At 43.7% G+C, this 72,089-nt stretch overlaps 1 protein-coding gene, 1 non-coding gene and 3 pseudogenes across 2 annotated transcripts; 1 reads left to right on the top strand and 4 right to left on the bottom strand.

Annotated features, from left to right (window-relative positions):
* The first annotated feature begins 45,836 nt into the window (after positions 1–45,836).
* LOC123187882 (protein trichome birefringence-like 10) lies at positions 45,837–49,596 on the top strand. Its single transcript, XM_044599861.1, has 4 exons — positions 45,837–46,537; positions 47,513–47,908; positions 48,427–48,585; positions 49,036–49,596. Exons 1-4 carry the CDS (start codon positions 46,089–46,091, stop codon positions 49,412–49,414), a joined length of 1,383 nt encoding a protein of 460 aa, XP_044455796.1. The 5' UTR covers positions 45,837–46,088; the 3' UTR covers positions 49,415–49,596.
* A 690-nt stretch (positions 49,597–50,286) lies between these two features.
* LOC123071732 (uncharacterized) lies at positions 50,287–50,405 on the bottom strand (annotated as a pseudogene).
* A 308-nt stretch (positions 50,406–50,713) lies between these two features.
* LOC123071724 (uncharacterized) lies at positions 50,714–50,832 on the bottom strand (annotated as a pseudogene).
* A 314-nt stretch (positions 50,833–51,146) lies between these two features.
* LOC123071771 (uncharacterized) lies at positions 51,147–51,265 on the bottom strand (annotated as a pseudogene).
* Positions 51,266–51,594: 329 nt separating this feature from the next.
* LOC123071676 (5S ribosomal RNA) lies at positions 51,595–51,713 on the bottom strand. The gene has a single exon (XR_006434496.1). It is a non-coding gene; the product is annotated as a 5S ribosomal RNA (ribosomal RNA).
* Between the last annotated feature and the right edge of the window lie 20,376 nt (positions 51,714–72,089).

Below are 72,089 nucleotides of genomic sequence, written 5' to 3'. Positions count from 1 at the left end.
TTAATCTTGCATACCAAGCATATTAGGATTTTAAGCAAATTACCATGCTATTAAGACTCTCAAAATAATCTAAGTGAAGCATGAGAGATCAATAGTTTCTATAAAACAAATCCATCACCGTGCTCTAAAAGATATAAGTGAAGCACTAGAGCAAAATTATATAACTCAAAAGATATAAGCGAAGCACATAGAGTATTCTAACAAATTTCAAATCATGTATGGATCTCTCAAAATGTGTGTACAGCAAGGATGATTGTGGTAAACTAACAAGCAAAGACTCAAATAATACTAGATGCTCCAAGCAAAACACATATTATGTGGCGAATAAAAATATAGCTCCAAGTAAAGTTACCGATAGAAGTAGACGAAAGAGGGGATGCCTTCCGAGGCATCCCCAAGCTTTGGCTTTTAGGTGTCCTTATATTATCTTGGGGGTGCCATGGGCATCCCCAAGCTTAGGCTCTTGCCACTCCTTGTTCCATAATCCATCAAATCTTTACCCAAAACATGAAAACTTCACAACACAAAACTTAAAGTAGAAAATCTCGTGAGCTCCGTTAGCGAAAGAAAACAAAAGACCACTTCAAAGTACTGTAATTAACTCATTCTTTATTTATATGGGTGTTATATCTACTTTATTCCAACTTCTCTATGGTTTATAAACTATTTTACTAGCCATAGATTCATCAAAATAAGCAAAAAAACACACGAAAAACAGAATCTGTCAAAAACAGAACAGTCTGTAGTAATCTGTAGCTAGCGCAAGATCTGGAACCCAAAAATTCTAAAATAAATTGCTGGACGTGAGGAATTTATCTTTTAATCATCTGAAAAAATAATTAACTAAATAGCACTTTCCAAATAAAAATGACAGCAGTTCTCGTGAGCGCTAAAGTTTCTGTTTTTTACAGCAAGTTCAACAAGACTTTCCCCAAGTCTTCCCAACGGTTCTACTTGGCACAAACACTAATTAAACACAAAAAACACAACCAAAACAGAGGATAGATAATTTATTTATTACTAAACAGGAGTAAAAATAAAATTGGGTTGCCTCCCAACAAGCGCTATCATTTAACGCCCCTAGCTAGGCATAACAAGCAAGAATAGATCTAGGTATTGCCGTCTTTGGTAGGCAATTCTTCAATGAGGCATCTACCATCTTTAGGAATTTCTTTCTTTTTATTAATTATCAAGCTTTTAGGGACAAGATTGAAAAATTCATTTGTAACAAATGGTTCCTTAATGATAGCAAAAAGATTGGGATGAACACTTATAGATTTGAGATCCGCATTTTCCTTACTAGATGATTCACCCTTATTTTTAGGAACGTACATAAGTTTGGCAACTTTAGTGGAAGGACTCGGAGTATTTTTTATGGAAGAAAAAGTGGTTCCCAAGTTGGTAATAATATTCTCAAGTTTATTGATCCTAATAGAATTGTGATTTATTTTCTCATTAACTATGGGTTCCTTTTCTTTGATATCTTTCAAAGTAACTCTTACTTTAGATCCATATTGAGAGATTCGGCTGTGGATATTTTTATCAAAATTTTCAATCAATTCTACGGTAGAAACCTTATTTTCAATAATTTCAAGCCTTTGCATTACATGCTCCAAAGTTAATATAGTTCCATTAACCAAGAGAGGGGGTGAACCAAATAAATCTAACATAGCATTATAAGAATCAAAAGTATGGATACCCAAAAAGTTCCCTCTGGTAATAGTATCAAGAACATAACGGTGCCAAGGAATAATACCTACTACCTCCGTCTCGGTGAATAAGTCATTCGCGTAGTTCTAGATCGACGATTTAACTATCTAAATATGTATTATATGTGACAAAAAATATATATTTAGAAACTACATTCGTGTAGAAATCTAGTGATATACTTTTCATGACATATAACACATATTTAATTGCTCAAATCGATGACCTAGAACTATGCAAATGACTTATTCACCTAGACGGAGGTAGTACATAAAAATTGCGAAGGAGAATGGTAGTAGATTGCTTCCTAGTAGATTTATTTTGAGCATTGCAAATTCTATACCAAGCATCTTTTAGATTTTCACCCTCCCTTTGCTTAAAATTTAGAATTTCATTCTCGGGAGACAACGGAGAAGATAAGGGACTAGCCATAACGACAAGCAAATAGACTAACACACAAGCAAACAGAAAGCAAGTGGGCAAAAAGAGGCAAATAGAGGGAAGATAGACAGAGAGAGAGAGGGCAAATAAAACGGCAAGGATGAAGTGGGGGAGAGGAAAACGAGAGGCAAATGGCAAATAATGTAATGCGGGAGATAAGGGTATGTGATGGGTACTTGGTATGTTGACTTTTGCGTAGACCTCCCTGGCAACGGCGCCAGAAATCCTTCTTGCTACCTCTTTTAGCACTGCATTGGTTTTCCCTGAAGAGGAAGGGATGATGCAGCAAAGTAGCATAAGTATTTCCCTCGGTTTCTGAGAACCAAGGTATCAATCCAGTAGGAGGCTACGCGCGAGTCCCTCGCACCTGCACAAAACAAATAAATCCTCGCAACCAACGCAAATAGGGGTTGTCAATCCCTATAGGGCCACTTACGAGAGTGAGATCTGATAGATATGATAAGATAATATTTTTGGTATTTTTATGATAAAGATGCAAAGTAAAATAAAGGCAAAGTAAATGGCAAAGTAAATAACTAAGTAGTAGGAGATTGATATGATAAAGATAGACCCGGGGCCATAGGTTTCACTAGTGGCTTCTCTCGAGAGCATAAGTATTCTACGGTGGGTGAACAAATTACTGTTGAGCAATTGACAGAATTGAGCATAGTTATGAGAATATCTAGGTATGATCATGTATATAGGCATCAGGTCCTAGACAAGTAGACTGACTCCTGCCTGCATCTACTACTATTACTCCACTCATCGACCGTTATCCAGCATGCATCTAGAGTATTAAGTTAAAAACAGAGTAACGCCTTAAGCAAGATGACATGATGTAGACGGATAGACTCATGCAATATGAAGAAAACCCCATCTTGTTATCCTCGATGGCAACAATACAATACGTGCCTTGCTGCCCTTACTATCACCGGGAAAGGACACCGCAAGATTGAACCCAAAGCTAAGCACTTCTCCCATTGCAAGAAAGATCAATCTAGTAGGCCAAACCAAACTGATAATTCAAAGAGACTTGCAAAGATAACCAATCATACATAAAAGAATTCAGAGAAGATTCAAATATTATTCATAGATAGCCTTGAACATAAACCCACAATTCATCGGTCTCAACAAACACACCACAAAAAGAAGATTACATCGAATAGATCTCCACAAGAGAGGGGGAGAACATTGTATTGAGATCCAAAAAGAGAGAAGAAGCCATCTAGCTACTAACTATGGACCCGTAGGTCTGAAGTAAACTACTCACACTTCATCGGAGAGGCTATGGTGTTGATGTAGAAGCCCTACGTGATCGATGCCCCCTCCGGCAGAGCTCCGGAACAGGCCCCAAGATGAGATCTCATGGATACAGAAAGTTACGGCGGTGGAATTAGGGTTTTGGCTCCGTATCTGATCCTTTGGGGGTACGTGGATATATATATAGGAGGAAGAAGTATGTCGGTGGAGCAACAGGGGGCCCACGAGGGTGGGGGCGTGCCTGGTAGGGTAGGGCGCGCCCCCCTACCTCGTGGCCTCCTATTACGTGCCTTGACGTAGGGTCCAAGTCTCCTGAGTTGTATTCGATGAGAAAATCACGTTCCCAAAGGTTTCACTCCGTTTGGACTCCGTTTGATATTCCTTTTCTTCGAAACCCTAAAACAGGCAAAAAACAACAATTCTGGGTTGAGCCTCCAGTTAATAGGTTAGTCCCAAAAATAATATAAAAGTGGATAATAAAGCCCAATAATGTCCAAAACAGTAGATAATATAGCATGGAGCAATCAAAAATTATAGATACGTTGGAGACGTATCAGCATGTTCACAAACTGGTACTGTCAGTATACACCAGCCCTTCGGGGCTTGCCCCCTGCGCAGACAGGATTGCAACCATTGGTGCTTGCCTAGAGTTCCTACTACATGGAACGAGCTTGTGTGCGATGTCTTCATGAAAAGGTAAACAATGATGGACCAAAATGTTTCTCTCACTGCTTCAAGAACGTCGAACACAAGCTGACTAAAATTCTAGGGGTAGACTACCCGATGCTCGCTCGGTGAAGCACTCAAGCTCGTAATTTGAGGTTGGTTCGTTATCCTCATGCATGATGATGTTGAAATATAGGAGCTGGCTAGTAGGAAGGTATGTTGTATGCTGAGAGGAGAGTGGGAATAAGAGCAAAATTAAAGAAAGGCATACCAATAGGTCGATGTGATGTCTATGTTTCACAGAGGCAGCAAAAAGTGTTAGCCAATGTGATCATAGCTTAGGGGGCTACATTTGGTGATGTACATAGTATATTTGGCTGCTGTCATATTGGGGGTGTTGTCGTGGTGACTGTATGTAATTCGGGAATTTTAACCTCAACTGTATAGTGTCGGTGGCTCCGGTGGTTGATTTGCACATTTTGACATTTCTATCCCATCTGCATCAAGTGTAAATATTTAATGAGAAATGTAATTGTGCAGACATTCTTTGGGATGGCATGGTAAAATGTATGTCTTTCATGGCAATTTATGTTGTCGGAGAATAGCAAGTTCTTTTAGCAAACACCCATTCTCATACTACTCTCGTCCAATCATGCATAACTTTGGAATTCTGAGAGTATCTGGTACTTTAGTGCTGACGCATGATCGCATAATTCATTTATGCTTGCCTCTCCTAGATAACTACAGATACAATTTTATATTATTTGCACCACTCCTACTTAACTATGGAGACAAGTTTAGTACAATTTCGACCCTGATGTCTACTACACAACCTTCTTCTTGTAGACGTTGTTGGGCCTCCAAGTGCAGAAGTTTGTAGGACAGTAGCAAATTTCCCTCAAGTGGATGACCTAAGGTGTCGGTGTCAAAACTGGCGGATCTCGGGTAGGGGGTCCCGAACTGTGCGTCTAGGCCGGATGGTAACATGAGGCAGGGGACACGATGTTTTACCCAGGTTCGGGCCCTCTTGATGGAGGTAAATCCCTACGTCCTGCTTGATTAATATTGATGATATGGGTAGTACAAGAGTAGATCTACCACGAGATCAGAGAGGCTAAACCCTAGAAGCTAGCCTATGGTATGATTGTATGTTGTGATTGTTGTCCTACGGACTAAAACCCTTCGGTTTATATAGACACCGGAGAGGGTTAGGGTTACACAAGGTCGGTTACAAAGGAGGAGATATCCATATCTGTATTTCCTAGCTTGCCTTCCACGCCAAGTAGAGTCCCATCTGGACACGAGACGAAGTATTCAATCTTGTATCTTCATAGTCTAACAGTCCGGCCAATGGAGATAGTCCGGCTGTCCGGAGACCCCCTAATCCAGGACTCCCTCAGTAGCCCCTGAACCAGGCTTCAATGACGATGAGTCCGGCGCGCAGTATTGTCTTCGGCATTGCAAGGCGGGTTCCTTCTCCGAATACATCACAGAAGAATTTGAATATGAGGATAGTGTCCGACCCTGCAAAATAAGTTCCACATTCCACCGTAGAGAGAATAATATTTTCGCAGATCTAATTTGCTGGCTTGTTTTGGCAGCATGACGTTATGTCATGGCCCGGTGATTATTCGAACCGTTTCCTTTAACCAGCCCCGCACATAACGCGAGGCAGTTTTTCGACACGTCTTGTCAAAGCAGAGATCGTGTCCCCTTATTACGGGATTCTCATCAATACGGGCGTGGGTAACCCAACCGCGCCATCAATTGCGGCGCTTGGGGGATAAGCGAGTTTTACCAGGCAAGTGGGGACGCTTAGCTTCGTCCGCCCATATAAAGGGATAAGGATTCACCTTTCTATCCACGCCTTCTTCCTCCTTTGCTCATCCGTTTTCGCACACTCGAGCTCTAGCACCCAAGTCCACACTTCCCACCTCAACCTTATCCAACCATGTCCGGAGCGGGAGGCAGGTGGATGGTCTCCTCCGTCACGGAGGGAGACATCAAGAAACTGAGGAGAGCCAGATACCTGCCCGACGACATCGCGCACCGGCTCCCAGATGAGGGGCAGCTCATCCCCACCCCCAGGCCCCATGAGAGGGTAGTATTCCTCACCCATTTCCTCCGCGGACTGGGATTCCCTCTCCATCCATTCATCCGGGGGCTCATGTTCTATTACGGCCTGGATTTCCACGATCTGGCCCCGAACTTCATCCTCAACATCTCGGTGTTTATCGTCGTGTGCGAGGCCTTCGTCCGCATTAAGCCCCACTTCGGCTTATGGCTGAAGACCTTCAATGTCAAGCCGAAGGTGGTGGGCGGCCGTCAGGCGGAGTGCGGAGGCGCCATGGTGGGCAAGATGCCTAACGTAACATGGCTCGAGGGCTCCTTTGTGGAAACCATAAAGGGGTGGCAATCGGGGTGGTTCTACATCACCGAGCCACGCGACCCTGTATGGGCAGCGGCCCCCGAGTTCCGATCTGGCATCCCCACGCGGCTCACCTCCTGGAAAGAGAAGGGCCTACCCTGGGGTAGTTCGGAAGAGCTGACCGGACTCCAAACATGTATTCAAAACATGGTGAACAAGAAGCTCAAGCTTGTCAACATAGTCCAAGTTATGCTCATCCGCCGGATCCTCCTGTGCCAACAACGGGAGTTCAACTTGTGGGAGTTCGACCCGGCGCAGCACCGAACTCTGAACAGGCTCTTTGACACGACTCATGAAGATGCCTGGAGGGTTCTGTTCAAAAGTTCCGAGGTCCCCCTTCCTATTACTGAGGATCGCGGATTCAGCGCGAAGCGCCAAGCCAGTGCGGTAAGCTGCTTTACCTTTCACAGGATACTTGTTTTTTTGCATAGATTGACTCTATGCGGGATCTAAACTCCCGTACCTTTGACAGGACTGGCAGAAGATGGCCGGACAGATCGACTGTCCGGCTCCTTTGCTCGAAGGCCCCGCAGACGCTCTTCTGGCGAAGATGTTGACTCTGGCCCCTTATAAGGTACCGGAGAAGACCAAGAAGGCCAAGGGAACCCGAAAGAGTTCCCGACGCCAGGCGTCGTCGGACTCACCGTCCGATGACTCTGCGGTGCACCCTTCCCCCGAAGACGAGGAAGAAGAAGAAGATGCTCCCCCACCGACTGGGGGAGACAGGAAAAGGAAGGCCGCCCCAACCAGGGAGGCCGGAGGGTCCAAGAAGGGAAGGACTCTCCTTCCGTACAGTTCCACCGCCGTCGACGAAGGCGAAGACGAGTGGTTGCCCAAGGCCAAGCCCTCGTGGAGATCGTAAGTGTTCGGATACCAGAGTAACTCATGGAATTCCTTTGTCGCATTGTTTTTCCTAATTGCCGAGCATAATTATGCAGGCCACCACGAGCCAATATCGAGGTATCATCGGACGACTCCTTGGGCTTGTCGGACATGGATAGTGATCCGGTCCCGACCGCCACCTCCCCCATCCTGCCGACGACGCCGAGGTGTTATCTCAAGAGGCACCGGATCGAGGGGAGACAGTCCCGGAGGCGCCTCAAGGCGACCTTCCGGACTCAGGGAGCCGAGGGGACGGGGCCCCCGAGAGCTCCGAGTTCGGCCCTCAGCCGAACACCGTGCCGGACCCTCCAGCGGTTCCGGGCTCGGGCAGGCGGCCTCCTTCTAAGAGGGGCAAGACGCCTGTGCCGGTGACCTCTGTCCATCCAGAGGCACCGGACAATCTGCTGGAAGCGCTTCGCAGCGCTTCCATCGACGAGGAGCATCGCACTATCATGAGTGCGGTGATCCAGAAGGTTCAGTCCGCCAAGAGCGGATTGACTGAAGCCTGTGCCAGCCTTCTAACAGGCTTTGAGGTAAGTGTTTTAAAATGTAGTAGAAATATTACTGCATAGACAGTAGCCCCTGATGCTTTGTTCGGTGTTCACAAAGAAAAGCCGAATAGAGGATCAAATAATATCGCAGGAGTCTAATATAAGTATGTCAATATGCGTATGCAAGCTTCGCTGCTGGCGTCCACTGCACTGACTGCGGAGGTCGCCGTACTGAAGCAGGACCTCGAGGGGTCCAAGAAAGAGCTCGGCCTTGCCAAGAGGCAGCTCGAGGAGAACAAGGGTAAGTAATACCCCGTCTATAGATATGTATATATAAAAAGGACGCGATTACAAAATGACAGGATCATTGTATGTTTGCCAGGGGCCACGACCGAGGTGGCGACCCTGAAGGAAGCGCTAACCAAGGCCGAAGATAAAGCGGCCAAGGAGCGCACCGAGCGAGAGAAGCACGAGGCTTGGGTGGGCGAGGTGCAGCAAAAACTCCAGGCTCTTGTGACGAAGCACAAGGCGTTGGAGCTTGACTTAAAGACGCGGGAGTCTGAGCTTGCCGCGGCCCTCGAGAGCGCGAAGAGTGCCAAGGCCGAGGCCCAGAAGGCCCTCCAGGAGGTCGATGCAATGAAGAAGATAGCGGCGGGTAAGGCATTCTATATGCAGAGCAAGCATGTAAAAGTAACTTACTGATTACTTACCCGAATTCGGAGCTCTCCAGGAGCATTCGCAGATTTGCCCCGCAGCGTGTCCGATGCCGCGCAGTTTTACCAGGCCAAGGAGGGGAGCTCAATGGAGAAGCTGTTCTGGCCTCAGTATACTGGGACCGAACACCCAATGCCTCTGGGCGACCAGCTAAAGCAGCTGGTCGAGCTGCACAAGGCGGCCGAACAGGCCATGAAGGGCCTTATAGTCCAGTTGTGGCCTGGCGACGTCCTTCCGAACAGCTACTTCGGCCTGGTGAGGTGGCTTGTGGATGCCTGCCCACGACTGGAGGTCATCAAGTGGTCCGTCTGCATCGAAGGTGCACGTCGGGCTTTCGCCCGTGTGAAGGTGTAGTGGGCCAAGCTAGACGCTGTGAAGCTGATCAAGGAAGGGCCGCCGCAGGGCAAGGAGCATCGCACCCCCGAAATTTATTATGAGGGTGTCCTGAAGGGTGCCCGTCTTGTAGTGGACGAATGTTCAAAGGATGTAATATTTTAGTAAACTTGCTCGTGTGATCCTATATGATGAAAACTTGTTTCATATGCGCTATGCAACGCTTGTGTGAATTTAAAATATTACCTTCTGTTTGGCCGTTTATCCAATCTGAGAGATGGCTAGTCCTCGGCTTCTGCCCCCATGCCACGAGTGCTGGGGTTTTCGGGATAAACCTGAGCACTCTTGTTCCCATATTTGGGTCCTTTGAGGGAGGTGCTCAGCACAACGAACAAGGTAACCGGACTAATAATGCTTTATCACTCTCACTTAGCCATAGAATTCTATAATTTTAAATTTTGGTGAAGCCCCTGGTATTCGGAAGGCCGAATTCGGGGCGCGATACACGCCTGTAAGCCGGACAGAGCCGGCCCCTCGCCCTAAGCGGCATAAGTCTTTAGGGACTCGAAAAACCTCGCCGAACAGCGACCAGTCTCTCGCCTTATCATGACAGTCAGTTTTAGCTTTCTCTACTGAGGTGCTAAGCCCGGCAGAACCGGGGCACAATCGCAGTAGTTCTCCTAGCGCTACCTTAGCCGATAGAGCGGAACGTAAGGTATCAAAACATAGGAGCCGGGCAAACCCAACATTTGACCAAAGACATGATTCAGAGTTGATGCATATAATGCTATAAGTTCGGGGTGCCGCACTTGTGAAAGTGTTCGGACTTTTCACACCACATTGTGGGGTACGTAAGCCCCTGGTGTATTGGCCGTACCAGAGTGTACGGTTGCAAGGCGTCATTAATGAACACACACACACACACACACACACACACACACACACACACACATATATATATAAATAACAAGAATGCAATGATAGTCGCAATGTCATGCATTGTTTATTAAAAGATTGCGTTAAAGCAGAGTGATACAGATAGTGCGATAAGCAAAGAGTAGGACTATGTCCCTTCCAAGGGCAAGCTGAGGAATAATATTAAATCGAATATTTCTCTCGTTACTGTAATCAACCTGGGAATTCTGTGGTATGACGTAGCTGTCTGCCTCCTTGGTTGCTGCATCATGTGTTCAGCAATAGTGCTGTCGGACAGTGTTTCCAGAGATTAAGGTCCTGAAAAAAAAATAACCAAACGGGAAGCCCCTAGTGCGGTTTAAGCCGCGTCTTGGGGCGTGCCGCAGTTGTGCCCCCTCCCCACCTATGCCAATGGTATTTTTAATGCGTAATTATGTACGCGCGGCGCGAGTTTTGCCGTTTGGCTGGGACTGGAGTGGGGGCCACATTGCTACGCGAGCTCAGATCGCACCAGACGGTCTATTTGTTGGTTGCTCCGGGCGCGCTTGAAGGTGTCCGGGTTTTGAAACGCCGAACTGGTGGATTGCCTTGAGAGGTCGTTTTGCGCTTCTGCTGCGAGGGTCACAGTGTGCTCCTCTGTTCGGAGAGAGCGCTCTGTGTTTCCATTGACTGTAATAACCCCGCGAGGTCCTGGCATCTTGAGCTTGAGGTATGCATAATGCGGTACCGCATTGAATCTAGCAAATGCGGTTTGCCCGAGCAGCGCGTGATAACCACTGCGAAACGGGACTATATCGAAGATTAACTCTTCGCTTCGGAAGTTATCTGGGGATCCGAAGACCACTTCTAGTGTAATTGAGCCTGTGCAATGGGCCTCTACACCTGGAATGACGCCCTTAAAGGTCGTTTTTGTAGGTTTGATCCTTGAGGGATCTATACCCATTTTGCGCATTGTGTCCTGATAAAGCAGGTTCAGGCTGCTGCCGCCATCCATAAGGACTTGAGTGAGGTGAAATCCGTCAATGTTTGGGTCTAGGACCAATGCGGCGAATACGCCATGACGGATACTAGTGGGGTGGTCCCTGCGATCGAAGGTGATCGGAAAGGAGGACCAAGGGTTGAACTTTGGGGTGACTGGCTCCAACGCATATACGTCCCTCAGCGCACGCTTCTGCTCCCTCTTGGGGATGTGGGTCGCGTATATCATGTTCACCGTCCACACTTGCAGGGGAAACCTCTTCTGCCCTTCGGTGTGCGGCTACCGGGGTTCCTCCTCGTCATCGCTATGCGGCCCCCTGTCCTTGTTTTCGGAAATTAACTTGCCGGCCTGCTTGAACACCCAACAATCCCTGTTGGTGTGATTGGCTGGCTTTTCTGGGGTGCCGTGTATTTGACACGAGCGATCGAGTATACGGTCCAAGATGGACGGACCCGGCGTACTTTGTTTGAATGGCTTTTTCCGCTGACCGGGTTTAGAGCCTTTGAATCCGGCATTGACTATCGTATCCTCAGTATTTTCGCTGTTAATGAGGCGCTTATGTTTGTTGCGACGTGACCTGCTATTGCCGTCCTTGGTATCTGAGGTACCATGGTTCTTTGATATGTTATTACTGCGAGCCAGCCAGCTGTCTTCTCCCGCACAAAAGCGGGTCATGAGTGTCGTGAGAGCTGCCATAGATTTCGGCTTTTCCTGACCAAGGTGCTGGGCTAGCCACTCGTCTCGGATGTTGTGCTTGAAAGCCGCTAAGGCCTCCGCATCCGGACAATCGACGATTTGATTTTTCTTTGTAAGAAACCGAGTTCAGAATTGCCTGGCCAACTCTTCTGGCTGCTGAATTATGTGGCTCAAGTCATCGGCGTCTAGTGGTCGCACATAGGTGCCCTGAAAGTTGTCGAGGAATGCGGCTTCCAGATCTTCCCAACAGTTGATGGAGTCCGCTGGCAAGCTGTTAAGCCAATGCCGCACTGGTCCTTTGAGCTTTAGTGGGAGGTATTTGATGGCGTGTAAGTCATCACCGCGGGCCATGTGGATGTGGAGGAGGAAATCCTCAATCCATACCGCGGGATCTGTTGTGCCGTCGTATGATTCAATATTTACAGGTTTGAAACCTTTTGGGAATTGATGTTCCATTACTTCATCTGTGAAGCATAGGGGGTGTGCGGCACCTCTGTATTGGGCTATATCGCGACGTAGCTCGAATGGGTCTTGCCCGCTGCGTTCGGCCCGGCCGGATTTGCTTTTACTGTATCCGGCGTGACGTTTATCGTCTCGCAGAGTGGTGCGCCGTCGTGATCCATAGATCGATCTTGCATGCTTTGCTTTGTCCTCCAATATGTCTCGCAGGTCTGGCGTATCTCCCCATGCCTTTTTATTTGAATGGCATCAGGGTGGAGGCTGAGCTTTTGGCTGGAATGCCTCTCTATCGCGGCCACAAGGTGGCCGATCAGCTGTATCATACGCTTCTTCCTCCAGTCGGGGTAGTAACTTCCATTTTGGGTAATTCTTGGAGGGGCGCTCGAGTTTATATTCCTCGGCCGCGAGGACTTCAGTCCATCTGTTAGCTAGCAGATCTTGATCAGTTTTAAGCTGCTGCTGCTTTTTCTTCTGGCTATTTGCCGTGGCCATAAGCTGGCGCTTGAAGCGCTCTTGTTCGACGGGATCCTCTGGGACGGTGAATTCATCATCGCCGAGGCTTGCCTCGTCTTCGGAGGGGGGGTGTAATTGTCATCCTCCTCCTCTCCGTCTGCCGCTCTCTCAGGAGAGTTGGCTCCTTCATCCTCTTGCTCTAAATCTTGCTGGAGGGGATTGTTGTTGTCTTCGGCTCTATCCGGAGTGTTATTATCTCCTGTGCCGGTATCACCACTTTTGCTTTGGCGGGACTTAGAGCGGCGCCGCTGACGTTGGCGCTTGGCTTGCTTCTTGGAGGGGTCATCCTCCGCTATCTCGTCGCCATTGCCTTCGTTGGGTGTATACACCATGTATATGTCATATGACAAGGTGGCTTTCCAATGCCCTATAGGCGTTGGTTCATGTTCGTGTCCTACATCGTCGTCCATACCCGCCGATGTCTTCGGAGTCAAAGTCGAGCATGTCGGTTAAATCATCGACAATGGCTACAAAGTGGGTGGTGGGTGGCGTCGAATTTCTTCGTCGTCCGCATCCCAATCCTGTTGGCCATAGTCCGGCCAGGGCTCTCTTGACAACGAGAGAGACCTTAGTGAATTCAGAATGCCGCCGAAGGGCGAGTGCTGAAAGATATCCGCGGCAGTGAATTCCATGATCGGCGCCCAATCGGATTCGATTGGCAGGGGCGCAGATGGTTCGAAGTCCGGAAAAGAGTCCGGCACCTTGGAGTCACGGGCTGCGCAGAGGGTTAGGCAGGTGTTCGGCTCGATCGTCGTTAAGACTGCAGCCCCTAAGGCGGTGTCTAACCACCCGTCCTCGATTGGCACAGTTGGCTCCGGGCTAAGGGTCGAAGCTGATGCGGGCGCGGTCTCTGGAGTACTGTTCGGCGGCAGAGCTAGGTCATACCCATTATGACAGTGTGACGCGCCCGGCTGTGGCTCGAATCCGTCGAAGATCAAGTCTTCACGGATGTCGGCCATGTAGTTCAAACTTCCAAATCTGACTTGACGGCCAGGGGCGTAGCTTTCAATCTGCTCCAGATGGCCAAGCGAATTAGCCTGCAGTGCAAAGCCGCCGAATACAAAGATCTGTTCGGGGAGAAAAGTCTTACCCTGGACCGCATCGCTATCGATGACAGTAGGAGCCATCAAGCCTAATAGCGATGACACAGAGGAACTCTCAATGGAAGCACCAATGTCGGTATCAAAACCGACGGATCTCGGGTAGGGGGTCCCGAACTGTGCGTCTAGGCCGGACGGTAACAGGAGGCAGGGGACACGATGTTTTACCGAGGTTCGGGCCCTCTTGATGGAGGTAAAACCCTACGTCCTGCTTGATTAATATTGATGATATGGGTAGTACAAGAGTAGATCTACCACGAGATCAGAGAGGCTAAACCCTAGAAGCTAGCCTATGGTATGATTGTATGTTGTGATTGTTGTCCTACGGACTAAAACCCTTCGGTTTATATAGACACCGGAGAGGGTTAGGGTTACACAAGGTCGGTTACAAAGGAGGAGATATACATATCCGTATTGCCTAGCTTGCCTTCCACGCCAAGTAGAGTCCCATCCGGACACGAGACGAAGTCTTCAATCTTGTATCTTCATAGTCTAACAGTCTGGCCAATGGAGATAGTCCGGCTGTCCGGAGACCCCCTAATCCAGGACTCCCTCATAAGGTTTATCAATCCGTAGTAGGCGTAGGATGAAGGTGGTCTCTCTCAAGCAACCCTGCAACCAAATAACAAAGAGTCTCTTGTGTCCCCAACACACCCAATACAATGGTAAATTGTATAGGTGCACTAGTTCGGCGAAGAGATGGTGATACAAGTGGTATATGGATAGTAGATAATAGTTTTTGTAATCTGAAAATATAAAAACAGCAAGGTAACTAATGATAAAAGTGAGCGTAAACAGTATTGCAATGATAGGAAACAAGGCCTAGGGTTCATACTTTCACTAGTGCAAGTCCTCTCAACAATAATAACATAATTGGATCATATAACTATCCCTCAACATGCAACAAAGAGTCACTCCAAAGTCACTAATAGCGGAGAACAAACGAAGAGATTATGGTAGGGTACGAAACCACCTCAAAGTTATTCTTTCCAATCAATCTGTTGGGCTATTCCTATAAGTGTCACAAATAGCCCTAGAGTTCGTACTAGAATAACACCTTAAGACACAAATCAATCAAAACCCTAATGTCACCTAGATACTCCAATGTCACCTCAAGTATCCGTGGGTATGACAATACGATATGCGTCACACAATCTCAGATTCATCTATTCAACCAACACAAAGAACCTCAAAGAGTGCCCCAAAGTTTCTACTGGAGAATCACGACGAAAACGTGTGCCAACCCCTATGCATAGGTTCATGGGCGGAACCCGCAAGTTGATCACCAAAACATACATCAAGTGAATCACGTGGTATCCCATTGTCACCACAAATACGCACGGCAAGGCATACATCAAGTGTTCTCAAATCTTTAAAGACTCAATCCGATAAGATAACTTCAAAGGGGAAACTCAATCCATTACAAGAGAATAGAGGGGGAAGAAAACATCATAAGATCCAACTATAATAGCAAAGCTCGGGATACATCAAGATCGTACCACCTCAAGAACACGAGAGAGAGAGAGAGAGATCAAACACATAGCTACTGGTACATACCCTCAGCCCCGAGGGAGAACTACTCCCTCCTCGTCATGGAGAGCACCGGGATGATGAGATGGCCACCGGAGAGGGATTGCGCCCTCCGGCAGGGTGCCGGAACGGGTCTAGATTGGCTTTCGGTGGCTACGGAGGCTTCTGGCGGCGGAACTCCCAATCTATTGTGCTCTCGGATGTTTTTAGGGTATATGGAGATATATAGGTGGAAGAAGTACGTCAGGGGGGCCACGAGGGGCCCACGAGGGTGGAGGGCGCACCCAGGGGGGTGGGCGCGCCCCCCTGCCTCGTGGCCTCCTCGTAGATCCTCTGACGTGCACACCGAGTCTTCTGTGCTTCTTCTGATCCAAAAATATGTTCTGTGAAGTTTCAGGTCGATTGGACTCTGTTTGGTTTTCCTTTTCTGCGATATTCTAAAACAAGGTAAAAACAGAAACTGGCACTGGGCTCTAGGTTAATAGGTTAGTCCCAAAAATCATATAAAATAGCATATAAATGCATATAAAACATCCAAGGTTGATAATATAATAGCATGGAACAATAAAAAAATATAGATACGTTGGAAACGTATCAGCATCCCCAAGCTTAATTCCTGCTCGTCCTCGAGTAGGTAAATGATAAAACCAGAATTTTTGATGTGGAATGCTACCTAACATATTTATCCATGTAATTCTCTTTATTGTGGCAAGAATATTCAGATCCATAAGATTCAAGACAAAAGTTTAAGGTTGACATAAAAATAATAATACTTCAAGCATACTAACTAAGCAATCATGTCTTCTCAAAATAACATGGCCAAAGAAAGCTATCCCTACAAAATCATATAGTCTGGCTATGCTCCACCTTCACCACACAAAGTATTTAAATCATGCACAACCCCGATGACAAGCCAAGCAATTGTTTCATACTTTTGATGTTCTCAAACTTTTTCAATCTTCATGCAATACATGAGCGTGAGCCATGGATATAGCACTATAGGTGGAATAGAATGGTGGTTGTGGAGAAGATAAAAAGGAGAAGATAGTCTCACATCAACTAGGCATATCAACGGGCTATGGAGATGCCCATCAATAGATATCAATGTGAGTGAGTAGGGATTGCCATGCAATGGATGCACTAGAGCTATAAATGTATGAAAGCTCAACAAAAGAAACTAAGTGGGTGTGCATCCAACTCGCTTGCTCACGAAGACCTAGGGCATTTTGAGGAAGCCCATCATTGGAATATACAAGCCAAGTTCTATAATGAAAGATTCCCACTAGTATATGAAAGTGACAACATAGGAGACTCTCTATTATGAAGATCATGGTGCTACTTTGAAGCACAAGTGTGGTAAAAGGATAGTAGCATTGCCCCTTCTCTCTTTTTCTCTCATTTTTTATATATTTTTTTATTTGGGCCTTCTCTTTTTTTATGGCCTCTTTTTTTTAGTCCGGAGTCTCATCCCGACTTGTGGGGGAACCATAGTCTCCATCATCCTTTCCTCACTGGGACAATGCTCTAATAATGATGATCATCACACTTTTATTTACTTACAACTCAAGAATTACAACTCGATACTTAGAACAAGATATGACTCTATATGAATGCCTTCGGCGGTGTACCGGGATGTGCAATGATTCATGAGTGACATGTATGAAAGAATTATGAATGGTGGCTTTGCCACAAATACAATGTCAACTACATGATCATGCATAGCAATATGACAATGATGGAGCGTGTCATAATAAACAGAACGGTGGAAAGTTGCATGGCAATATATCTCGGAATGGCTATGGAAACGCCATGATAGGTAGGTATGGTGGCTGTTTTGAGGAAGGTATATGGTGGGTTTATGATACCGGCGAAAGGTGTGCGGTACTAGAGAGGCTAGCAATGGTGGAAGGGTGAGAGTGCGTATAATCCATGGACTCAACATTAGTCATAAAGAACTCATATACTTATTGCAAAAATCTATTAGTTATCAAAACAAAGTACTACGCGCATGCTCCTAGGGGGATAGATTGGTAGGAAAAGACCATCGCTCGTCCCCGACCGCCACTCATAAGGAAGGCAATCAATAAATAAATCATGCTCCGACTTCATCACATAACGGTTCACCATACGTGCATGCTACGGGAATCACAAACTTCAACACAAGTATCTCTCAAATTCACAACTACTAACTAGCATGACTCTAATATTACCATCCTCATATCTCAAAACAATCATCAAGTATCAAACTTCTCATAGTATTCAATGCACTTTATATGAAAGTTTTTATTATATCCCTCTTGGATGCCCATCATATTAGGACTAGTTTCATAACCAAAGCAAACTACCATGCTGTTCTAAAGACTCTCAAAATAATATAAGTGAAGCACGAGAGTTCAACTATTTCTATAAAATAAAACCATCACCGTGCTCTAACAAGATATAAGTGAAGCACTAGAGCAAATGACAAACTACTCCGAAAGATATAAGTGAAGCTCAATGAGTAGTCGAATAATTATGCAACTATGTGAAGACTCTCTATTTAATAATTTCAGATCTTGGTATTTTATTCAAACAGCAAGCAAAACAAAATGAAATGACGCTCCAAGCAAAACACATATCATATGGTGAATAAAAATATAGCTCCAAGTAAAGTTACCGATGAACGAAGACGAAAGAGGGGATGCCTTCCGGGGCATCCCCAAGCTTAGGCTCTTGGTTGTCCTTTAATATTACCTTGGGGTGCCTTGGGCATCCCCAATCTTAGTCTCTTGCCACTCCTTATTCCATAGTCCATCGAATTTTTACCCAAAACTTGAAAACTTCACAACACAAAACTTAACAGAAAACTCGTAAGCTTGGTTAGTATAAGAAAATAAATCACCACTTCAAGGTACTGTAATTAACTCATTATTTATTTATATTGGTGTTAAACCTACTGTATTCCAACTTCTCTATGGTTTATAAACTATTTTACTAGCCATAGATTCATCAAAATAAGTAAACAACACATGAAAAACAGAATCTGTCAAAAACAGAATAGTCTGTAGTAATCTGGATCAAACGTATACTTATGGAACTTATAAAATTCTCAAATAAATTGCCGGACGTGAGTAATTTACCTGTTAATCATCTGCAAAAAGAATTAACTAAATATCACTCTCCAATGAAAAATGGCAGCAATTCTCGTGAGCGCTAAAGTTTCTGTTTTTACAGCATGATCAACAAGACTTTCCCCAAGTCTTCCCAACGGTTCTACTTGGCACAAACACTAATTAAAACATAAAAACTCAATCATAACAGAGCCTATATAAATTACTTATTACTAAACAGGAGCAAAAAGCAAGGAACAAAAATAAAGTTGGGTTGCCTCCCAACAAGCGCTATCGTTTAACGCCCCTAGCTAGGCACGATGATTTCAATGATGCTCACATAAAGGATAAGAATTGGAACATAAAGAGAGCATCATGAAGAATATTACTAACACATTTAAATCTAACCCACTTCCTATTCATAGGGATTTTGTGAGAAAACAACTTATGGGAACAAGAATCAGCTTGCATAGGAAGGTAAAGCAAGCAAAATTTCAAAATTTCAAGCACATAGAGAGGAAACTTGATATTATTGCAATTCCTACAAGCATATATTCCCCCCTAATAATAATTTTCAGTAGCATCATGAATGAATTCAACAATATAACTATCACATAAAGCATTCTTTTCATGATCTACAAGCATATAAATTTTATTACTCTCCACATAAGCAAATTTCTTCTCATTCGGAATAGTGGGAGTATCATAAGAGACTCGAATACTATAAATTGTTTCCACATTAAAAGAGTAATGTTCAGAAAATGGGTAACCATAATCATGACTAGTTTTATAAATATAATCACTACTTTTTATATCATAAGTGTCATCACAATAATCATCATAAGTAGGAGGCATGCTATCATCATTATAAATTTGCATATCAAAACTTGGGAGACTAAAAATATCATCTTCATTAAACGTAGCATCCCCAAGCTTGGGACAAACATTAATTGCAGCAAATATATTCTCAAAAACATCATTTTAATCAAACATTGCATCCCCAAGCTTGGGCCTTTTCATATCATAAGCATACTCACTCTCATCATTAATAGTATGGATAGCACCAATAGTATAGTAATTATCATATCTTCCAAGCAAGTGCCAAAAAGATTTTCAAGATCATAAGAAGTATCATTATCTTCCACGATTATATTTTCATGAGGCACAATAGTAATAGGAGCAGCATTATTTGGGAGAGATATCTTTTTACCTCTCTTCCTCTTTCTTTTCTTCTTCTTCACCACATCATGTGTGGGTTCAATCCTCTTTTTGGAGCTCCTTATTAATGAGATTAGTTGAATAGGAGGCTCCTCCTCATTACCTGATTCATCATAAGAAATAATGGGAGGGTATTGGGAAGTCTCTTCCCTTTCATTAGTGTTCTCTTCATCTTCTATTTGCTTTACTTTCTTTATGTAATTGGCAATATAAGGATTTTCAATGCAATTCACCGCACAATACATATAAATTTCCTCTAGATCAAAACCAAAAAGTTTATAACGGGCAAATTCTGGAAGATGCTTAGTTATACGTTTCATTTCTTCGCAACCCATAAGCAAGCTAAGTTCATTATAATATGCAAGGGAAATCAACTCATCACAATTTTTGGTCATGATTAGATCATGAAACAATTTGCATCGGATAGCTAAATGACCACTTTCATTGCAAAGTCCACAAGTACGGCAAAGAAAAATTACATTTTCAGCACAATCATCTAGCCTTTCTTGCAACAATTTAGTTTCTAAGTACTTATGCCTCTTGCAATATCTATCTTCCCTATTTGGTGTGTACTTACAAACCCAATGCACTCCACAAAAATTGACATGTTTATAGGAGACATCATAACTAGTGCAATCATCATTAGTATCATGGATATTCAAAGCATTCATACTAATAACATTGCAATCATGCTCATCATTCAAAGATTTAATGCCAAACATTTTATAGACTTCTTCCTCTAGCACTTGAGCGCAATTTTCCTTTCCATCATACTCACGAAAGATATTAAAAAGATGAAGCATATGAGACAAACTCAATTCCATATGTTTGTAGTTTTCTTTTATAAACTAAACTAGTGCTAAAACAAGAAACTAAAAGACTCGATTGCAAGATCTAAACATATACCTTCAAGTGCTAAACTCCCCGGCAACGGCGCCAGAAAAGAGCTTGATGTCTACTACACAACCTTCTTCTTGTAGATGTTGTTGGGCCTCCAAGTGCAGAGGTTTGTAGGACAGTAGCAAATTTCCCTCAAGTGGATGACCTAAGGTTTATCAATCCGTAGGAGGCGTAGGATGAAGATGGTCTCTCTCAAGCAACCCTGCAACCAAATAACAAAGAGTCTCTTGTGTCCCCAACACACCCAATACAATGGTAAATTGTATAGGTGCACTAGTTCGGCGAAGATATGGTGATACAAGTGGTATATGGATAGTAGATAATAGTTTCTGTAATCTGAAAATATAAAAACAGCAAGGTAACTAATGATAAAAGTGAGCGTAAACAGTATTGCAATGATAGGAAACAAGGCCTAGGGTTCATACTTTCACTAGTGCAAGTCCTCTCAACAATAATAACATAATTGGATCATATAGCTATCCCTCAACATGCAACAAAGAGTCACTCCAAAGTCACTAATAGCGGAGAACAAACGAAGAGATTATGGTAGGGTACGAAACCACCTCAAAGTTATTCTTTCCAATTAATCCGTTGGGCTATTCCTATAAGTGTCACAAACAGCCCTAGAGTTCGTACTATAATAACACCTTAAGACACAAATCAATCAAAACTCTAATGTCACCTAGATACTCCAATGTCACCTCAAGTATCCGTGGGTATGATTATACGATATGCGTCACACAATCTCAGATTCATCTATTCAACCAACACAAAGAACCTCAAAGAGTGCCCCAAAGTTTCTACCGGAGAATCACGACGAAAACGTGTGCCAACCCCTATGCATAGGTTCATGGGCGCAACCCGCAAGTTGATCACCAAATCATACATCAAGTGAATCACGTGGTATCCCATTGTCACCACATATACGCACGGCAAGGCATACATCAAGTGTTCTCAAATCTTTAAAGACTCAATACGATAAGATAACTTCAAAGGGGAAATTCAATCCATTACAAAAGAATAGAGGGGGAAGAAAACATCATAAGATCCAACTATAATAGCAAAGCTCGCGATACATCAAGATCGTACCACCTCAAGAACACGAGAGAGAGAAAGATCAAACACATAGCTACGGGTACATACCCTCAGCCCCGAGGGAGAACTACTCCCTCCTCGTCATGGAGAGCACCGGAATGATGAAGATGGCCACCGGAGAGGGATTGCCCCCTCCGGCAGGGTGCCGGAACAGGTCTAGATTGGCTTTCGGTGGCTGCGGAGGCTTCTGGCGGCGGAACTCCCGATCTATTGTGCTCTTGGATGTTTTTAGGGTATATGGAGATATATAGGCGGAAGAAGTACGTCAGGTGGGCCACGAGGGGCCCACGAGGGTGGAGGGCGCGCCCAGGGGGTGGGCACGCCCCCCTGCCTCGTGGCCTCCTCGTAGATCCCCTGACGTGCACTCCAGGTCTTCTGGGCTTCTTCTGATCCAAAAATAAGTTCCGTGAAGTTTCAGGTCAATTGGACTCCGTTTGGTTTTCCTTTTCTGCGATGTTCTAAAACAAGGTAAAAACAGAAACTGGCACTGGGCTCTGGGTTACTAGGGTTAGTCCCAAAAATCATATAAAATAGCATATAAATGCATATAAAACATCCAAGGTTGATAATATAATAGCATGGAACAATAAAAAATTATAGATACATTGGAGACGTATCAGACCCCTCCCTCTCAACTGCAACAACACATATATACGAAGGTTTTGACCCTTCCAGAATGCGCTTGCTGATACCTCCTTTTAGTGATAAGGTAATGGAACAAAAAATAGTATCCCTAACCTATTTCCCCATGTGTGACCTTGGGTTATCGAACCCATGAGAGGAAGATTCCCTTGAAGCGATGATCTCAAGCTTATATTAAAGGATCAATTCCAGCTTTTGACCGGATCAATCAAGCAAATAGTGATTCAAACACTTATAATTATAAAAAGAGGTACATGTATGAGGTAGTAATGCTTACAACCATGTATTTGTATTAGACCAAATATGATCTTAATTGTGTGTCGGAAGTCACCCATCGAGATGTACTTGTTACGAACCGAAGTGGGGATGTGTCCAAATAACATCTTGACCGACACTTGTCATGCATCAAGAATCGGTTATCCTAGTGCAGGCCCTATCTGTCGCACGTGGTTGGCTCGATAATTAAGATAATGAAATCAGACAAGATCTTTGGGTATTTAATGACTACACCTCATGAATCCCCAAGGATTGGGTCCGTGTTATCGTACTGAGCCTTATTTTCACTAGTGTTCTGAATAACACTTCACGTTCTTCTTGCACCTAGCAGGGATGAAGATCGTGAATAGGACAAGAGACATCTACGGGATAATTTTATTTCACGTACACGGGATGTTAATTCAAAGTCCTTTCGTTGATTCCCACAACAAAGGCTTACAAGGCCTATGCCTCAACACATACCTTACCAAACTACTCACACATGAAGATTAGTTCGCAAGAAGAAAACATTGAAGAACACATTGAAGGACACATCTTGAAGATTGATTGATTAAATATATGTCTTAATGTGCGATGCACGATTACAAGTATGAACTAGAGGAAGATGAACTATGGTGGTGATGGTGGGTATGGAGATGGAAATGGTGGCGGCTAGGGTTTGTGGAGAGGTATGAAGATGGTTCTGTTCTGACTTTGTCCGACGTTCCCCTTTTCATTAAAAGCTTTCTACGAGAAAAATAAAGGAAAAAGGAAAATACTTGCCCAGTTGAAACAACAATGAGCTAGGATATGATGTTGTTACTTGTCCTTAGTAAAATTAAATGATAAGATGTGGATGTCTGCATGATCATCACCACAGTAAGTATGGGCTATTGTTTACCATGCATAGTCATCAACAAGTGCCCCCTCTTGGGAGTAATGGACTCATACCTTTTGATTTCCGTACCTTATAAACACAATGGTAACCTCGTTCATTACAAGCCTTATCGTGGATCATGTCTTTGTTCATCTATATTCGTGTGTCTACAGGTTGGAACCTTCTGATCTACGCTTCTCTTCATCAGCGGTGGTTTATGTTCTGGTGCGCTGGTCCTATGGGGCTTTAGCACAACGACTTTGCAACTGTCTACTACAATAAGTTTTGCCCAGCTCCGCTAAAGGAGGGGAGAAGTGGCGGAGTACCTTCGGCTCACTCCCGTGCTTTTAGTCATCGCTAGGTGGTCTACGAACCTGGATGTTTTTTTACTTCCGGTGTTTTTGGTACGCCTTGATAATTAATGAATAGATCGAAAGTTTTTCCCCGCAAAAAATATTTGTTAGACCTTTTTTTAAGCTTGCCCAAGGCCACTAGAGAATCAGGGCTGCCCGTGCATGTGTTGGTAGTAAAAAAGTGCATCTTAAGATTAATTAAGAACAAACCGTCCATCTTATTGCTCGACGGATACACATGCATGCACCGTTACATATAGTTACACACTTTTGGCAAAACAAAAACATATAATTACACATTGCAGAACCAGCTTGCTTGCAGTGCAGGATAACTAGCACAAATGTTGTCATGATCATTGTATCTAGGGCGCTCATATTGTCGCGGAACCATCAAGCCTGCGAAGGCGCTGGTGATGGCGGCAGCAGGTAGTAATTATCTACCGGGTTCCTGCCTGTAGGAGGGATCGGCATCGGCACCGCAGAGACATGTGTGCTCGTTCCCGCAGGCGGCAGGTGGCCACGCGGTGGCACTGGCCGCAGTGGTGGCAACGGCGTGTCTGGCGGCGGGAATTCATTATGTATGGGATTCGGGCCTGTAGGAACGTGGCGTGCACATGCGGCAGAGGAGAGCAGCATCAACGGCAGGAGGACGAGGAGCGCCGCCGCAACGCTCTTGTGCACGGCCATGGCTTAGCCTGTTGTTTTATTGTAGCTGCCGCTGCTGTGGTCTGTGGCTCGTCACAACCTAGGTTTGACAAATATATAGAGATGGATGGTCGCGTCTGAAACTATTCTAATGACAAATTAAGACATAACTGTTATGAAAGATCAACCTATGCATGTTACTCAATTGATTTTTAGAAGTTAGACAAAAAGTAATCAATGTCATTAGTAACATGACATGAAACCTTCGCAACGTATCAAAAAGTCATGTGGGTTTAGTACTAAAATGCTCCAAGTGAGCTAGATTATACATGACAATGATATGGAGAGAAACTTCTAAGTAACACTCCATATCATTGTGATGAGAAAAATCTGAAGTAATTCTAAAGATTAAGACATATCCTGGGTTGAATATGATGAGAAAAATCATCACTAATTCTGTTGGCCACGGCATTAAAGTAAGGGCTTCTCAAAACCTAATGATTTTACAATTCATATGCCAAGGGGAAGTTAATTCCTATGCCATCTTTGTGCAAGGTAAGAGCTTAGTCACCTTCATTCCTGGAAAGAATCAAGGGCGATATTTGTGGACCGATACAACCCCTGTCAACCCCTTCAGTTTTTTATGGTACTTATTAACGCCACTAATCAGAGAAGCCATGTATGCCTCTTGTCGACAAGGAACCGTGCTTTTGCAAAGCTTATTTCCTAGATAATACATTTAAGGGCAACTTTTCCTGATAATCGGGTTAAGTCCATTGGAATGGATAATATTGGAGAATTCACCTCGAAAGCATTTTGGTTATTTTCTGGCCCTAGGCATAAGAGTAGAGCACTCAGTTCGACTTGTGCCCTAGGCCCTGGGATTCAATCCTTATATCCACACACACTAGTGATGCAGAAGTTGAAGTTCAGAGGATAATAAATCTCCGACTAGCTAATAATTTGCTAGATGCCTTCACTAATTACAAAAGTGTGACAAAATAACATATATCTGCAGCAAACACACTAGAGCAAGTGGAGATAACTCGAAAGCTGATGGACTCCACTTTAGGCCCCACCCTATGAAAGGGGGACCTTTGGGTGCTAGAGACTCGGTTTTGTTGAGACCTCAGCAGAAACACAAGTCAGAATCAGATGTGGCACAAACTAAATTAGTTGACGAGGCTCAACTTGAAACCGATAATCTTCTTGAAGAGAGCCAATGAAAATATGGAACACCCAACACCATGTCACTCGTAGAAAGTTATTTTGATGCTCGGAATATGGAAGAACCATGATCCATCTTTTTTTGAAGCATACAACCATGATCCATCTTTATGGGAAATCACGAACAACTGCAAGAACCATCCACCCTCGTGTCGCCGCGCTTAGGGGACTCAGGGGCCCAAACCCTAACCCCGCCACCTTCCTCCCCATTCGGTCCCTCCCCCTCCACAGCCTAAGGTGGCCCTCGGGCAAGCCTGGGGCACTGCAAAGGACGGTGGAGGTTGGGTCGCTGCTTCTCCATCTCAACAGTAGGGGGCATTGGGCTCTGGGGCAACGTCCCTGGTTGAAGAGGCTCCACCGGCCCTGCAACGGAAGGTAAGAATGGGACTCCGCTACCCATTCCACTTAAAAGTGTTTAGTGGGCACCCATGTGCAAAGCAAATTTTAGATGGGCTATCCCAGTTAACCGTCTGGAACCCACTGACGGCTGCATAAACCCACATGATGGGAGTTACCTATTGGACGTTCCAACAGTGGCGCGACAAATAGGGGCAACACAATTGGGTTGCCGACCCATTGCAGGCACGACTAGGATACTGCAGTGGAAACACTACAACGAATCGCAAAACACTGTCTTGAACTAGGGAATACATTGTAGCAAACCTGAAACACTGCAGGACTTGGTTTTTGTTCAACTTTAGAAAAACCATTTTCTAAAGTTCTAAACAGTTTGTGAAAATACAAACATCTTTTGAAAACATGAAAACAAGTTGACAAAAAAGTACACATTTTTAGATGATGCGAATACGTTTTCAATTATTTAAATCTTTCTAAGAATGTGAACATTTCTTCTAAATTTTTGAATATTTACTTAAAAATTAGATGTTTTAAAATTTGCATTTCTTTTTAAATGATAAAAAGTATGAAATTTGTACTTTTTAGAATAGAGCAAACATTTTTAAAGTTTTGCAAAGAATGCTTTAAAACGTGAACAGTTTTGATTATTTTAACAAATATAAAAAACATGAATATTTTTCAAATTATCAAATACCAAGAAATATTAAATTTTATTAATAAAAGATAAAAATGATAGAAATAAAGAAACAAAAAAGCCAACCTTGAACCTTCTAGAAAGTTCCTAAAATTAGGGGGAAAAGATCCTGTAGCAGCTACCATGGGTCGGACCAAAACCCACCAACCTTGTGTGTTTTATCGCAACCTACCGCAGAGAGTGGTGAATAGGAAATCCGGCACATGATCCTTTATTATTTGCATGTGAGCTACATCTCGCCTATTGCGAGGCAGTATTCCGTATCGCAGTACCGTCTCACAATAGGCAAGAGCCAGATGGACCATCCCTGTACGGGTCTTTGGGGAGCAGTTTTTCGTGAAGCATCGAGACCGGTTTTCTCATGGTTTTTTCTGTGTTTTTTGTGCTGGTTTTCATTGGTTTTTTTATGGGTTTTGACTTTTTTGTGTGTTTTACCTTTTTTGCATTTTGCATTTTAATTGTTTTCTTTGGCTTTTGTTATTCATTTTCTGCGATTGTTTTACCTTTTTTGTTTTCTTTCATTTTCTTAAATACATATTAACATTTTGCAATACATTTTCTACATTCTTCGTATACACACATAATATTTTTGATACATGTTCAATATTTCAAATACATAATTGGCATTTTTGCAAATACTTGTTTGGAACATTTACATTTAATAAAACCCTAAAAAGTATGAAATTTGTACTTTTTAGAATAATGCAAACATTTTAAAAGTTTTGCAAAGAATGCTTCAAAACATGAACAATTTTGATTTTTTAAAAAAGTTCAAAAACATGAATATTTTTGAAATTTACAAACATCAAGAAATATCAATTTTTTATTAATAAAAAGGAAAGAAATAAAGGAACAAAAAACCGAGCTTGAACCTTCTAGAAGGTTCCTAAAATTAGGGAAAAAAAAGAGAACCTGTAGCAGCTACCATGGGTCGGACCAAAACCCACCAACCTTGTGCGTTTTGTCCATACCTACCGCAAAGAGTGGTGAATAGGAAATCCAACACATGATCCTTTTTTATTTGCATGTGAGCTACATCTCGCTTATTGCGAGGCATTATTCCGTATCGCAGTACCGTCTCACAATAGGCAAGAGCCAGATGGACCATCCCTGTACGGGTCTTTGGGGAGCAGTTTTTAGTGAAGCATCGAGACCGGTTTTCTCATATATTTTTCTGTGTGTTTTTTGTGCTGGTTTTCATTGGTTTTTGTTGTGGTTTTTGATATTTTTTTGTGTTTTACCTTTTATGCATTTTGCATTTTAATTGTTTTCTTTGGCTTTCGTTATTCTTTTTCTGCGATTGTTTTACCTTTTTTGTTTTCTTTTATTTTTTTAAATACATATCAACATTTTGCAATACATTTTCCGTATACACACATAATACTTTTGATACATGTTCAATATTTCAAATAGATAATTGGCATTTTTGCAAATACTTGTTTGGAACATTTACATTTAATAAATGTTTAACATTTTCAGATACACGTTGAACATTTGTTTAATGTTATGAAACATATTTATATGACGCGAACAATTTTTTACAAGGCATTAATATTTTTCAAAACTGTCATAAATATTTTGAAAATGTGTAATTTTTTTAGAAATGTCTTGTACATTTCTTTTATAGTGGGTAACATTTTTTATAGTACATAATAATTTTTTTCATTGTATGAACATTTTTTAAATGAGAAAAGTAAGGGGTGAACCATCTGATTTTAAGCGTCAGATGCCTCGTCCCACATCCGATCTCCATCGTATGATCCTTCATCGCACCGATTTCTCTCTTCTCCCTGAACTTAATCCCCATTTTCTCTCCATCCCGAGGGCCATCTACCTGCTCAGCTAGCTAGGTTGGTTTTTGTCATAGGAGGCCATCCACAAACCGAGCTGCACAGCATCACGCCTCTCCGAGCTACAAGTTGTTACTTATTTAGCCCACGGAGTGCGAACGCCATCTTTGGCTCACGGAAACCCCGGGCTTTATTTGTATTCCTATGTCGTTTGATACTTAATAAAGCAGCTCTTTATCCCTAAAGAAAAGCTCCAAGTTGTTGCGCCACAATCGGCCGACCTCTTTAGTGAGTAGTTACTGCACCCTCGCTGCTCCATGCATATCGCCATTATCAAACCTTGAAACACCCCCCTCCATCTCGAGAATGCTACTCTAAACATTAGACACCAACACCGAGCATCACTATGTAGAAATGTATGTGTTGGGTAGTAAAAAAAAGGTGCATCAAAAAATTTATCGAACACAAACCATCCATGTTACTGTTATTGCTTTATTACTCTGGCAGGCATGATGAAATCAATGAAGAGCCTCGAACTCGGCCGATACACATGTATGCACTTGCAGTACAGGGCTAGTAGCCCAAACGTTTACATGATCATCGTATCCACACAATGACAGGGAAACCATCAGGCCTACGAAGAAGGCTGCTGCAGCGGGTGGTCATCATCTATCGGGTTCGGGCCTGTAGGAGGAATCGGCCTCGGCACCGCAGAGACATGTGCGCTCGTTCCCGTTGGTGGCCGGCCGTGGCCAGGCGGCGGATGTGGCTTCAGTGGCGGCAATGGCGCATCAGGCGGCGGGAATTCATTGTGTATGGGGTTCGGGCCTGTAGGTGTCTTGCGTGCGCACACGGTGGAGGAGAGCAACAATAACGACAGGAGGACGAGGAGCACCGGTGTGACGCTCTTGTGCATATCCATGGCTAGCTTGCTGCTGTGATGTGATGTGTATGTGCCTCGTCATAAGCTGCGTTGGGAAAATATATAGAGATCGAGGGTCTCGTCTGAAACTATTCTGATGACAAATTAGGACATGATTAATGGGATGATTATCCGTAAGATATATTACTTCTCCTATAATAAGATGAGATGGATATATATGTAAAGATTATCTTCGTAAGGTAGTAAATGTTTGCGTAGAATGGGAATTCAGTAATTTTGTACTTTGTTTTTATGGTTATTATGTATACTTTGTATCGGTGCTTTTTATATATATAGACTCGAGATGATCTACTGAAACTATTTTGGTAACCTTTGGAAGATGGATGTCCATTTCACGATTTACCCGTCAACGTACTAAGTGCTTGCTTATAATGGGAATTCACTAATTTTGTACCTATAATGGGAATTCACTAATTCTATACTTCGTTTACTACTGCACTTGCAGGCCAGGGAGAAGTGCGAGCCGTAATGGATAAATGGGCCCGTATGATGGCCAAGGTTCGGAACTGAGTACCGTCACATTTGTCGCAAAAAAATGTTTCACTGTAATATGAAACAAAACAAAATCTGAAATTACTGAACATCAAATATGCTCAAACTTTGTGGCTGCTTGAAGATTTCATACAAAAAACATCCGAGGATTTCTACACAAGGAAAATATTTCATTGCTCATAGTTTTGAGCACTTTTGAGCAATGGTTTTTGTTTGTCATGTGTACCCTTTAGCCATATAATATTTCTCGACGAAAATTTGCAACCACCAAAAATGTTTGAGCATATTTGATGTCACAAAATTTCAGTTTTTTTTCATTTCGTTCTCTATTTTTTAATTTACTTTTCATGAGGGTGTAGGGCAACCCAGGAGTTACCACACCTTGCCCTTAATCTCAAATATTGGTTTAAAATCACATACATTGATACACACGACAATACCGCCTGACATACAAACTGGGGACCATCTAGTACTAACATTTAATCGTACATACTAACATTTAATTACGTACAAACTACCAGCTAACTATACTATCCAGATTAGGGAAGGCACCCGCCGGGTTTGGGAACAGGCGGAGCCATGCCATACCCTAATCGCCCCCCCTTGGGCTTACCCATCACCCGTACCAGTACCCGCACCAGCTGGTACAATTTTTTCCATACCCACCACCCGGTAGGGTAAACAGGTACCCGCACGTAAGAATAAAATACCCATGTTTGCAACACATCAACTTTAGCAACATATAGTCATAAGAAACAACATATCAAAATGGTAACACATAGTCATACAATTTTGGTACACAAATTAGCGATGGCCGATGGGAGAAGATTGCAAAGAGACTTTGAAGATTGCGCACATGCTGACATGAATCATGTGCGGGAGATATACAGATATGATATGCATTATGCAGAATTCAAGAGGTGAATGTTACCGAATGTATGAAATTACGGGTTGGGCTTTCGTTGGAAAGTGTTGCTTCTTGTATCTTGTATAGGCTCTTGAAAAGAAAATAAATTGTGGCCTCCTGACTTCTATGCTATAAAACACTGCATTAATTTCTCTCATTATTATTTTAGAAATCAAATTAACAATACATGGATAAATTGACTGATCCTTAACTAGAGTAATCCAAGTTTTCCTTAAAGGTGGCGACTGGAAGAGTGGAGGGAGTTGCCACTTGGAAACTCTTCCCAATGCAACCCGGGTTAAATCGCTGGAGCAGTGGGCTGACAAGTTTTAGCTTGTCCATGATGTTCTTGGGAGAAGCATCAGACCCAAGCTCCCTGGGTTAGCTATATGAACGTGACACACATGACAACACATCGAAAAGATGGTCACCTATTAGTATACACCAGCCCTTCGGGGCCTGCCCCCTGCGCAGACAGGATTGCAACCATTGGTGCTTGCCTGGAGTTCCTACTACCTGGAACGAGCTTGTGTGCGATGTCTTCATGAAAAGGTAAATGATGATGGCCCAAAATGTTTCTCTCGCTGCTTCAAGAACGCTGAACACAAGCTGACTGAAATTCTAGGGGTAGACTACCCGATGCTCGCTCAGTGAAGCACTAAAGCTCATTATCTGAGGTTGGTTCGTTATCCTCTTGCACGATGATGCTGAAAGATAGGAGCTGGCTGGTAGGAATGTCTGTTGTAAGCTGAGAGGAGAGTGGAATAAGAGCAAAATTAAAGAAACACATACCAATAGGTCGATGTGATGTCTATGTTTCACAGAGGTAGCAAAAAGTGTTAGCCAATGTGATCATAGCTTAGGGGGCTACATTTGGTGATGTACATAGTATATTTGGCTGCTGTCATATTGGGGGTGTTGCCGTGGTGATTGTATGCAATTCAGGAATTTTAACCTCAACGGTATATTGTCAGTGGCTCCGATGGTTGATTTGCACATTTCGACATTTCTAACCCATCTGGGTCAATTGTAAATATTTAATGAGAAATTTAGTTGTGCATACGTTCTCTGGGATGGCATGGTAAAATGCATGTCTTTCATGGCAATTTATGTTGTCGGAGAATAGCAAGTTATTTTGGCAAACACCCATTCTCATACTACTCTCGTCCAATCATGCATGACTTTGGAGTTCAGAGAGGATCTGGTACTTTAGTGCCGGTACGCATGATCACATAATTCGTTTATGCTTGCCTCTCCTAGATAACTACATATACAATTTTATATTATTTGCACCACTCCTGCTTAACTACGGAGACAAGTATAGTACGATTTCGACCCCTCTCTCTCAACTGCAACAACACATACATACGAAGGTTTTGACCCTTCTAGAATGCACTTGCTGATACCTCCTTTTAGTGATAAGGTAATGGAACAGAAAAGAGTATCCCTAACCTATTTCCCCATAGGTGACCTTGGGTTATCGAACCCATGAGAGGAAGATTCCCTTGAAGCGATGGTCTCAAGCTTATATTAAAGGATCAATTCCAGCTTTTGACCGGATCAATCAAGCAAATAGTGATTCAAACACTTATAATAAAAAGAGGTACATGTATGAGGTAGTAATGCTTACAACCATGTATTTGTATTGGACCAAATATGATCTTCATTGTGCGCTGGAAGTCACCCATCGAGATGTACTTGTTACGAACCGAAGTGGGGGATGTGTCCAAAGAGCATCTTGACCGACACGAGCCCTGCATCAAGAATCAGTTATCCTACCGTAGGCCCTATCCGTCGCGCAGGGTTGCCTCGATAATTAAGATAATGAAATCAGACAAGAGCTTTGGGTATTTAATGACTACACCTCATGAATCCCCAAGGATTGGGTTCGAGTTACCGTACCGAGCCTTACTGTCACTAGTGTTCTGAATAACACTTCACGTTCTTATTGCACCTAGCAGGGATGAAGATCACAGACAGGACAAAAGACATCTACAGAATAATTTTATTTCACGTACATGGGATGTTAATTCAAAGTCCTTTCATTGATTCCCACAACAAAGGCTTACAAGGCCTATGCCTCAACACATACCTTACCAAACTACTCACACATGAAGATTAGTTCGCAAGAAGAAAACATTGAAGAACACATTGAAGGACACATCTTGAAGATTGATTGATTAAATATATGTCTTAATGTGCGATGCACGATTACAAGTATGAACTAGAGGAAGATGAACTATGGTGGTGATGGTGGGTATGGAGATGGAAATGGTGGCGGCTAGGGTTTGCGAAGAGGTATGAAGATGGTTATGTTCTTACTTTGTCTGACGCTCCCCTTTTTCATTAAAAGCTTTCTATGAGAAAAATAAAGGAAAAAGGAAACTACTTGCCCAGTTGAAACAACAATGAGCTAGGATATGTCATTGTTACTTGTCCTGAGTAAAATTAAATGATAAGATGTGAATGTCTGCATGATCATCACCATAGTAAGTATGGGCTATTGTTTACCATGCATACTCATCAACAAGTTCCCCTCTTGGGAGTAATGGACTCATACCTTTTGATATACGTACCTTATAAACACAATGGGAACCTCGTTCATTACAAGCCTTATCGTGGATCATGTCTTTGTTCGTCTATATTCGTGTGTCTACAGATTGGATCCTTCCGATCTACGCTTCTCTTCGTCGGCGGTGGTTTCTGTTCTGGTGCGCTGGTCCTATGTGGCCTTAGCACGACGACTTTGCGACTGTCTACTATAATAAGTTTTTCCAGGCTCCGCTGAAGGAGGGGAGAAGACGGCGGAGCGCCTTTGGCTCGCTCCCATGCTTGTAGTCATCGCTAGGTGGTCTACGAACCTGGATGTATTTTTACTTCCAGTGTTTTTGGTATGCCTTGATAATTAATGAATAGATCGAAAGTTTTTTCTCGCGATTTTTTTTTGTTAGACCTTTCTTTAAGTTTGCCCATGGCCTCCAGAGAATCAGGGCCGGTCGTGCATGTGTTGGTAGTAAAAAAGTGCATCTTAAGATTAATCAAGAACAAACCGTCCATCTTATTGCTCGGCGGATAAACATGCATGCATCGTTACATATAGTTAACACTTTTGGCAAAAACAAAAACATAACACACTGCAGAAGCAGCTTGCTTGCAGTGAAGGATAACTAGCACAAACGTTGACATGATCATCGTATCCAGGGTGGACATATTGTCACGGAACCATCAAGCCTGCGAAGGCGCTGGTGATGGGGGCAGCTGGTAGTTGCCTGTAGGAGGGATCGACCTCGGCACCGCAGAGACATGTGTGCTTGTTCCAGCGGGCGGCAGGTGTCCAGGCGGTCGCACTGGCTGCAGTGGTGGCAACGGCGTGTCCGGCGGCGGGAATTCATTATGTATGGGGTTCGGGCCTGTAGGAACATGGCGTGCCCATGCGGCAGTGGAGAGCAACATCAACGGCAAGAGGACGAGGAGCGCTGGAGCAACGCCCTTGTGCACGGCCATGGCTTAGCTTGTTGTTTTCTTCTAGCTGCCGCTGCTGTGGTGCGTGGCTCGTCACAACCTGGGTTGGACAAATATATAGTGATGGATGGTCTCGTTTGAAACTATTCTTTTTTCTCATCTGAAACTATTCTAATGACAATTAAGACATAATTGTTATGAAACATTAACCTATGTATGTTACTCAATTGATTTCTATGAGTTAAACAAAAAGTAATCATTGTCATTAGTAACATGACTTGAAACCTTCGCAATGTATCAAAAGGTCAATGTGGGTTTAGTACTAAGATTATACATGACATGATGACAATGATATGGAGTGTTACCGAGAAGTTTCTCTCCATACATACTTGTGTCTTTTTTCGCAATAATAATAATAATGCATACTTGTTTCTTTGTCCGTGCAATGTTTCATTTATCTATTGAACATTCGTGTCGGAGAAGGAGATCAACAACGAGTTATAACACGTTATCAGCACGAGTGCTCTTCTTGGCTACACGGTTGTACAATCTAATGGTGGAAGAGGAGAAATGTCTTATAGACAACACTGTCACAAACACAATTATCCAGGAAGATAAATATTTTCAGACTTTGAAAAAGAAAACCAGGAATATCATGAACATTGCTGGAAGCAATGCTCATACTGTTGGCACTCGAAGAGCCACATTAGTTCTCCCTATGGTTACAAAAATAGTGATCAGCGAAGTACTATTGTACCCCGAATCGAAGCGAAGCCTTTTGAGCTTCAAGGATATCTGACCCAATGGTTGTTATAAATTGGCAAAGAGCATAATGTTGGATATTTACTTATGACTAAGTTTGATGGATATCAAAAGAATGTGGTTGAAAAACTCCCTTCCTTAGCATCAGGATTGCATTACACATACATAAACCTATTGAAGAGTATATTGCTATGAAAGCCATCTTTGGTAACCAAGATTCTAACCAAATATGGCCTCGTAGACTAGGTCATCCTGGGTTGAGTATGATGAGAAAAATCATCACTAATACTGTTGGTCACAACATTAAAGTAAGGGCTTCTCAAATCCAAAAGATTTTATAATTCATATGCCAAGGGGAAGTTAATTCCTATGCCATCTTTCCGCAAAGTAAGAGCTTAGTCACCTTCATTCCTAGAAAGAATCAAGGGCGATATTTGTGGACCGATACAACCCCTGTCAGCCCCCTACATATTTTTATGGTACTTATATTAACGCCAGTACTCGGAGGAGCCATGTATGCCTCTTGTCAACAAGGAACCGTGCTTTTATAAAGCTTATTTCCTAGATAATACATTTAAGGGCAAGTTTCCCTGATAATCAGGTTAAGTCCATTGGAATGGATAATATTGGAGAATTCACCTCGAAAGCATTTTGGTTATTTTCTGGCCCTACCCATAAGAGTAGAGCACTCAGTTCCACTTGTGCCCTAGGCCCTGGGATTCGATCCTTATATCCACACACTAGTGATGCAGAATTGAAGTTCAGAGGATAATAAATCTCCGGCTAGCTAATAATTTGCTAGATGCCTTCACTAATTCTAAAGGTGTGACAAAATCGCATATATCTACAGCAAACACACTAGAGCGAGTGGAGATAACTCGAAAGCTGATGGACTCCACTTTAGGCCCCACCCTGGGAAGTGGGACCTTTGGGTGCTAGAGACTCGGTTTCGCTAAGACCTCCGCAGAAGCACAAGTTAGAATCAGATGTGAAACAAACTAAATTAGTTGACGAGGCTCAACTTGAAACAGATAATCTTCCTGAAGAGAGCCAATGAAAATATGGAACACCCAACACCATGTCACCCGTACAAAGTTATTTTGATGCCCGGAATATGGAACAACCATGATCCATCTTTATGGGAAATCACAAACAACTGCAAGAACCACCCACCCTCGTGTCGCCTCGCTTAGGAGACTCGGGGGCCTAAACCGTAACCCCGCCACCTTCCTCCCCATTTGGTCCCTCCCCCTCCACAGCCAGAGGTGGCCCTCGGGCAAGCCCGGGGCACTGCAAAGGACGGTGGCGGTTGGGCCTCAGCTTCTCCATGTCAACAGCGGGGGGCATTGGGCTCCGGGGCAACGTCCCCGGTTGGAAGAGGCTACACCGGTACTGCGACGTAAGGTGAGACTCGGACTCTGCTACCCATTCCACTTAAAAGTGTTTAGTGGGCACCCATGCGCAAAGCAAATTTTAGATGGGCTATCCCAGTTAACTGTCTGGAACCCACTGACGGCTACATGAACCCACATGATGGGAGTTCCTATTGGACGTTCCAACAGTGGCGCGACAAATAGGGGCAACGCAATTGGGTTGCCGACCCATTGCAGGCACGACTAGGATACTACAGTGGAAACACTATAGCGAATCGCAAAACACTGTCTTGAACTGGGAAATACATTGTAGCAAACCTTAACAGTTCAGGACGTGGTTTTTATTCAGCTTTAGAAAAACCATTTTCTAAATTTCTAAACAGTTTGTGAAAATGAGAACATCTTTTGAAAACATGAAAACAAGTTGACAAAAAGTGAACATTTTTAGAAAATGCGAATACCTTTTCAATTATTTAAATCTTTCTAAGAATGTGAATATTTTTTCTAATTTTTCGAATATTTACTTAAAAATTAGATGTCTTAAAACTTGCATTTCTTTTAAAACGCTAAAAAGTATGAAATTTGTACTTTTTAGAATAATGCAAACATTTTAAAAGTTTTGCAAAGAATGCTTCAAAACATGAACAATTTTGATTTTTTTAACAAATTTCAAAAACATGAATATTTTTGAAATTTACAAATATCAAGAAATATCAAATTTCTATTAATAAAAAGGAAAGTAATAAAGGAACAAAAAACCGAGCTTGAACCTTCTAGAAGGTTCCTAAAATTAGGGGAAAAAAGAGAACCTGTAGCAGCTACCATGGGTCGGACCAAAACCCACCAACCTTGTGCGTTTTGTCCATACCTACCGCAAAGAGTGGTGAATAGGAAATCCAACACATGATCCTTTTTTATTTGCATGTGAGCTACATCTCGCTTATTGCGAGGCATTATTCCGTATCGCAGTACCGTCTCACAATAGGCAAGAGCCAGATGGACCATCCCTGTACGGGTCTTTGGGGAGCAGTTTTTAGTGAAGCATCGAGACCGGTTTTCTCATATATTTTTCTGTGTGTTTTTTGTGCTGGTTTTCATTGGTTTTTGTTGTGGTTTTTGATATTTTTTGTGTTTTACCTTTTATGCATTTTGCATTTTAATTGTTTTCTTTGGCTTTCATTATTCTTTTTCTGCGATTGTTTTACCTTTTTTGTTTTCTTTTATTTTTTTAAATACATATCAACATTTTGCAATACATTTTCTACATTTTTCGTATACACACATAATACTTTTGATACATGTTCAATATTTCAAATAGATAATTGCCATTTTTGCAAATACTTGTTTGGAACATTTACATTTAATAAATGTTTAACATTTTCAGATACACGTTGAACATTTGTTTAATGTTATGAAACATATTTATATGACGTGAACAATATTTTACAAGGCATTAACATTTTTCAAAACTGTCATAAATATTTTGAAAATGCATATTTTTTTAGAAATGTCTTGTACATTTGTTTTATAGTGGGTAACAGTTTTTATAGTACATAATAATTTTTTGCATTGTATGAACATTTTTTTAAATGAGAAAAGTAAGGGGTGAACCATCTGATTTTAAGCGTCAGATGCCTCGTCCCACGTCTGATCTCCATCGTATGATCCTTCATCCCACCGTTTTCCCTCTTCCCCCTAAACTTAATCCCCATTTTCTCTCCATCCCGAGGGCCATCTACCTGCTCAGCTAGCTAGGTTGGTTTTTGTGTAAATAATAGGAAAGACTTCTATTTGGGCGCTTGGAGCTTCTGCTCCTAGGTGCAAGTGCACTGAATGAACAGTAAAATTTAGAAAATATAGAAGCTCTTTTTTTTGCATGCCATGGGATTTAAACCGTGAATGATGTAGTAGTTAACTTAATTAAGCAACCATCTCACTGATGTCTCCTTTTTCCTAAAAGAAAGGGAATATGATTTTTCTATCTACATGAACTTTGATCTAGTTTTTTATATAAACATATCCTAATAACTTCTGTGTAAATAGCATGATCTATGCATTACATACGTGATATTTTACGTACAAACAATGCAGTAACTTTGATCAGAGGAAAAAGTCACTGAAAATATACCCCCGATAACTTATGTATAAGTAGCAAGGTAATATACGAACCGCAGACTTGATAACTTATGTACAAACACCATGATAATTTTGACCAAGGGGAAAAGTCGTTGAAAACATACACCTGATAACTTAGGTGTCAATGGTACGATAATATACGAACCGCAAACATGATAACTTACATACAAACACCACGACAACTTTGATTGGGGGAAAATGTTTGAAAGCATACTCTTGTAACTTATGTGTAAATAGTATGGTAATATACACCTCAGACCTAATAAATTACGTACAAAATGCCATATAATTTTGATTCAGGAGAAAAAATGTTGAAACATGCCTCGGTAACTTCAGTGCAAACACCATGATAACCAACGTATCATAGATGTGGTAACATACGTAGCGCAAGCATGGTAAGTTTTGATAAAAAAAAGTCGTTGGAACATACCAACATAGGATCTAGCTTTCAAAATCTCGCCGCGATAGATTTAATGGTGCAAACGGATTATCAATCGGGCCGAGGATTAAACATACAAATGATTTTGAATATTTTTAATAGGAAGAATCTAGGTTGTCATCGGGATTTTCTGCCTCTAGTGCATACATGCATGTGCTTGTAGGGAGAAGGTTGGTAGAATCTTTTTTATGCCCATTAATTTTTGTGTAAATAGCATGATAACTTATATATCGTATGAGTGATAAATTTAAGTAGTCTAAAAAGGATAAGTTTGGACCCAAAAAAAATCATTGGAGCATACCAATATGGGATCTAATTTTAAAGATCTCGTCGCGACGAATCTACTGATGAGAACAGATTTTTATCGGTCGTCGGAGTGTCGTCGGAGTGTTAGAACATTTTGTTCCTATGCTAATAATCTTCACTGCCACCATCTTCTTGTTGTTTTGCATGAATGTACAGTTGCAATCGGGAAGCATACACACGTGGCATGCAGGCCAGTAGAAAAGCTTGTGCTCCCGTCAATCAACACACAACATGCATGTGAGGAACTTGCATGCGATTTGACTTTATGCAAGAAGAGTCGTTTCAGTTACGGACCTAAAATCGTAATGTTTGACAGTTATTTTATTAAATGTCACAGATATTTTTTTCCTAAAATGTGCGAACATTTTTAAATGTCATATGCATGTTTTTGAATGGTACGAAATATTTTTAAAACTTGCGCCAACATTTTCTGTCCATTGTAATTGTTTTTGGAAAAGTGTCATGAATATTTTTTAAAAACAAGTGAACATTATTTAAATATCATGAAACTTTTTTCTGAATCCTATCAACATTTCTAAAAGGTGCTCAAACATTATTTTTGCACAACATGAACACCTTTTAAATGTGCGATGAATGCTTTTAGAAAATCAAGTAAAATAATTTTAAAATATATATGTTTTATTTTATTTGAAATACAAAGAAAAAGAAACAATACAAATATATGATACTCTATTTGCTCCAAAATAAGTGTAATTGATTTAATACTAATTGAAACGAAGAGAGTAGTAATTAATGGGCCGACCCAGTTGCGCGGACACTTACACTTCTACACCAACCCCTGAAAGATTGCACTACGGCAGGGGACATCTTCAAGCGCCGTCCGACGAGGAAACCATGTACTGGATTAGAGGGGCGGCGCAGCTCGCCGCCATGCTATGAGGCCTCCAGAGAATTAGGGCCGGCCGTGCATGTGTTGGTAGTAAAAAAAGTATCTAAAGATTAATCAAGAACAAACCGTTCATCTTATTGCTCGACGGATACACATGCATGCACCATTACATATAGTTACACACTTTTGGCAAAAACAAAAACATATAGTTACACACTGCAGAACCAGCTTGCTTGCAGTGCAGGATAACTAGCACAAACGTTGACATGATCATTGTATCCAGGGCGCTTATATTGTTGCGGAACCATCAAGCCCGCGAAGGCGCTGGTGATGGCGGCAGCAGGTAGTTATTATCTACTGGGTTCCTGCCTATAGGAGGGATCGGCCTCGGCACCGCAGAGATATGTGTCCTCGTTCCCGCCGGTGGCAGGTGGCCAGGCGGTGGCACTGGCCGCAGTGGTGGCAACGGCGTGTCCGGCGGCAGAAATTCATTATGTGGGGTTCGGGCCTGTAGGAACGTGGCGTGCACATGTGGCAGAGGAGAGCAGCATCAACGGCAGGAGGACAAGGAGCGCCGCCGCAGCGCTCTTGTGCACGGCCATGGCTTAGCCTGTTATTTTGTTGTAGCTACCGCTGTTGTGGTGTGTGGCTCGTCACAACCTGGGTTTGACAAATATATAAGGATGGATAGTCGCGTCTGAAACTATTCTAATGACAAATTAAGACATAAATGTTATGAAAGATCAACCTATGCATGTTACTCAATTGATTTTTAGAAGTTAGACAAAAAGTAATCAATGCCATTAGTAACATGACATGAAACCTTCGCAACGTATCAAAGCTTCATGTGGGTTTAGTACTAAAAAGCTCCAAGTGAGCTAGATTATACATGACAATGATATGGAGAGAAACTTCTCGGTAACACTCCATATCATTGTGATGAGAAAAATCTGAAGTAATTCTAAAGATTAAGACATATCCTGGGTTGAATATGATGAGAAAAATCATCACTAATTTTGTTGGCCACAGCATTAAAGTAAGGACTTCTCAAATCCTAAAGATTTTATAATTCATATGCCAAGGGGAAGTTAATTCCTATGCCATCTTTCCGCAAAGTAAGAGCTTAGTCACCTTCATTCCTGGAAAGAATCAAGGGCGATATTTGTGGATCAATACAACCCCTGTCAGCCCCTTCAGTTTTTATGGTACTTATTAACGCCACTACTTGGAGGAGACATGTATGCCTCTTGTCAGACAAGGAACCGTGCTTTTGCAAAGCTTATTTCCTAGATAATACATTTAAGGGCAAGTTTCCCTGATAATCGGGTTAAGTCAATTGGAATGGATAATATTGAAGAATTCACCTCGAAAGCATTTTGATTATTTTCTGGCCCTAGGCATAAGAGTAGAGCACTAAGTTCGACTTATGCCCTAGGCCCTGGGATTCAATCCTTATATCCACACACACTAGTGATGCAGAAGTTGAAGTTCAGAGAATAATAAATCTCCGGCTAGCTAATAATTTGCTAGATGCCTTCACTAATTATAAAGGTGTGACAAAATCACATATATCTGCAGCAAACACACTAGAGCGAGTGAAACCGATAATCTAAATTAGTTGACACAAACTAAATTAGTTGGCGAGGCTCAACTTGAAACCGATAATCTTCTTGAAGAGAGCTAATGAAAATATGGAACACCCAACACCATGTCACTCGTAGAAAGTTATTTTGATGCTCGGAATATGGAACAACCATGATCCATCTTTTTTTGCAGCATACAACCATGATCCATCTTTATGGGAAATCACGAACAACTACAAGAACCACCCACCCTCGTGTCGCCTCGCTTAGGAGACTCAGGGGCCCAAACCCTAACCCCGCCACCTTCCTCCCCATTCGGCCCCTCCCCCTCCATAGCCTAAGGTGGCCCTCGGGCAAGCCTGGGGCACTTCAAAGGACGGTGGCGGTTGGGCCTCTACTTCTCCATCTCGACAGTAGGGGGCATTGGGCTCCGGGGCAACGTCCCTGGTTGAAGAGGCTCCACCGGTCCTGCAACAGAAGGTGAGACTGGGACTCTGCTACCCATTCCACTTAAAAGTGTTTAGTGGGTACCCATGTGCAAAGCAAATTTTAGATGGGCTATCCCAGTTAACCGTCTGGAACCCACTGACGGTTGCATAAACCCACATGATGGGAGATCCTATTGGACGTTCCAACAGTGTCACGATAAACAGGGGCAACACAATTGGGTTGCCGACCCATTGTAGGCAGGACTAGGATACTGCAGCGGAAACACTATAGCGAATCGCAAAACACTGTCTCGAACTGGGAAATACATTGTAGCAAACCTTAAACACTTCAGGACGTGGTTTTTATTCAGCTTTAGAAAAAAACATTTTCTAAATTTCTAAACAGTTTGTGAAAATGTGAACATCTTTTGAAAACATGAAAACAAGTTGACAAAAAGTGAACATTTTTAGAAAATGCGAATACTTTTTCAATTATTTAAATCTTTCTAAGAATGAGAACATTTTTTCTAATTTTTTGAATATTTACTTAAAAATCAGATGTCTTGAAATTTGCATTTCTTTTAAAATGCTAAAAAGTATGAAATTTGTACTTTTTAGAATAATGCAAACATTTTAAAAGTTTTGCAAAGAATGCTTCAAAACGTGAACAATTTTGATTTTTTTAACAAATTTCAAAAACATGAATATTTTTGAAATTTACAAATATCAGGAAATATCAAATTTTTATTAATAAAAAGGAAAAAAATAAAGGAACAAAAAAACCGAGCTTGAACCATCTAGAAGGTTCCTAAAATTAGGGGAAAAAAGAGAACCTGTAGCAGCTACCATGGGTCGGACCAAAACCCACCAACCTTGTGCGTTTTGTCCCAACCTACCGCAAAGAGTGGTGAATAGGAAATGCAGCACATGATCCTTTATTATTTGCATGTGAGCTACATCTCGCCTATTGCGAGGCATTATTCCGTATCACAGTACCGTCTCACAATAGGCAAGAGCCAGATGGACCATCCGTCTTTGGGGAGCAGTTTTTAGTGAAGCATCGAGACCGGTTTTCAGATATTGTTTTCTGTGTTTTTTTTGTGCTGGTTTTCATTGGTTTTTGTTGTGGTTTTGATATTTTTTTTTGTGTTTTACCTTTTTTGAATTTTGCATTTTAATTGTTTTCTTTGGCTTCCGTTATTCTTTTTCTGCGATTGTTTTACGTTTTTGTTTTCTTTTATTTTTTTAAATACATATCAACATTTTGCAATACATTTTCTACATTTTTCGTATACACACATAATACTTTTGATACATGTTCAATATTTCAAATACATAATTGGCATTTTTGCAAATACTTGTTTGGAAGATTTACATTTAATAAATGTTTAACATTTTCAGATACACGTTGAACATTTTTTTAAAGTTATGAAACATATTTATATGACACGAACAATATTTTACAAGGCATTAACATTTTTCAAAACGGTCATAAATATTTTGAAAATGCGTATTTTTTTTAGAAATGTCTTGTACATTTGTTTTATAGTCGGTAACATTTTTTATAGTACATAATAATTTTTTGCATTGTATGACCATTTTTTTAAATGAGAAAAGTAAGGGGTGAACCATCTGATTTTAAGCGTCAGATGCCTCGTCCCATGTCCGATCTCCATCGTATGGTCCTTCATCCCACCAATTTCCCTCTCTTCCCTGAACTTAATCCCCATTTTCTCTCCATCCCGAGGGCCATCTACCTGCTCAGCTAGCTAGGTTGGTTTTTGTGTAAATAATAGGAAAGACTTCTATTTGGGCGCTTGGAGCTTCTGCTCCTAGGTGCAAGTGCACTGAATGAACAGTAAAATTTAGAAAATATAGAAGCTCTTTTTTTGCATGCCATGGGATTTAAACCCTGAATGATGTAGTAGTTAACTTAATTAAGCAACCATCTCACTGATGTCTCCTTTTTCCTAAAATAAATAAAAGGGAATATGATTTTTCTATCTACATGAAGTTTGATCCAGTTTTTTTATATAAACATATCCTAATAACTTCTGTGTAAATAGCATGATCTACGCACTGCAGACCTGGTATTTTACGTATAAACAATGCAGTAATTTTGATCTGAGGAAAAAGTCACTGAAAATATACCCCCGGTAACTTATGTATAAGTAGCAAGGTAATATACGAACCACAGGCTTGATAACTTACGTACAAACACCATGATAATTTTGACCAAGGGGAAAAGTCATTGAAAACATACATCCGATAACTTTGATTAGGGAAAAGTGTTTGACAACATACTCTTGTAACTTATGTGTAAATAGTATGGTAATATACACCGCAAACCTAATAAATTACGTACAAAATGCCATATAATTTTGATTCAGGAGAAAAATTGTTGAAACATACCTCGGTAACTTCAGTGCAAACACCTTGATAACCAACGTATCATAGATGTTGTAACATACATAGCGCAATCATGGTAAGTTTTGATAAAAGAAGTCATTGGAACATACCAACATAGGATCTAGCTTTCAAAATCTCGGCGCGATAGATTTAATGGTGCAAACGGATTATCAATCGGGCCGAGGATTAAACATACAAATGATTTTGAATATTTTGAATAGGAAGAATCTAGGTTGTTATCGGGGTTTTCTGCCTCTAGTGCATACATGCATGTGCGTGTAGGGAGAAGGTTGGAAGAATCCTTTTTATGCCCATTAAGTTTTGTGTAAATAGCCTGATAAATTATATATTGTATGAGTGATAAATTTAAGTAGTCTAAAAGAGATAAGTTTGGACCCCAAAAAAGTCATTGGAGCATACCAATATGAGATCTAATTTTAAAGATCTCGTCACGACGAATCTACTGATGAGAACAGATTTTTATCGGGTTCGTCGTCGGAGTGTTAGAACATTTTATTCCTATGCTAATAATCTTTACTGCCACCATCTTCTTGTTGTTTTGCATGAATGTACAGTTGCAATTTGGAAGCATACACACGTGGCATGCAGGCCAATAGAAAAGCTTGTGCTCCCGTCAATCAACACACAACATGCATGTGAGGAACTTGCATGCGTTTGACTTTATGCAAGAAGAGTCGTTTCAGTTACGAACCTAAAATCGTAATGTTCAACAGTTCTTTTAAATGTCACAAATATTCTTTTTTCTAAAATGTGTGAACATTTTAAATGTCATACGCATGTTTTTGAATGGTTTGAAACATTTTTTAACTTGCGCCAACATTTTCTGTCCATTGTAATTGTTTTTGATAAAGTGTTGTGATTTTTTTTTGAAACAAGTGAACATTATTTAAATATCATGAACTTTTTTTTCTGAATCCTATCAACAATTCTAAAAGGTGTTCAAACATTATTTTTGCACTACATGAACTCCTTTTAAATGTGTGATGAACATCTCCAAGCGCCGCCCGACACGGGAGGCCCTGAGACCCAGCCTCTAATCCAGTACATGGCGGCGCAGCTCGCCGCCATGCTACTGCAGTGCCCTAAAGAACACGGTGCTGGGACAGATGCAGATGGGAAAAGAATCTTTCGTGGTGGCAAAGCCACTTTGAAAAAATATGGATAGAATTTGAGGAAGCACATTGCTATTCAGTGGTTCTAATCCTTGGCAACACTACTCCGTGGTCCATATTATAGTGGATTTGGCTCAATATATATAATAAAAGGCGATAGCAACCTAGAATTGGAACACGAGAAAATGGCATCTAGTCGGCAATTCGGAACAAGTGAACCACGGAAGAGCACCGGTCACGTCCCTCGTCAACGTGTGGCCCATGAGAAGATTCCACGGGACAGTGATGCTGAAACAGATGGCGTCTCCTCTCCGTGTTAGCCTAAAAAGAATGGCGTCTCCGTGTGGGCTGCAGAAATCTTACCATCATTACTGGACTGGAGTCGGCATCTCGCCCATGCTAATGCCGTAATGGCTCATGGGCCATGGCGATGAATGGGGTAGCCGTGGCGGTGCATGCCCAAGTGTACTCCACAGTCCACACGCTTCGCTTTCCCCCACACAAACACAAATTCTATTCGCTTGCCGCTCGGCCCTCGTCCCCGTCTCATAAACTTCAGCTTTGTTCTTGGTCTCTTCTCGCCTTGCTTCGCGAGGTAGGGGAGGGGCGATGGTGGGGTCGCCGACGAAGCGGCGGGCGATGAGGAGGCCGCTGGAGAAGGCCGGGGTGGTGGGGCTCGCCGTCCTGGTCACGGCGACCGCCGCGCTGCTGCTGCTGCTGCTCGTCCGCACCGCGTCGCTCCGCTACACCGCCGCCGTCGACTACGCGCTCGCGTCCCCCAGGAAGCTCTGGAGCGGCGGGGTCTCCATCGCGGCCGAGGCGTCGCCTTCGCCGTCCCCGGAGAAGGGGCACGGGGCCGGTGCGGCGGCGATGGCGGCAGTGGAGGAGGAGGAGTGCGACCTGTTCGACGGGAGCTGGGTGTGGGACGACAGCTACCCGCTCTACGACTCCAAGGACTGCCCCTTCTTGGACGGTGGGTTCCGGTGCTCCGAGAACGGCCGGCCGGACACGTCCTATGTCAAATGGCGGTGGCAGCCGTCGCGCTGCGATCTACCCAGGTTGGTTGGTTGGTTGGTTGGTTCGAGTTCGCTGCTTCTTGCTTGCGCCGTTGCTTGCTACCAGTACCCCCTCCGTTTGGTTTATGTAGTTTTGCCAAGCTTGTTGTGTCAGAGAAATTTCTAGTCACAACTCACAACTCACAAGAACCTTAAATTCACTATTATCCGACATGAATTTCAACATGTCGCTCTATGGGGAGTTGAATGCACAATTCACATCTGTACTCACAAGTTCCAATCCATTACTGGTTCTTGGTCACGTGGATAGGTTGGCTGTGCCTGTGCAGTTTTTAATTTTCAGTTGGCCGAACTTATCAAAAAGAAGAAATTAGGATGGTGATGGCTTTGTCAAATAAACGTGACGCAATCTATAGCAATCAACATGGAAATATATTAGTTAATTGAATGATATTGTTCAGTTATTTGGGTCTGACATGATGTTGCCGTCTTTCTTGCCATTGTGGTTGGAACTTGGAAGTGGTCTGTTCCTGTTATTTGTTGAGTCCTCTGTTATTTCTGTTGTTACTGGTGTTGTTATGTTCTTTTTTTGCACCGTGAAATCTAGGATATGTTGCTGGTTAGCTTCCTTAGTTAAATTTAATGTTTTCATGTATGTGACTGCAGCAATTAGTTTATTGTGCTTAGCACATCACTGATGGACAAAAAAATGAAGAGCCTTTATGGTGAAGCTAAAGAACAGAGCATTGTAATTAAGTTTGAACAGAGCCTTTACTTGGAATAATCGTAGTAATAATCTTACTGAGCATGTCACTGCTCTCAAACTCTTTGCAAATTGGAATCCTACAAATGAAAGTGATCGTCAGTTTCTTTGTATTATGTAAGTTCATTTTTTTGCTTACTGCTAATCATGTCTATGTGAGCGGAGCAACCAAAACAATTTGCTTTTATCCTCTATAAAGCATAATTTACCTCTGCTTTCTAACTTAGTGCAGTTTTTCTTCTCTCATTTCTTAGATTTGATGCCAAGTTTATGCTCGAGAAGCTACGGAATAGAAGAGTAGTATTCGTTGGTGATTCAATTGGAAGGAATCAATGGGAGTCTCTGCTTTGTATGCTCTCTAGTGTTGTTCCCAACAAGAAGTCCATCTATGAAATTAATGGAAGTCCCATCACAAAGCACACGGGTTTCTTGATTTTCAAGTTTAGCGACTACAATTGCACAGTGGAGTATTACAGATCTCCTTTTATAGCCCTTCATGGCCGTGCACCAGCCGGAGCCTCTAAGGTTGTTAAGTACACAATTAAGGTGGATGCCATGGATTGGATGTCAGACCGTGGTAAGTGGAGCAATGCTGATATTTTGATCTTTAACACAGGGCATTGGTGGAACTACGAGAAAACAATTAGAGGGTAAGCAACTAATAATATACATTATGTTGACTTACTAACTTGTCCTGCTTCACTGTTAAATGTTTCTTGTAGATGTGTCCTTTTATTTTACCATACCTTCTCCACGTTCATGAATTCACCTTTCAAATTCGAAATTAACATAGTACTAGTTATTAGTATACACACCAGCAGAGTAGTATTTGATTAGTATACCCAATATTTTAATTTGTTCATGTGTATACTTTTCTGATAACTATTTGACAGAACTATGATAGCATGATTCATGAGACTATTGAGGATATGGAATGTTAAGATGTGGTTAGAGCTAAATGGGTAATAAAGAGGCCCAAGAACTCTTTTGTTCTTCAATTATACGTACTTTGAACGTACTAGTATGAGATTTCTTGTCCCCAACCTGCTTTATGTAATGATGATTCACCGATACATCTCTATATGTAGTTAATTTCTTCTGGAACCACCACAACACAATTGCATCTTCCGTAGTTGACTTTAAACAAGGGTTTCTTTATCTATGCTAGGGGCGCCTATTTTCAAGAAGGCAGTAAGGTGAAGATGAAGATGACTGTTATTGATGCATACCAAAAATCAATACAAACACTCTTCAATTGGGTTCACAAAAAAGTTAACACAAGCAAGACCCAGGTCATCTTCCGTACTTATGCTCCTGTGCACTTCAGGTCTGTCTAACGAACCACTTATCAATCACTGCTACGTATTCCTTTTTATGTTTCCTTGCTATAGCATTTTCATTGAGAATGATTATGTTTCAAGGCACCAAACAATCATCGCATGTTGTTGGCTTGACACAATATGTTTTGGGCTCAGAATTTATTCATTATGGTTTATATTCGAACTTCGCCAAAACATTATTGTTCGATATATGATCCACCTTTCGCTGGCCGTTTTTACAATTTTACTGAATATATGAGAATGCGGGTTGGGCTTTCGGTGGAAAGCGGTGCTTCTTGTATCTTGTCTAGGAACTTGAAAAGCAAATAATGGAGGCTTCCTGACTTCTGTGCTGTAAAACACTGGATTAATTTCTCCCATTCCCATTTTCAAACCAATTTAACAATAGTTGGACAAATTGACTGATCCATAACTAGAGTAATCCATGTTTTCCATAGAGGCGGCGACTGGAAGAGTGGAGGGAGTTGCCACTTGGAAACTCTTCCTGATGCGACACCGTTTAAATCGCTGGAGCAATGGGCGGACAAGCTTGAGCCTGTCCATAATGTTCTTGGGAGCAGCACAAAACCCAAGATGCCTGGATTAGCTATACTGAACGTGACACAGATGACGGCACAGCGAAAAGATGGTCACTTGTCAGTGTACATCAGCCCTTCGGGGCCTGTCCCCCTGCGTAGACAGGATTGCAGCCATTGGTGCTTGCCTGGAGTTCCTGATACCTGGAACGAGCTTGTGTACGCCGTCTTCATGAAAAGGCAAACGATGGTGGACCAAAATGTTTCCCTTGCTGCTTCCAGAACGCTGAACACAAGTTGACTAAAATTCTATGGGTAGGCTACCCGATGCTCGCCCGGTGAAGCTTTGTATCTGAGGTTGGTTGGTGATCCTCCTGCACTATGATTTTGCAAGATAGGAGCTGGCTTGTAGGAAGTTGTACCACTCTAATCTGTTGTATGTTGAGAGGAGAGTGCAAATAAGAGCAAAATTAAAGAAAGGCATACCACTATGTTTCACAGAGGCAGCCAAAGTTTTAGCCGATGTGATCATAGATTAGAGGGGCTGCATTCGATGATGTACATAGTTTATTACTTTATTTGGCTGCTGTCATATTGGGGGAGTTACCGTGGTGATTGTATGTAATTCAGGAATTTTATCCTCAAAGGTATGTTCTCAGTGGCTCCGGCAGTTGATTTGCACATTTCGGGGTTTTTATCCCATCCGGAACAAATGTAAATATTTAATGAGAAATGTAATAGTGCAGACATTTTCTGGGATGACATTGTAAAATGTATTGTTTTCATGGCAATTTATGTTGTCGTAAGAATAGCAAGTACTTTTACCAAACACCCATTCACGTACTACTCTCGTCACAACAAGCATAACTTTGAAGTACTGAGATGATGCGGTACTTTTGTGCGTACGCATGATGGCATACCACATGGTATCCTTATATTTGTCCCTTATCCTCACACGGTTTTCAACCATCCCTCTCAACCGCGGCAACGCCTATTTATCACGGTTTCGATCTTTTTTAGAACGCGTTTGCCGCGCCACAACACAGCCGTTAGATGCGTGAATAATGAGTAGAGAGTCAAAATATACCGAAAACATGAAAAATAAGAAGACAAGATAAATATATGTCACACACGTGTGTCTTGTTTGTCACGAGGCATGAAAAAATTAGAAAGAAAATGCAACAAGAGAACTTCCCAGAAGGTCACCCATCCAAATACTAATCTTCCCCAAGCACGCTTAACTTTGAAATTTTAATGGGATCCGTTGCTTCAGTGCTAGTATGATCGCTTCCAACATGTTATCCCCGTCTTCGTCCCGTATGCTTGCCGCTACAAAGATGATTGTACATTGATTTGGCCACTCCCGCTCAATTATGGAGACGAGTTTACCATGATGTTCACCCCTCCCTCTCAACCGCACCAGCGCCTATTTACCATGGTTTCAACCCCTTTCAGAACATGCCACAATGCCGTCGCTAGACGCGCGAATAATGAGAAGCGAGATAAAACTTACCACAAACATGCAAAATAATAAAATATAGTAAATATATGCCGTGCACGTGTGTTTTGTTTTGCACACGGTGCGAATTTTTTTAAAAAGGAAATGCAACAAGAGGACTTCCCAGGAGTTCACCCATCCTATTACTATCCTCACCAAAGCACGCTTAACTTTGGAGTTCTGATAGGATCAGGTGCTTTAGTGCTGGTATGATCGCATCAAACATGTTAACCCATCTTCATTCCTTATGCTTGCCCCTCTCAGCTCCACTACAAAAACGATTTTACATTGCTTTGGCGGCTCCCGCTTAACTACGAAGACGAGTTTACCACGGTTTCCACCCCTTCTTTTCAACCGCACCAGTGTCTATCTACCACAGTTTTGACCCCTTTCAGAATGCGCTTCCCACGCCACAACGCCGTCGCTAGACCTGTGAGTAATGAGCAGCAAGCTAGAACTTACTGCAAATGTGGTAAATATATGCCGCGCACATGCATTTCATTTTGCACGTGGCGCAAAAATATATATTAAAAAGGTAATGTAGCACGAGGACTTCACAGTAGGTAGCTCATCCTAGTACCACTCTCGCCCAAGCACGCTTAACTTCGAAGTTCTGATGGGATCCGATGCATTAGTGTTGCTTTGATCGCCTTCGACATGTTACCACCGTCTTTGTCCCTTATGCTTGCCCCTCCCAGCTCCACTACAAAGACGATTGTACATTGCTTTGGCCGCTCCCGCTCAACTATAGAGACAAGTTTACCACGGTTTCCACCCCTCCCTTTCAACCGCATCAGCGCCTATTTACCACGGTTTTGACCCCTTTCAGATAGTGCTTGTCGCGCCACAACGCCGCCGCTAGACGCGTGAATAATAAGCAGCGAGCTAAAACTTACCGAAAGCGTGGAAAATAACAAAACATGGTAAATATATGCTGCGCACGTGCGTTTTGTTTTGCACGCGGCGCAAAAAAAATTAAAAAGGCAATGCAACACGAGGACTTCCCAAGAGGCCACCCATCCTAGTACTACTCTTGCCCAAGCATGCTTAACTTCGGAGTTCTGATGGGATCTCGTGCTTTAGTGCTTGTATAATCACATCCGATATGTTATCCCCGTCTTCGTCCCTTATGCTTGCCCCTCCCAGCTCCACTACAAAGATGATTGTACTTTGCTTTGGCCGCTCCCGCTCAACCATGGAGACGAGTTTACCATGGTTTCCACACCTCCATCTCAACCGCACCAGCGCCTATTTACCAAGGTTCCGACCCCTTCCCGAACGCGCTTCCCGCGCCACAACGCCACCGCTAGACGCGTGAATAATGAGCAGCGAGCTAAAACTTACCGCAAACATGCAAAATATATGCCGCACACGTGCGTTTTGTTTTGCACGTGGCGCAAAAACAATTAAAAAGGGAATGCAACACGAGGGCTGAGGGAGTCCTGGATTAGGGGGTCCTCGGACAGCCGTACTATGTACTTTGGCCGGACTGTTGGACTATGAAGATACAAGATTGAAGACTTTGTCCCGTGTCCAGATGAGACTCTCCTTTGCATGGAAGGCAAGCTTGGCGATTCAGATATGTAGATCTCCTCCCTTGTAACCGACTCTGTGTAACCCTAGCCTCTCCGGTGTCTATATAAACCAGAGGGTTTTAGTCCGTAGGACAACAACAATCATACCATAGGCTAGCTTCTAGGGTTTAGCCTCTCCGATCTCGTGGTAGATCAACTCTTGTAATACTCATATCATCAAGATCAATCAAGCATGAAGTAGGGTATTACCTCCATCGAGAGGGCCCGAACCTGGGTAAACATTGTGCCCCCCGCCTCCTGTTACCATCCACCTTAGACGCACAGTTCAGGACCCCCTACCCGAAATCCGCCGTTTTTTACACCGATATTGGTGCTTTCATTGAGAGTTCCATTGTGCCGTCACGATAAGGCCTGATGGATCGTCTTGTTGTCAGGGACAACGTTACCTCTGGGGGGCCCTGGCTGTAGGCCAAACTCTCCGATTAGGCGGTTTCGTCGTGACCGCCCCGTCGGCTGTCGCGCCGATGATGACTTCTCGGGTCATCAAAATCAGCCTCCACGTCGGCTCGGGATTCGCCGAGCAGATGGATCCAATGGAGCTCTCTTCTTTGAACGAGCTCTTGGATTGCATTTCCGCCTTGGAAGTCGCTACAGACTATGATCGGATCGGGCTTAACCCCGACCAAAGAGAGATTAACTCTCCACCGGTTACCCATCAGATAGCGGTGGTGGAGGAGTGATGTAGCGATTCTTCCTCTATTTTGAGGAAAAACTATGTCCGGATTCCCGAGCTCTCCGAGCCGGATACCCGTATATGGGAGGACATGGCCCAAGCTTCGAACCTGGAATCGAACAGCGGGCTAGTACCGTTGGGCAACGTCCCAGAGCCCGAACTACCAAGCCGGGAAACTCCTTCGGGTCTCAGACTGGGTTAGGGTTTAGACTTAAATCTACCTACCCACCCTCACATAAGTGATCTTTCCCATATTAGACAAGAGCCCCAAGAGACAGTACATCACTATTGGGCCAGATTCGTCCTTGCAATAAGCAAGGTGAAGGACTATCACGAGGAAGACGCAATTGCATTTTTTTGCAAAAATTGCACGGACAAGGGCATCCTCAACGCCATAAGTCGCCGTGATTGTAGCGACCCAACTCGGTAAGAGTCGAAGTCTCTGTGCTTACCGTGCTAGTCCCTGGATCGACTTGCTAGCACACACAGTACTCGATGAAATAACAGAAATAACACACATCTCTTTATTACATCGATAGTCTAGGAGCAATACATTTATTACAAAATAGGGCATAAAGCCAATAAGCAAATACTGCGGAAGCAAAGAAGTAAATGAGTCCAACTCCACGAGCAAGGTTGAGTGTAGAACATCGACCTATCACACCTTAATCCTCGTCGGATATATCTGCAACGTGATAAGTTGCAGCCAAATGGGTCAGTACATTGAATGTACTGGCAAGTCACATCATAGTGTAATGAACCTACTTTTACATGCAGTTTGGCTGGTGGAAAGCTCTAAGTTTAGTTTTTTGCATAAAGCTAGTTTTTCCCTATTAGAAAAGATTGTTATTCTACTACTACACATTTGCATAGGATGAGTTGGCAAATCCAACTCCATCCGTCCCCAAGTTTCATTTAAAACCCAACTGTTTAATTAAAGGTGAGGAGATCTCCTGGCATTTCCACTACTAGATGCTCAAGTTGTCCGTAACCGGGGACACGGCTAATCGATTAGGTTGAAAACTCTGCAGAGGTTGTGCACTTTTCCCCACAAGACTCGACCACCTCCATGATCGGAAGATCGAGACATAGCCTTTCGAAAATGTTCCCCCTTAACCCACGGATAGGCCGGTACACCTAGATCATTCTACATCTGTTAGCCCATCCCGGAAGGGGGCACACTAACTACTCAACTAAGCCAGAGCCCATATTGGCCTGTGGCTGCACACGTAAGCTTCTAGACATGGGAATACGATTGATCTCTTTGAGCCTGAGCAGACGGTCCACTAGTGGTGCACCACCATGGATTTCCCATGCATGCCCCACTGTACTTCGCCACCATTCCCACAAGTTTCCGCCCAGGTAGTTCATTATTTAACTTAGGTCTTATTTACTACATTGTCACTCATCTCTCACAATGATCACTCCCAAATCCACGTCTACTTAGCATAGCAACATAAAGTAAAACGATGGTGACAAAGTTATATGGTTCAGACCTACCTCAATGAACTATTGGTGAAAAGCAAAGTCATGTGGCACCGGTTTCCTACCATGCAGTCCTACCGCAAAGAACTAAGTGCATAATAAAAACATAGGTAATGAAACATGATCAAGATGCAACTTGCCTTGGTACTGCTGGTTGAATTCTAAAGACTGATAATATTCTGCTTCGCACTCCCGGCAATCTATCGCAAAGAAGATAAACAAACATAAGCAACATTCCAGAGACAAAAAGAACATGCATAGCAAAAAGTCTCGGAAAAACCAAATGAACATACAACACACTAAGCTACTACAGAAATACTCTAAGTGCAAAACAACATATGCCTATGGTTCAAAGAGTGATGTGAAATATAGTGCATATTATGCATACTAGTAAAAAAATATTAAAGGGCAGAATCTAGCGTGTGAAAATTATTGTGACAAAGGTCCAGGTGATAGGGCTTTGCTACGGTGACAACATGCAAAAGGAATCAACTTAATCGGAGCTATGGTTTGGAAGATATGGCTATTTGAAGTTTGAATTCGAATCTGAATAAATTCAAATTTGAATCTAACAAAATGTCACACCCTAGCTAGTTCAAGCATTAGAGTGTGCATCATGTTTAAATTTATTCTAAATTTGAAATGGGGATGACAGAACCCCCAGCACCCCCCTGGAACAACTAGGGTTTACTAAAAACTTTTTCAATGAACCTGAAATGCCCTTCTAAAAAGCCCACCCTTTTTGTTTTGGGTTAAAACCTTTGACAAAAATGGTGCACATTTTTCTAGGACATCTTAAGGTCATTGGATTAATTCTTATAGTATTTGCATTTGGGCATTTAAATGCTATAAAATATTTTAAATGCTCAAATAATCATAAACTAAAATGTTTGTTGTTGGATATATTCTAAGAAGTAGCCATGATTAATTTTATGATTTTTGGAAATGCCCTGGCATTTTTAATAAAGCCCTGAAGTTACAGAAATAATAGAATAAATAAAAAACAGAAAAAGGAGAGAGAAGGAACTTACCTGTCGCCCTGGCCTGGCCCAGCTCGGCCCAGTCCACTGGCTCGGCCAGTCATCCTCCTCCTCTCGCCAGGAGGACGAGAGGCGCGTGGCCGGCGCCCGCGGCCACACGCCGGCCACCTCCTGCTTCCGCCGACGCTCCGGACGCGCCTACGAATGCCACACACTCCCCCACGTCCCCCTCTCATTCTCCCCACTCTCCTCGTGGCCCTCTCACCCTCTCTGGCTCTCTCCCCATTCCCTGCCGAGCGCAGCCGTCGCCGCCGACAAGCTCCACCGCAGCCACCGCCATCCACTCGCTGCCTCGCCGTGCCAAGAAGTTCCGCCGTCGTCCTCTGCTTCGCCTCGACCCATCCTCGAGCGCTCGCTCGCCCCGGAGACGCTGCACCAAGCTCGTCTTCAACCTCGGTCGCCGGAGATCCTCCTCGCCGCCCCGCTCGCTCCAGCTCTTCCCCGAGCTCGCCGTTCGCTCCCCTGCAACCGCAGTGAGCTACTGACCTTCTCCCCCTCTCCGTGCTAGCTCTCGTGCACCGTACGCACTGCCTCGAGTTCGCCCGAACGCGCCGCCATGGAGCTCGTCATCGATGAGGCTCCGGCCATGCCACGGCCACGCCACTTAGTCCACTAACCTCACCACGTCTCCAGGAGTCTAACGCACCTTGCCACGCGCCTCGCCGTGCCCCGCAGCCTCGGTTCCGAGCTCACCCGAGCTCCGGCCACCGCCAAGGTCGACGCCAGTGACGTTTCCGGCCACCCCAGCTCCACCCACTGCCACCACTCGACGCGGCTCACTCCCCGCATCACGTAGATGGTCTCCGCCATCCTTTTGGTCGCCGGAGTGCAAAACGCGCACCCCTCCGCCGTCCCTGGCCCTGCCGGCGACGAGCCCCGGGTCAACTCCGGCGAGTTTGACCCGAGTTAACCCCAGTTTAACTTCCCCTGACTCACTGACGTGTGGGCCCGAGGTCACTAATTAAACTAGGATAGTATTAGTTTAACACTAACTAATTTTAGTTAGTTAGTTGACACTGATAGATGGGACCCACAGGTCAGGGTTGACCTAGACCGCCCCGTTGACCCCTGACGTCACTCTGACGCAATGCTGACGCAGTAAATCCTTTTCTGGATTTATTCTTTAATAGGAAATTCTAGAAAATAGCCAAAACTTCTAAAAATCATAGAAAATCAACCATAGCTCCAAATCAAACAATTTATATATGAAAAATGATAAGAAAAATTCAATCTATCCATCTGTAATGGTTTCATGCATGTCAAAACAAGGTAACCTTGCTGTTTAAGCAAAGTAAGATAATGCACTAATAAGGCTATGTTATATGAACTAACATTTGAATCTTTGATTCAAATGAGTTCATTCCTTTCTGTTTTAGCTTGCATTAGGCCAAGACACATTCATTTTGTGATGTCATAGCATGCATCATATTGTTGCATATTGTCATGTGTTGATTATGTTTCGGTGTGTCTTTCGTGGTAGGTTCTGCCTCCGAGGATAACCCCGAGTATCCGTCTGAAGGGCAGTACCCTACTACCACTACATCAGGCAAGCAACCCATTGATCATTCCGATACAAACCCATGTTCTCGCTTCTACTCTTGTTTACTGCATTAAGACAACGCGATTCAAACTGTTGTGTGCTACGGTAGTTGAACCCTTATCCTCTGCATGACCTGTCATTGCCACAGTAACTAGATGAAACCCACTAGCATGTGTAGGAGTTGATTGAGCCATGTATGTGTTTCCTACCTTGCTATGCCTGCTATGCTTAGAGTTGTGTCAGGTCTAGTTCATCTGGGTGATGGGCTAGAGTGAAATGATTATGTTGGTAATGTGAGGGATGTGTTGAACATGATTTGGTAAAGGTATCGATGAGAGGCCATGTAGGAGTACATGGTGGGTTGTTTCATTGAGACCGTCCATAAGAACTGAGATTTGTATGTGTGATTTAAGATTCAGTTACTACCATACATTGGGCCCAAAACCAATGGACCCTCTCGGCTTCTTATTCACCCTAGTACTCTGTCCAGGAGTTGCAATTAGTTTCTGGTGTTGTAGGTTATGTGTTGGTGGCCGTGCATAGCGCTGACCCTAGGGGTGGGCTATGTTGCGGTAGATACACCATGGCACGGTGTACCGAGTCACCCGTTTGGTGTCTCGGGAACCCTGTTCACATCGTTCGGGGCCGTATGTGGAAACCTCGGCCGGACTCCCTGCGGATGGAACCTGGATAGGCGATAAACCTAGACTAGAGACTTGAGTGTTTAGGTAGGCCATGGCCGACACCCTCGTTGGGCTTCCGCTTGAAGGTTGCCGAGTACATGTCGTGTAAATGACGGTAAGTGGTGAAAGCGTGTATGAAGAAGTACACCCCTGCAGGGTATAAAACTATTCGAATAGCCGCGTCCGCGGTAAAGGACTACTTGGTTGCCTATACAGTTCATAGACAAGTTAATGGATACTACTACAAGACTCAAGATAAGTGTGAGTACGGAGGATGGCCCTCTCGTAGGATGACGAGGGAGGATCCCCGGTGGAGTATTGTGTTGGTGAGTAGTGGACTCGTGTGGGAAAACTATTTTACTAGTGAAATTCCGTAGGATAGCTTAGCCAAGAGTCAAAGCTGGCTTGCTGCAATAACCCCACCACCTTCTTGAGAATGAGCATGTATAGTAGGTTCTGATGTAAGACTTGCTGAGTACCTTTGTACTCATGTTTGCTTAATTACTGTTTTCAGACGACAACACCGCCCCCTCCGATGGGTTTTATGTAGACCTCAACGTCGATGAGTAACTCGCCACCTAGGTGGTGATCCTGGCCATGGAGGGCCCTATGTAGATAGACAGGCTTCGAGAAGCCTTCTTGCTTTCTAGTACCTGTACTCAGACTATTTGCTTCCGCATGTGCTTGTATGCTTGTATGACTTGAGTGCCGGTTCATGTGACCCCTACCTGTATGAACATGTTATGTATGGCTCTTGGAGCCTTTAAATAAAGTACTTGAGTTGTAGAGTTTTGTTGTGATGTCATGTTGTATGTACTCATATCGGGCATATTGTGTGTATGATTGAAATGCTTGGTATGAGTGGGATCCGACAATCTAGTTGTTTATCCTTGGCAGCCTTTCTTATGGGGAAATGTAGTCTAGTGTTCCTCGAGCCATAGTAGTCCGCTATAGTTTGGTTCACCGGAGTCCTGCTAGCCCAGCACTACTGCTCAGGACACTTGACTGGCCGGCATGTGTTTCACTTCGTTCCTATGTCTGTCCCTTCGGGGAAATGTCACACGGTGACTTCCGGAGTCCTTCCTAGCCTGCTACAGCCCAGGTTCCCCGGAGTCCTGTTAGCCCAGTGCTACAGCCCGGATTCACTTGCTGATGACCGACATGCTCGATGTGATTCATGTATGCCTGTCTCCATAGGTCTGCGCCGCTTTGGGTTCACGACTAGTCATGTCGGCCTGGGTTCTCTGTCATATGGATGCTAGCGACACTATCATATACGTGAGCCAAAAGGCGCAAACGGTCCCGGGCCATGGTAAGGCGACACCCGTGGGAATACCGTGCGTGAGGCCGCAATGTGATATGAGGTGTTACCGGCTAGATCGATGTGACTTGGAATCAGGGTCCTGACACAAAAGTTTGCAAAAACTATTCTACTGGATAGATCTAAACAATACGAAGAATTTGCCGCTGGTTTCATCGAGTTTGGATCTACGGTTAAAAAGTTATGGCTAATCTAAGATCAGGGACTAATCTAATATTTATAGGGACTAAATGGTGAAGAAAACTACTGCAAACAGGTCCCTGGCCACGTGGCGGCTCCTGGCTGGCCGAGCAGCGTCCGCTGCGGAGACTACACGGTGAACGGCCGCCAAATAAGAAAAACAGCGGCGGCGGCTAACTAAATAAAAACCGACGCTCGGTTTAAATAAAACGCACGGTCTAAAGGAAACCGACCGGTAGTTTTTAAAATAAAAACCGTGGTTAACCGCGTACCGGTTCAACTAAAAAAAAACTAACCTAATCTAATCTAGGCCGTTGGTGTCCGATCTAACGGGCGAGGGTGGGGCGGCGACTTACAGTGGGTGGTGGTGGCCGGCGACGAGCAGAGGACGGCGGCGCGACATCGGGTGATGGCGGGGCAGCGGCTACGGCGGTCCTCGGCGTCGGGGAGGTGCGGCGCGGCTTGGGCGTCCGGATGGTGGCGTCGGGGCTCCTCAGGGGCATCGGGGTCGGCGAGGCGAAGGCGGCGGTGCTCCGTGGGCTCCGGCGAGGTCGGGCGTCGTCCGGGCGTCGTCTCCGGCGGGACCTAGGCGAGAAAAAGATGTAACAAGATGCGCGACTTCACGATGGCAAAATTGACGAAGGAACAAGGGCTCGGGGTGGTTTACTGGCAGCGGAATGCTCCGGCGAGGTCCGTTCGGCCGGCGAGATCCAAGCGGCGACTGCGGGCGGTAGGGGCGGTGTGGGAAGAAGCGGGATGACGAGATCGACAGAGGGGAGCCCGGGGCATTTATAGGCGAGGGGAGGGCGTGCGGGTGCCGCAGATAAGCGTTATCCGCGAGGGCCTCGCCCGACGGTTGCGGGAGCGTTGCGGCGAGCTCATCCGAGCGGGGCAAGCGGGAGGTTGGGGGAGATGAGGTGGAGCGGGGCCCACCAGTCAGTGGCGGCGGCGGTAGCGAGCGAGGGCGGGCGCGAAGCGGTCGACTGGTGCGGGAGGTTTCGGGCGTTGGGGCGCTGGCCTTGGGCCAAATGGCCAACTGGGCCGGTTGGGGCGCTCCTGGGCCGAACCCAGTTTCGGTCCAGGCTGCGGTGAGTGCGTGCGTGCATTTTTTTAAACACCGAACACTAAAGTGGCCCTAAATAATTCAAAAGAATTAATAAAAACACCCAATTAATTTCTAAAATAACTACATAATATTTAGAGCCTAATGCACATTAACTTAAGCACAACACATTTTGAAAATAATTTTCCTAATGCAACTAATGCACTTTTTGCAAATAAAATAAATACCAAACAACTCCAGAACTTAAAGTAATATTCAAAATAAAATTTCCCACTTTTTTATATTTTGAGGAAGTCATCTTATCCCCTCTCATTTGTTTTTCTCGAGTGGAAAACTATTATTTGAATATTTCAAAAACTCCAAAATGCAAGAAATATGAGATGCATTGAATGATTCTATTAACATCCAAATTTAATAAAATTGGGATGTTACAGTGATATAACGCACTTCGCTGACTTGGCGTCCATAGTACGGAAGTACTGTGCGATGGAAAGCACTTGGAAAACCCAAACACAATTCTGGGATCCTCCGGCTCTAACTAAACCCTCTGTCCAAACTAAAAGGGTGTACTCTCGTAAGTCACCCAATCTAATTACAAAGAAGCCAAAACCCACTACAGGGCGCGGAACCGTATTGGAGGGATGGCTCAATGGGCCATGCAAACTTCACAGTACATCGAATACCATGCCAACACATAGCCTTAGAGCATGTTGGATACTCCGGTAGGTGGCCAGGAGCGGCGAGGATCTCCTCGTCAACAACACTGCAGAGAACCCTCCCACGGAAAATAACAATACAGTACTGACAGTCTTCGAGACTTTTACCTCAAACAATAGGCGCAAGCGGGCACTTCGCAGCCTCGCCGAAGTCTGCCACATTGCAACGATAAATCCATGGAACGACACGGCCATAACCTTCAATGCCAGTGACGAACCTCAATTCCGCACAGCCCGAGCTCCAGTCGCTTTGGTCCTTAGTCCAATTGTGGACGGCTTCCGGCTTACGAAAGTACTCATGGACGGTGGCAGCGGATTAAACCTTATCTATGAGGAGACTCTTAGAAAAATAGAAATAGACAAGAGCCGCATTGAGCAAAGCAGCACGACCTTCAGAGGAATCATCCCTAGCCGGGAGGCATGATGTGCAGGAAAAATCACACTAGATGTGGTATTCGGCACGCCGGAGAATTACAGGTCCGAAGAAATCACATTCCAAGTGGCCCCATTTAGTAGCGGATACCACGCCATTCTAGGGCGAGAGGCATTCACGATCTTCCAAGCTATACCCCATTACGGGTACATGAAGCTCAAGATGCCCGGGCCCAATGGAATAATCACTCTAGCTAGTGATCCGGACATAGCATTCCGCGCCGAAAATAAAAACGCCGCACTGGCCCTCGAAGCGTTATCCGAAGCCCTCGCAGCCGAAGAACTAACTGCGCTACGCTCTAAAGTGGACAGGGACGACGTGATACTCGACAAAAGACCCAAGTCCACCTCTTTTAAACCAGCGAACGAAATAGTCAAATTCCAGGTCCACTCAATGGACCCTACAAAAACAGCATCCATCGGGGCACAGCTGAACCCCACAACAGATGTCGCACCGCGGGAGTTCTTACGCGAGAATTGTGACATCTTCGCCTGGCATCCTTCAGATATGCCAGGCATCCCACGTAGGCTGGCCGAGCATAGCCTAAACATTCTAAAGGGATACAAGCCGGTCAAGCAAACTCTTAGCATTTCTCTGAACCCAAGCGACAAGCCATGGGAGAAGAACTAGCCAAGTTACTCGAGGCCGGATTCATTAGAGAAATAAAACATCCGGACTGGCTAGCAAACTTGGTGACGGTACGAAAGAAGGACAAATCCTGGCGCATATGTGTCGACTTTAAGGACCTTAACAAGGCTTGCCCCAAGGATCCCTTCCCCCTCCCTCGCATCGATCAAATTATCGATGCTACCGCGGGACATGACTCGTTGTGTTTCCTCGACGCATACTCCGGATACCATCAAATCAAGATGGCGGAGCCCGATCAAGCCGCAACAGCATTCATTACTCCATACGGCCCCTTCTGTTTCAACACCATGCCTTTCAGGCTCAAAAACGCCTGTGCGACCTATCAACGCATGATTCAGACATGCCTGGAAGCACAAATCAGCAAAACAGTGGAGGCATATGTAGACGATGTGGTAATTAAAACCAGACACGTCGAATCTTTGATAGACGATTTGAGGCTCACGTTCGACAATCTCCGAACATATGACATTAAGCTCAATCCAGAAAAAATGTGTTTTCGGCGTACCCGCTGGAAAGCTCTTGGGCTTCACCGTTTCCAACAGAGGAATTGAAGCAAATCCGGCTAAAATCCAAGCTCTGTCACAGTTGGCTATCCCAACAAACCTCAAGCAAATCCAGAAATTAACTGGATGCGTGGCTGCCTTAAGCCGCTTTATCTCTCGACTGGGAGAAAAGGCATTACCTCTTTATCGCCTTCTTCAGCACACCGAACACTTCGAGTGGACGGACGCGGCCACGACCAGATTGGAAGAAATAAAAGCTGCCTTGGCCAGCAACCCAATTTTGGCTGCGCCAAATATCGGCGAACCAATGCTGTTATATATAGCAGCAACACACCAGGTTGTAAGGCAGTGCTCATCGTCGAACAAGAAGCGGACGGACATAAGTTCCTGCTTCAAAAGCCGGTATACTACGTATCTACTGTCCTCACTCCATGCAAATCACGGTACCCACATTATCAAAAGATAGCATACACGATCTTCATGGCATCCCGAAAACTACGACACTACTTTCAAGAGTGTTCAGTTACGGTGGCCTCCAAGGTTCCACTCAATGACATTATAAACAACCGTGATGCCACGGGCCGGATTGCTAAATGGGCTATTGAGCTCCTCCCGTTCGACATATCATACAAACCACAGCGAGCCATTAAGTCACAAGTACTGGCCGATTTCGTCGCCGAACGGACAGAAGCTGAACTCCCTAAAGAATACGGCGCGTACTCCAATTGGATCATGCACTTCGACGGCTCCAAAATGCTAGTGGGTCTGGGAGCAGGCGTCGTCCTGACATCCCCAGCCGGAGATACAGTCCAATACGTACTCCAAATATTATACACAGACTCCAACAACGCAGCCGAATATGAGGCCCCGTTGCATGGTCTCCGAATGGAAGTCTCCATGGGCATTCAACGCCTAGAGGTGCGTGGGGATTCGAACCTCGCAATATCTCAAATAAATGGAGATTTTGATGCCAAGGACCCAAAAATGGCGGCTTATGGCAATGCCATCCTCAAAATGTCAGCTCGATTCGAGGGGCCCGAATTCCACCATGTGGTCCAAGAAAACAATCAAGCGGCGGATATCCTCGCCCGAATCGGCGCTAAGCGCGACCCTGTCCCACCTAATATCTTCTTGGAAAGGCTGTTTAAGCCATCCGTGGTGTGGGAAGGGGAGAGCGGCAACAATATAGTCCGGATTCGGCCACAACAACAGACCGTGAACACTCTGACGTAATCGGAGGCTCCGCCACCAAGATAACACCTTCGGCCCACGTGATTATGGCTGTCATTGCCCCGTGGACAGAACCCTTCTTGGCTTACCTAAATAGGCAAGAACAACCTGAGGACCAAAACAAGGAACGTTGCATTGTGCGGCGGTCTAAAGCCTGCAAGGTCCACGAGGGAGAGCTTTATAAGAAAAGCGCTACCAGAGTACTGCAAAGGTGCATCTCCGAGGTGGAAGGACAACAACTTTTGGCAGAAATTCACGCTGGACTCGGCGGCCATCACGCCGCAGCTCGGGCCCTTGTAAGTAAGGCCTTACGTACAGGTTTCTACTGGCCGACAGCTCGAGCAGACGCACATGACCTAGTTCAACATTGCGTCGGTTGCCAGCTCTTTGCAAACCAAAGCCATATGCCACCTACCGCTCTCCAAACAATCCCCATTACTTGGCCCTTCGCAATCTGGGGGCTTGATATGGTCGGACCCCTTAAAGGAGGAAGCCATAAGAAAAAGTACCTATTGGTCATGGTGGATAAATTCACCAAATAGATAGAGGCCAAACCAGTTAAAACGGCCGAATCCGGACCAGTGATAGATTTCATATCCGGGGCTGTACACCGCTACGGTGTCCCCCACAGTATCATCACCGATAACGGCTCGAACTTTACAGTCGATGAGGTAAAAACTTGGTGCGACAAAATGGGCATTAAGCTCGATTATGCATCCGTCTATCACCCTCAAACTAACGGTCAAGTTGAACGAGCGAATGGTCTTATAATGAGCGGCATTAAACCCAGACTAGTGTAGTCCTTGAAGGAATCAGATACGCACTGGGTCGAGGAGCTCGACTCCATACTATGGGGGATGCGGACCACGCCAAATCGCACTACCGGATACACACCGTTCTTCATGGTGTACGGCGCAGAGGCGGTACTGCCCTGCGACATCATTCATGACTCACCTTGAGTGCGCATGTACGAAGATAAAGAAGCCGAGCTAGATCGGCATGACAGTTTGGACGCCCTGGAGGAGGAGCATGACATGGCAAAAGCCCGATCCGCATTCTCAACAACAGGCTCGACGATATCAAAGCAGAGAAGTAAGGGCCAAAACTTATAATCTTGGCGAACTCATTCTACGCCTACCAGAAAAGAAAAAGGAAAAGCTCAAACCCAAATGGGAAGGTCCCTTTCTTATGGACAAAGTTCTGACCGGTGGAGCGTACCATCTGCGGTATGCATCGGACAATCGACTCGAGCCAAACCCATGGAACGCGGCCAGACTCCGAAGATTCTACGCCTAGAGCCGGACTCTGTGTTCGTCTCCTTACCTCCGTCAATTTTTTATATATTTGTTATCTATATTTTTACTGTCTTTCTTCCTTTTCTTCGTGGCCTTCAAAGGTTAAAATGTGTCTTGACTGCACAATTTTTACACGCTAAGCACGCTCATTATACCTGGGGGCTTCTTATACAGAAGCTTAATATAATTATGACCCGGGCTCTATGTCTGTCGCACATGTGTCATTTTTACACATGCACCTTTTCTTCGCCATTATATGCATCGATATGACTTAAGTTTTGGCCAAGCTGGGTTGCCTGGCTCTTGTGTTTATGCCCGACGTTCCCGTTAATTCGGATAGGGCATAAGGGGAGCACCTCTGCGATTGTTACTGCCGGGTCAGCCGGACATGTACCTCAGACTAGGTGAAGCCGAAAGCTAGTGTTCTTAAGGGAATATTCGGTCGGCGAACAAAGGATGACTTTTTTTACTTATTAGAATACATACCCCCAGATGTTTATATCATGCGTCTCTTGTCGCAGTTCAGACATGCACATTAATGCATGCGTACCCAGGGAAAGGAACCCTTAACGAAACTATTCTCCCTGGAAGATGTTTCTTACTATCCATGTAATATAACATAACTAGTTGGGTACTTGTCTGTTCAATCACTTATGACCCCTACGCCTGGTTTCCACGCGTACCCCGGGTTTTACATAACTGAGTGGGATTCGGATACAGTCTGGACTGTCGGGTCCGGAGGCCAAAGCGAAAAGGTCCGCCATGACAAATGATTTACAATCCGGCTAGGGACAATATATGTCACTCGAAGTACACAGTCACTTAGACTGACTAAATTCTTCTTCTATACCATCCAACAGTCTGTCTAGCCTACAATCCTGTTGGGAATACTTTGCGGCTAATTTCACCTGGTCATACACCAAGCTGACGGGGATCTCTTTCCCGTCAGGCCCTACAGGTCCTACCTCGGCCATATGGTTCGGGTCAGCCTTGGTACATCGAGTCTTCACCATGGCCCAGGCTTCCCTTGCACCTTGTCGACAGGCAGATATCTTCCATAATCGGAAGCGCCGCCACGCTCGCTTGAGTATCTCTACAAGCTCCCCCATGCCTCCTGGCAAAGAGGCGGATGGCCACAAGGCCTGGGCAAGGCCCTGCATCACCTACCGAGCTTGTTCGTGCAGTTGTGAGAGCTCTGGCAAAAGATCTCCCGCAGACCCGGGCATCTCCTCTCCGGGACGACCCGTCAGCATATCTACAGATATAGCTCTGTTAGCTGGTTTCTTTGCCGAACTCTATAGAAGTTCGCTCAAGCACTTACTGAAAATGCCGCGTCGAAGCCTTTTATTCTCCTTTACGGAGTCAGCCAGCTGGGCCCGAACATATTTTAGTTCAACATCCAGTCGGGTATTGGCATCTTGGAGATTGTTTTTCTCCCGCCTAACTTGTGTAAGCATGCGCTCGCCAGCCTTCAGCTGTCGTTGAGCATGTTGCTTCTCCGTATTCACTCTGGGATCATCTGCAGAATCTATTAATTAGATTAGCATGCAAGCCAAATATTAACTGGTATATCTCGTTCTTTTCGATAGGAACAACTGTTACCAGATGGGGCCTTCTTGGACTCCTCCATTTTGGCATCTGTAGCCCGTAGCTGGGCTTTGCACTCCTCCAGCTCTTGGGACAACTGGGTATTCTTCTCAGTAAGAACCTATGCAAATAATGATCCTTAAATCAGTTGTGCCAACTGTTTCAAGTCTCAGGGGCTACTGGTATATATAATTATCAGATTTTCTTACCTGTATATCCTTTACATACTGGTCCATGGCTCTGGCAAGACCATTTTGAGCAGCTCGGATGTACGCGTCCCCTGAGTTGAAGGTATCAAACGCCTCTTTAGAAAAACTGGGGTCGCGGAGTATGGCCCGACGACGCATGTGCTTCATGGCACTCTCCACTTTGGAATTTGTAGCGGACAGCCTATCCGCATCCTCGGTAGGAGGAATATCCGGCGTTGTCCCCGCATTAGCATCTGCCTCCAAGTCCGGCTTTGGAGCCCGACTGGTGGATGCATGGCCGGCAGGCTCTCCGGATATTGTCCAGCGAGCGCTTTTCCTGGTTTTAACCACGGACGTTATTATATTTTAAAGACAATAACCACGGAGCAGGGTTCTTTTTCATACCTCTGCGACGACATCTCAATCCTGACCGCCTTCCTTTTAAGCCTACCCGGTTTCGGTGCCCCTTGTTGGTGAGTCACTACGGGTTTGGCATGGCGTCCCGAGGGCCTTCCCTGCAAGACACCATTGATGACCCACAAGTATATGGGATCTATCGTAGTCCTTTCGATAAGTAAGAGTGTCGAACCCAACAAGGAGCAGAAGGAAATGATAAGCGATTTCCAGCAAGGTATTCTCCGCAAGTACTGAAATAAGTGGTAACAGATAGTTTTGTGATAGGATAATTTGTAACGAGCAACAAGTAACAAAAGTAAATAAAGTGCAGCAAGGTGGCCCAATCCTTTTTGTAGCAAAGGACAAGCCTGGACAAACTCTTATATAGAGAAAAGCGCTCCCGAGGACACATGGGAATATCGTCAAGCTAGTTTTCATCACGCTCATATGATTCGCGTTCGGTACTTTGATAATTTGGTATGTGGGTGGACCGGTGCTTGTGTACTGCCCTTACTTGGACAAGCATCCCACTTATGATTAACCTCTATTGCAAGAATCCGCAACTACAACAAAAGTATTAAGGTAAAACTAACCATAGCATGAAACATACGGATCCAAATCAGCCCCTTATGAAGCAACGCATAAACTAGGGTTTAAGCTTATGTCACTCTAGCAACCCATCATATACTTATTACTTCCCAATGCCTTCCTTTAGGCCCAAATTATGGTGAAGTGTCATGTAGTCGACGTTCACATAACACCACTAGAGGAGATACAACATACATCTCATCAAAATATCGAACGAATACCAAATTCACATGACTACTAATAGCAAGACTTCTCCCATGTCCTCAGGAACAAAAGTAACTACTCACAAAGCATAAACATGTTCATAATCAGAGGGGTATTAATATGCATATAGGATCTGAACATATGATCTTCCACCAATTAAACCAACTAGCATCAACTACAAGGAGTAATTAACACTACTACCAACCTACTAGCACCAATCCAGGACTTGGAGACAAGAATTGGATACAAGAGATGAACTAGGGTTTTGAGAGGAGATGATGCTGATGAAGATGCCGATGGAGATTGCCCTCTCCCGATGAGAGGAGCATTGGTGATGACGATGGTGATGATTTCCCCCTCCCGGAGGGAAGTTTCCCCGGCAGAAGAGCTCCGCTAGAGCCCTAGATTGGTTCCACCAAGGTTCCGCCTCGTGGCGGCGGAGTTTCATCTGAGAAGATGGCTTGTTATTTTTGTCTCATTAAAAGACTTCATATAGCAGAAGATGGCCACCGGAGGGCCACCAGGGGGCCCACGAGGTAGGGGGCGCGCCCAGGGGGGTAGGTCGTGCCCCCACCCTCGTGGGCAGGATGTGGCCCCCCTGGTGAAGTTCTTTCTCTTAGTATTTTTTATATATTTGGAAAACGTCTTCCGTGAAGTTTCAGGACTTTTGGAGCTGTGCAGAATAGGTCTCTAATATTTTCTCCTTTTCCAGCCCAGAATCCCAGCTGCCGGCATTCTCCCCCTTTATAGAAACCTTGTAAAATAAGAGAGAATAGGCATAAGTATTGTGACATAATGTGTAATAACAGCCCATAATGCAATAAATATCGATATAAAAGCATGATGCAAAATGGACGTATCAACTCCCCCAAGCTTAGACCTCGCTTGTCCTCAAGCGGAAGCCGAAATTGAAAAATATGTCCACATGTTTAGAGATAGAGGTGTCGATAAAAAATAAAATATGGACATGAGGGCATCATGATCATTCTTGGAATAGCAACTTATATAATTCTTGTCATATGATCTCTTATGCTAGAGTAATAATTCAATCACAATTTCAAGTATGAATCATAAACTTCATTGAAAACTAACAAACTATAATCTCAATCATTGGAGCAATTGCAATTTATCATAACATAGGAAAGAGTCAATGTATAAGAGCTTTTCAGCAAGCCCACATACTCAACTATCATATAGTCTTTCACAATTGCTGAAACTCACGCAATACTTATGGGTATGGAGTTTTAATCAGACACAGAGAAAGATAGGGGCTTATAGTTTTGCCCCCAACGTTTTACCTCAAGGGTAATGTCAACAATAATAGTTCATGAAAACTCACATCCAATTAGCCATATATACCTGGATCTTTCCAACATACCGTGCTTGCCAAAGGATAAAATGTAAAAAGGAAGGGTGAATATCACCATGACTCTTATGCAATGTAGGAGATAAAAGTAAAAGACAGGCCCTTCGCAGAGGGAAGCAGAGGTTGTCATGCGCTTTAATGGTTGGATGCACAAAGTCTTAATGCGAGAGAACGTCACTTTATATTGCCACTTGTGATATGGACCTTTATTATGCAGTCTGTCGCTTTTATTTCTTCCATATCACACGATTGTATAAAGCTTATTTTCTCCCACCCTAATAAGTCATACATATTAGAGAGCAATTTTATTGCTTGCACCGATGACAACTTACTTGGAGGATCTTACTCAATCCATAGGTAGGTATGGTGGACTCTCATGGCAAAACTGGTTTAAGGGTATTCGGAAGCACAAGTAGTATCTCTACTTGGTGCGATGAATTTGGCTAGCATGAGGGAGAAAGGCAAGCTCAACCATGTTGGATGATCCATGACAATATAATTTATCTCAAATGTAAGAAAACATAACCCATTACATTGTCTTCCTTGTCCAACGTCAACTCTTTAGCATGTCGTATCTTAATGAGTGCTCACAATCATAAAAGATGTCCAAGATAGTATATCTATATGTGAAGACCTCTCTTTCTTTATTACTTCCTATTAATTGCAACGTTGACCGAAACTATGCTTGTCAACCCTCAACAACTTTTATTCATCATACTTTTTTCTATGTGAGCTCATTACTCTCCATAAGACTCACATGATCTCTTTGTTTCTTTTTATTTCTTTCTCTTTTCTTTTATTCCCTTAGGATCATGGCAAAATAACCAAGCTCTTGACTCAACACTAATCTTTATTATATATATAGCTCACAGACTCGATTACATAGAAGGATTATAAAGCAAAACTCACAACTAGATCATACTAAGACTCTTATTCTACTAGATCAAGATATTACCAAAAGGATCGAACTAAGAAAAAACAGTAAAAATAGAAGTGATGGTGATACGATACTGGGGCACTCCCCCAAGCTTGGAAGTTGCCAAGGGGAGTGCCCATACCAGATACTCAATTCTTCTTTGTTGGTGGAGACGGTGGTGATTTTGTTGATGGCGTAGGCTTGTCGTCCTTCTTCCAAGGCATAGGCTCACCATCATAGAAGGATGACCGAGTCTCCTGAAACCTCAAATCTGCAGCCAAACTCATCCTCTTGAATCTATATTCATACTCACAATTTTGATTTTGCAGGTCATAGATCTGGGCTTGGAGGTGCTCGTTTTTCTCATGAAGCTTGAAGATGGCCTCCCCAATGTCCTTGACGTCCAGCTTGTGGTTGTTGGTGAACTCCGTGATCATAATGTGATTGGAATCGAGTCCACGCTCCACCATCTCCTAACACTTGAAAACTTCTTGCTCCAATGCCTCGAGCCTTGCCACCATGCTTCCGGTCTTCCTTGGTCCCTCAGCATCGCGGATGTGCAACAACCCCACATGCATCTAAATGGTTTGAGGGTGTTGCAGCACTTCTGCGAGGTAGGGGTTGATGACCTTCTTGAAGAACTGGTCCATGGGGGCGCTTGAAGACGACATGACGACCTGGATCTGTCAAAAAAACAGCTCGAAACGAAAACAGGGGATTTTTGCGTGATACGGGAGTCAAACCCCTGGGAGATTATATAATGATTTTTACCGACCGAAATACGTGTCGTGTACGAAAACGGAGTCCGGAGAGCACACGAGGTGCCCACAAGGTAGGGGGCGGGCCCAGGGGGGTAGGGCGCGCCCTCCACCCTCGTGGAGCCCTCGTGTCCTTCCCGGACTGCCTCTTATTTTTCTATTTCTCTAAATATTCCAAAACGGAGAGATATTGCCTTAAAAATTGTTTTGGAGTCGGTTTACTTACCATACCAAATACCTATTCCTTTTTGGAGTCTGAAACATTCCAGAAAGTGTCCCTTATGTATTCCTCCGGGGTTACGGTTTCAATAATATTGGTTTCAACATTTATGGGATTACCTGAGATATAATGTTTGATTCTTTGACTGTTCACCACCTTCGGATTTGTGCCTTCGAAGTTGTTGATTTTTATAGCATCGAAACGATAGACCTCCTTGATAACGTAAGGACCTTCCCATTTAGAGAGAAGTTTTCCTGCAAAAAATCTTAAACGAGAGTTGTATAGCAATACATAATCACCTACATTAAACTCACGCTTTTGTATTCTTTTGTCATGCCATCTTTTAACTTTTTCTTTAAACAACTTGGCATTTTCATAGGCTTGGGTTCTCCATTCGTCAAGTGAGCTAATGTCAAATAGCCTCTTCTCACCGACAAGTTTAAAATCATAATTGAGATCTTTAATAGCCCAATATGCCTTGTTTTCTAGTTCGAGAGGTAAGTGATATGCTTTTCCATAAACCATTTTATACGGAGACATACCCATAAGATTTTTATATGCAGTTCTATAGGCCCATAATGCATCATCAAGTTTCTTGGGCCAATTTTTTTATAGATTTATTAACAGTCTTTTGCAAAATTAATTTGAGCTCTCCATTACTCAATTATACTTGACCACTAGACCGTGGGTGATAAGGAGATGCAATTCTATGATTAACATCATATTTAGCAAGCATTTTACGGAAAGCACCATGAATAAAATGTGAACCACCATGAGTCATTAAATATCTAGGGATTCCAAATCTTGGAAAAATAACTTCTTTAAGCATTTTAATAGAAGTGTTATGATC

This window comes from Triticum aestivum, chromosome 1A (genome assembly GCF_018294505.1).
Source record: "Triticum aestivum cultivar Chinese Spring chromosome 1A, IWGSC CS RefSeq v2.1, whole genome shotgun sequence".
NCBI lineage: Eukaryota > Viridiplantae > Streptophyta > Magnoliopsida > Poales > Poaceae > Triticum > Triticum aestivum.
The sequence above is the reverse complement of the archived record's forward strand: the minus strand, read 5'-3'. Positions and strand labels throughout refer to the sequence as shown.

What these genes read in the sequence shown, in the direction of transcription:
- LOC123187882 (XM_044599861.1), top strand. Translation starts at nt 46,089, where the DNA reads ATGGTGGGGTCGCCGACGAAGCGGCGGGCGATGAGGAGGCCGCTGGAG. An exon ending in TACGAGAAAACAATTAGAGG is followed by an intron (nt 47,909 to 48,426) that starts GTAAGCAACTAA and finishes TATCTATGCTAG; the next exon opens with GGGCGCCTATTTTCAAGAAG. An exon ending in TATGCTCCTGTGCACTTCAG is followed by an intron (nt 48,586 to 49,035) that starts GTCTGTCTAACG and finishes TGTTTTCCATAG; the next exon opens with AGGCGGCGACTGGAAGAGTG.